The 72,089-nt window shown below is 44.8% G+C and overlaps 3 protein-coding genes and 1 pseudogene across 4 annotated transcripts; 3 read left to right on the top strand and 1 right to left on the bottom strand.

Annotated features, from left to right (window-relative positions):
• Positions 1-36,462: 36,462 nt before the first annotated feature.
• Positions 36,463-59,516, top strand: MEE18 (maternal effect embryo arrest 18). Of its 2 annotated transcripts, XM_048706597.2 has the most exons (13): positions 36,528-36,909; positions 37,581-37,697; positions 37,817-37,949; positions 38,066-38,162; positions 38,284-38,327; positions 38,568-38,724; positions 40,319-40,390; positions 41,722-41,805; positions 43,429-43,530; positions 43,944-43,991; positions 55,719-55,844; positions 56,021-56,113; positions 58,917-59,516. In XM_048706597.2, exons 1-13 carry the CDS (start codon positions 36,579-36,581, stop codon positions 59,067-59,069), a joined length of 1,557 nt encoding a protein of 518 aa, XP_048562554.2. In that variant the 5' UTR covers positions 36,528-36,578; the 3' UTR covers positions 59,070-59,516. The 2 variants fall into 2 exon arrangements, with proteins under 2 accessions (XP_048562556.1, XP_048562554.2); XM_048706599.2 differs by lacking the exons at positions 43,429-43,530; positions 43,944-43,991; positions 55,719-55,844; positions 56,021-56,113; positions 58,917-59,516 and adding an exon at positions 42,066-42,636 and having other exon boundaries at positions 36,463-36,909.
• On the top strand, positions 38,731-40,202 carry LOC147979869 (uncharacterized). The gene has a single exon (XM_087547216.1). It carries the CDS (start codon positions 39,111-39,113, stop codon positions 40,053-40,055), a length of 945 nt encoding a protein of 314 aa, XP_087403342.1. The 5' UTR covers positions 38,731-39,110; the 3' UTR covers positions 40,056-40,202.
• LOC147979868 (uncharacterized) lies at positions 49,595-55,217 on the bottom strand (annotated as a pseudogene).
• Positions 59,517-66,901: 7,385 nt separating the features above from the next.
• Positions 66,902-68,358, top strand: LOC125548429 (ananain-like). The gene is made up of 2 exons (XM_048712024.2): positions 66,902-67,494; positions 67,597-68,358. The coding sequence occupies exons 1-2, from the start codon at positions 67,032-67,034 to the stop codon at positions 68,190-68,192; spliced, it is 1,059 nt and encodes a 352-aa protein (XP_048567981.2). The 5' UTR covers positions 66,902-67,031; the 3' UTR covers positions 68,193-68,358.
• The last annotated feature ends 3,731 nt before the right edge of the window (positions 68,359-72,089 follow it).

The raw sequence follows: 72,089 nt of genomic DNA, 5'->3' as shown, positions 1-72,089 counted from the left end.
AAAGTGAACATAGGTATATTTGATATAAATGTTATTGATGTGTACTTTACTAGTGTTTATAGCAACCCCTCAGTATTTGATACTAGTTCAGTTGCTAAGAATAGTAACTCGAAACAGGAGTTGCAGAATGAACAGAGACTAGTTAAGGGTGAAGTGACGATGTGTATTGGAAATGGTTCCAAGATTGATATGATCATCATCGCACACTCCCTATACTTTCGGGATTAGTGTTAAACCTAAAATAAATGTTATTTAGTGTTTGCGTTGAGCATGAATATGATTGGATCATGTTTATTGCAATACGGTTATTCATGTAAGTTAGAGAATAATTGTTGTTCTATTTACATGAATAAAATCTTCTATGGTCATACAACCAATGAAAATGGTTTGTTGGATCTCGATCGTGGTGATACACATTTTCATAATATTGAAGCCAAAATATGCAAAGTTAATAATGATAGTGCAACTTATTTGTGGCACTGTCGTTTAGGTTATATTGGTGTAAAGCGCATGAAGAAAATCCATGCTGATGGGCTTTTGGAATCACTTGATTATGAATCAGTTGATGCTTGCGAACCATGCCTCATGGGCAAGATGACTAAGACTCCGTTCTCTGAAACAATGGAGCGAGCAACAGATTTGTTGGAAATCATACATACTGATGTATGTGGTCCGATGAATATTGAGGCTCGCGGTAGGTATCATTATTTTTTGATCTTCACAGATGATTTGAATAGATATTAGTATATCTACTTGATGAAACACAAGTCTGAAACATTTGAAAAGTTCAAAGAATTTTAGAGTGAAGTGGAGAATCATCGTAACAAAAATAAAAGTTTCTACGATATGATCGCAGAAGTAAAATATTTGAGTTACGAGTTTGGCCTTCAGTTAAAACAATGTGAAATAGTTTCACTACTCACGCCACCTGGAACACCACAGTGTAATGGTGTGTCTGAACGTCGTAACCATACTTTATTAGATATGGTGCGATCTATGATGTCTCTTACCAATTTACCACTATCGTTTTGTGGTTATGCATTAGAGATAGCTACATTCACGTTAAATAGGGCACCATCTAAATCCGTTGAGACGACACTGTATGAACTATGGTTTGGCAAGAAACCTAAGCTGTCGTTTCTTAAAGTTTGAGGTTGCAATGCTTATGTGAAAAAGTTTCAACCTGATAAGCTCAAACCCAAATCGGAGAAGTGCGTCTTCATAGGATACCCAAAAGAAAATGTTGGGTACACCTTCCATCACATATCCGAAGGCAAGATATTCATTGCTGAGAATGGATCCTTTCTAGAGAAGGAGTTTCTCTTGAAAGTAGTGAGTGGGGGGAAAGTAGAACTTGATGAGGTAACTGTACCTGCTCCCTTATTGGAAAGTAGTTCATCACAGAAATCTGTTCCTGTGACTACTACACCAATTAGTAAGGAAGCTAATGATGATGATCATGTAACTTCAGATCAAGTTACTACTGAACCTCGTAGGTAAACCAGAGTGAGATCCGCACCAGAGTGGTATGGTAATCCTGTTCTGGAGGTCATGTTACTTGACCATGATGAACCTACGAACTATGAGGAAGCGATGATGAGCCCAGATTCCATGAAATGGCTTGAGGCCATGAAATCTGAGATGAGATCCATGTATAAGAACAAAGTATGGACTTTGATTGACTTGCCCAAAGATCGGCGAGCCATTGAGATTAAATGGATCTTCAAGAGGAAGACGGACGCTGATAGTAGTGTTACTATCTACAAAGCTAGAATTGTCGAAAAAGGTTTAAGACAAGTTCAAGGTGTTGACTACGATGAGAGTTTCTCACTCGTATCTATGCTTAAGTCTGTTCGAATCATGTTAGCAATTGCCACATTTTATGAAATCTGGCAAATGGATAAACAAAACTACATTCCTTAATGGATTTATTAAAGAAGAGTTGTATATGATGCAACAAGAAAGTTTTGTCAATCCTAAAGGTGCTAACAAAATATGCAAGCTCCAGCGATCCATCTATGGACTGGTGCAAGCATCTCGGAGTTGGAATATACGCTTTGATAAGTTGATCAAAGCATATAGTTTTATACAGACTTGCGGTGAAGCATGTATCTACAAGAAAGTGAGTGGGAGCACTACAACATTTCTGATAAGTATATGTGAATGACATAATGTTGATCAGAGATAATGTAGAATTATTCTGCAAAGCATAAAGGAGTGTTTGAAAGGGGTTTTCAAAGAAAGACCTTGGTGAAGCTGCTTACATATTAAGCATCAAGATCTATAGAGATAGATCAAGACGCTTGATAAGTTTTTCAATGAGTACATACCTTGACAAGATTTTGAAGTAGTTCAAAATGGAACAGTCAAAGAAAGAGTTCTTGCCTATGTTACAAGGTGTGAAACTGAGTAAGACTCAAAGCCCGACCACGACAGAAGATAGAAAGAGAATGAAAGTCATTCCCTATGCCTTGGCCATGGGTTCTATAAAATATGTCATGCTGTGTACCAGATCTATTGTATGCCTTACACTGTTTTTTGCAAGGGAGTACAATAGTGATCTAGGAGTAGATCACTAGACAGCGATCAAAATTATCTTTAGTGGAATAAGGATATGTTTCTCGATTATGGAGGTGACAAAAAGGTTCGTCGTAAAGGGTTACGTCGATGCAAATTTTGACACTGATCCAGATGACTCTAAATCTCAATCTGGATACATATTGAAAGTGGGAGCAATTAGCTAGAGTAGCTCCGTGCAGAGCATTGTTGACATAGAAATTTGCAAAATACTTATGGATCTGAATGTGGCAGACCCGTTGACTAAACTTCTCTCACAAGCAAAACATGATCACACCTTAGTACTCTTTGGGTGTTAATCACATAGCGATGTGAACTAGATTATTGACTCTAGTAAACCCTTTGGGTGTTGGTCACATGTCGATGTGAACTATGGGTGTTAATCACATGGTGATGTGAACTATTGGTATTAAATCACATGGCGATGTGAACTAGATTATTGACTCTAGTGCAAGTGGGAGATTGAAGGAAATATGCCCTAGAGGCAATAATAAAGTTATTATTTATTTCCTTATATCATGATAAATGTTTATTATTCATGCTAGAATTGTATTAACCGGAAACATAATATATGTGTGAATACATAGACAAACAGAGTGTCACTAGTATGCCTCTACTTGACTAGCTCGTTGATCAAAGATGGTTATGTTTCCTAACCATAGACATGAGTTGTCATTTGATTAACGGGATCACATCATTAGGAGAATGATGTGATTGACTTGACCCATTCCGTTAGCTTAGCACTTGATTGTTTAGTTTGTTGATATTGCTTTCTTCATGACTTATACATGTTCCTATGACTATGAGATTATGCAACTCCCGTTTACCGGAGGAACACTTTGTGTGCCACCAAACGTCACAACGTAACTGGGTGATTATAAAGGTGCTCTACAGGTGTCTCCGAAGGTACTTGTTGGGTTGGCGTATTTCAAGATTAGGATTTGTCACTCCGATTGTCGGAGAGGTATCTCTGGGCCCACTCGGTAATGCACATCACTATAAGCCTTGCAAGCATTGCAACTAATGAGTTAGTTGCGGGATGATGTATTACGGAACGAGTAAAGAGACTTGCCGGTAACGAGATTGAACTAGGTATTGAGATACCGACGATGGAATCTCGGGCAAATAACATACCGATGACAAAGGGAACAACGTATGTTGTTATGTGGTTTGACCAATAAAGATCTTTGTAGAATATGTAGGAGCCAATATGAGCATCCAGGTTACGCTATTGGTTATTGACCAGAGACGTGTCTTGGTCATGTCTACATAGTTCTCGAACCCTTAGGGTCCGCACGCTTAAAGTTCAATGACGATTATATTATGAGTTTATGTGTTTTGATATACCGAAGGTAGTTCGGAGTCCCGGATGAGATCGGGGACATGACGAGGAGTCTCGAAATGGTCGAGATGTAAAGATCGATATATTGGACGACTATATTCGGACATCGGAAAGGTTCTGAGTGATTCGGATATTTATCGGAGTACCGGGGAGTTACGTGATTCGTCGGGGAGTGTATGGGCCTTATTGGGCTTTAGGGGAAAGAGAGAGAGGCAAGCCCCCCCCCCCAAGGCCTAGTACGAATTGGACTAGGGGAAGGGTTGCGCCCCCTCCTTCCTTCTCGTCTCTTTTCCCTTTCCTTCTCTCCTACTCCTACTACTTGGAAGGGGTCCTAGTTCTACTAGGAAAGGGGGAATCCTACTCCCGGTGGGAGTAGGACTCCCCTAGGGCATGCCATAGAGAGGGCCGGCCCCTCCTCTCCTCCACTCCTTTATATACGTGGCCAGGGGCACCCCATAGACACAACAATTGATCTCTTGACCTCTTAGCCGTGTGCGGTGCCCCCCTCCACCATAATCCACCTCGGTCATATCGTAGCGGTGCTTAGGTGAATCCCTGCATCGGTAGAACATCATCATCGTCACCACGCCGTCGTGCTGATGGAACTCTCCCTCAAAGCTCGGCTGGATCGGAGTTCGAGGGAGGTCATCGAGGTGAACGTGTGCAGAACTCGGAGGTGCCGTGCGTTCGGTACTTGATCGGTTGGATCGTGAAGACATATGAATACATCAACCGTGTTGTGCTAACGCTTCCACTTTCGGTCTACGAGGGTACGTGGACACACTCTCCCCTCTCGTTGCTATGCATCACCATGATCTTGCGTGTGCGTAGGAAATTTTTGAAATCACTATGTTCCCCAACAGCATGTCTCTTTACTCGTTCTGTAATGCATCATCCCGCAACTAACTCATTAGTTACATTGCTTGCAAGGCTTATAGTGATGTGCATTACCGAGAGGGCCCAGAGATACCTCTCCGACAATCGGAGTGACAAATCCTAATCTCGATCTATGCCAACTCAACAAGTACCATCGGAGACACCTATAGAGCACCTTTATAATCACCCAGTTACGTTGTGACGTTTGGTAGCACACAAAGTGTTCCTCCGGTATTCGGGAGATGCATAATCTCATAGTCATAGGAACATGTATAAGTCATGAAGAAAGTAATAGCAACAAACTAAACGATCATCGTGCTAAGCTAACGGATGGGTCAAGTCAATCACATCATTCCCTAATGATGTGATCCCGTTAATCAAATGACAACTCATGTCTATGGCTAGTAAACTTAACCATCTTTGATTCAATGAGCTAGTCAAGTAGAGGCATACTAGTGGCACTTTGTTTGTCTATGTATTCACACATGTACTAAGTTTCTGGTTAATACAATTCTAGTATGAATAATAAACATTTATCATGATATAAGGAAATATAAATAACAACTTTATTATTGCCTCTAGGGCATATTTCCTTCAGTCTCCCACTTGCACTAGAGTCAATAATCTAGTTCACATCATCATGTGATTTAACATCAATAGTTCACATCTTTATGTGATTAGTTCACATCTCCATGTGACTAACACCCAAAAGGTTTACTAGAGTCGATAATCTAGTTCACATCGCTGTGTGATTAACACCCAAAGAGTGATCATGTTTTGCTTGTGAGAGAAATTTAGTCAACGGGTCTTCCACATTCAGAGCCGTATGTATTTTGCAAATTTTCTATGTCTACAATGCTTTGCACGGAGCTACTCTAGCTAATTGCTCCCACTTTCAATATGTATCTAGATCGAGACTTAGAGTCATCCATATCGGTGTCAAAGCTTGCATCGACGTAACTCTTTACGACGAACTCTTTGTCACCTCCATAACTGAGAAACATTTCCTTATTCCACTAAGGATATTTTTGATCGATGTCCATTGATCTACTCCTAGATCACTATTGTACCCTCTTGCCAAACTTATGGTGAGGTACACAATAGGTTGGTACATAGCATAGCATACTTTGTAGAACCTATGACTGAGGCATAGGTAATGAATTTTCATTCGCTTTCTATTTTCTGCCGTGGTCAGGTTTTGAGTCTTTACTCAACTTCACACCTTGCAACACAGGAAAGAACACCTTCTTTGACTGTTCCATTTTGAACTACTTCAAAATCTTGTCAAGGTATGTATTCATTGAAAAAACTTATCAAGCGTCTTTATCTATCTCTATAGATCTTGATGCTCAATGTGTAAGCAGCTTTGTCGAGGTATTTCTTTGAAAAAATCTTTTCAAACACTCCTTTATGCTTTCCAGAAAATTCTACATTATTTCTAATCAACAATATGTCATTCACATATACTTATCAGAAATGTTGTAGTGCTCCCACTAACTTTCTTGTAAATACAGGCTTCACCGCAAGTTTGTATAACACCATATGTTTTGATCACTTTATCAAAGCATATGTTCCAACTCCGAGATGCTTGCACCAGTCCATAGATGGATCGCTGGAGCTTGCTCACTTTGTTAGCACCTTTAGGATCAACAAAACCTTCTGGTTGCATCATACACAACTCTTCTTTAAGAAATCCATTAAGGAATGCAGTTTTGACATCCATTTGCCAGTTTTCATAAAATGCGGCAACTGCTAACATGATTCGGACAGACTTAAGCATCGCTACGGGTGAGAAAGTCTCATCGTAGTCAACCCCTTGGACTTGTCAAAAACCTTTTGCAACAAGTCGAGATTTGTAGATAGTAACACTACTATCAGCGTCCGTCTTCCTCTCGAAGATCCATTTATTCTTAATGACTCGCCGATCATCGGGCAAGTCAATCAAAGTCCACACTTTGTTCTCATACATGGATCCCATCTCAGATTTCATGGCCTCAAGCCATTTTGCAGAATCTGGGCTCATCATCGCTTCTTCATAGTTCGTAGGTTCATCATGGTTAAGTAACATGACTTCCAGAACAGGGTTACCATACAACTCTGGTGCGGGTCTTACTCTGGTTGACCTACGAGGTTCGGTAGTAACTTGATCTGAAGTTTCATGATCATTATCATTAGTTTCCCCACTAATTGGTGTATGTGTCACAGGAACCGGTTTCTGTGATGAACTACTTTCCAATAAGGGAGCAAGTACAGTTACCTCATCAAGTTCTACTTTCCTCCCACTCACTTCTTTCGAGAGAAACTCCTTCTCTAGAAAGGATCCATTCTTAGCAACAAATGTCTTGCCTTACGATCTGTGATAGAAGGTGTACCCAACAGTCTCCTTTGGGTATCCTATGAAGACACATTTCTCCGATTTGGGTTCGAGCTTATCAGGTTGAAGCCTTTTCACATAAGCATCGCAGCCCCAAACTTTAAGAAACGACAACTTTGGTTTCTTGCCAAACCATAGTTCATAAGGCGTCGTCTCAACGGATTTCGATGGTGCCCTATTTAACGTGAATGCAGTTGTCTCTAAAGCATAACCCCAAAACGATAGTGGTAAATCAGTAAGAGACATCATAGATCGCACCATATCTAGTAAAGTACGATTACGACGTTCGGACACACCATTACGCTGTGGTGTTCCGGGTGGCGCGAGTTGCGAAACTATTCTGCATTGTTTCAAATGTAGACCAAACTTGTAACTCAAATATTATCCTCCACGATCAGATCGTAGAAACTTTATTTTCTTGTTAGGATGATTTTCCACTTCACTCTGAAATTCTTTGAACTTTTCAAATGTTTCAGACTTACGTTTCATTAAGTAGATATACCCATATCTGCTCAAATCATCTGTGAAGGTGAGAAAATAACAATACTCGCCGCGAGCTTCAATATTCATCGGACCACATACATCAGTATGTATGATTTCCAATAAATCTATTGCTTGCTCCATTGTTCCGGAGAATGGTGTTTTATTCATCTTGCCCATGAGGCATGGTTCGCAAGTACCAAGTGATTCATAATCAAGTGATTCCAGAAGTCCATCAGTATGGAGTTTCTTCATGCGCTTTACACCAATATGACCCAAACGGCAGTGCCACAAATAAGTTGCACTATCATTATCGACTCTGTATCTTTTGGCTTCAACATTATGAATATGTGTATCACTACTATCGAGATTCAGCACAAATAGACCACTCTTCAAGGGTGCATGACCATAAAATATATTACTCATATAAATAGAACAACCATTATTCTCAGATTTAAATGAATAGCCGTCTCGCATCAAACAAGATCCAGATATAATGTTCATGCTTAACGCTGGCACCAAATAACAATTATTTAGGTCTAAAACTAATCCCGAAGGTAGATGTAGAGGTAGCGTGCCGACGACGATCACATCGACTTTGGAACCATTTCCCACGCGCATCGTCACCTCATCCTTAGCCAGTCTTCGCTTAATCCGTAGTCCCTGTTTCGAGTTGCAAATATTAGCAACAGAACCAGTATCAAATACCCAGGTGCTACTGCGAGCTCTAGTAAGGTACACATCAATAACATGTATATCACATATACCTTTGTTCACCTTGCCATCCTTCTTATCCGCCAAATACTTGGGGCAGTTCCACTTCCAGTGACTATTTCCTTTGCAGTAGAAGCACTCAGTTTCAGACTTGGGTCTAGCTTTAGGCTTCTTCATGGGAGTGGCAACTTGCTTGCCATTCTTCTTGAAGTTCCCTTTCTTTCCCTTGCCCTTTTACTTGAAACTAGTGGTCTTGTTAACCATCAACACTTGATGTTTTTCTTGATTTCTACCTTCGTCGATTTTAGCATCACGAAGAGCTTGGGATTCGTTTCCGTTATCCCTTGCATATTATAGTTCATCACGAAGTTCTAGTAACTTGGTGATAGTGACTAGAGAACTCTGTCAATCACTATCTTATTTGGAAGATTAACTCCCACTTGATTCAAGTGATTGTAGTACTCAGACATTCTAAGCACATGCTCACTAGCTGAGCTATTCTCCTCCATCTTGTAGGCAAAGTACTTGTCAAAGGTCTCATACCTTTCGACATGGGCATGAGTATGAAATACTAATTTCAACTCTTGGAACATCTCATATGCTCTGTGGCATTTCAAAAAATGTCTTTAAAGTCCTGATTCTAAGCCGTAAAGTATGGTGCACTAAACTATCAAGTAGTCATCATATCGAGCTTGTCAAACGTTCATAACGTCTGCATTTGCTCCTGCAATCGGTCTGTCACCTAGCAGTGCATCAAGGACATAATTCTTCCATGCAGCAATGAGGATAATCCTCAGATCACGTATCCAATCCGCATCATTGCTACTAACATATTTCAACTTAGTTTTCTCTAGGAACATATCAAAAATAAAACAGGGGAGCTAAACGTGAGCTATTGATCTACAACATAGAAATGCTAATACTACAAGGACTAAGTTCATGATAAATTAAAGTTCAATTAATCATATTACTTAAGAACTCCCACTTAGATAGACATCCCTCTAGTCATCTAAATGACCACATGATCCAAATCAACTAAACCATGTCCGATCATCATGTGAGATGGAGTAGTTTTAAATGGTGAACATCACTATGTTGATCATATCTACTATATGATTCACGCTCGACCTTTCAGTCTCAGTGTTCTGAGGCCATATCTGCATATGCTAGGCTCGTCAAGTTTAACCCGAGTATTCTGCGTGTGCAAAACTGTCTTACACCCGTTGTAGATGAACGTTGAGCTTATCACACCCGATCATCAGGTGGTGTCTCGGCATGACGAACTTTGGCAACGGTGCATACTCAGGGAGAACACTTTTACATTGAAATTTAGTGAGAGATCATCTTATAATGCTACCATCAAACAAAGCAGAATAAGATGCATAAATGCTAAACATCACATGCAATCAATATAAGTGATATGATATGGCCATCATCACCTTGTGCCTTTGATCTCCATCTCCAAAGCACCGTCATGATCACCATCATCACCGGCGCGACACCTTGATCTCCATCGTAGCATCGTTGTCGTCTCGCCAACTATTGCTTCTACGGCTATCGCTACCGCTTAGTGATAAATTAAAGCAATTACAGGGCGATTGCATTGCATACAATAAAGCGACAACCATATGGCTCCTGCCAGTTGCCGATAACTCTGTTACAAAACATGATCATCTCATACAATAAATATAGAATCATGTCTTGACCATATCACATCACAACATGCCCTGCAAAAACAAGTTAGACGTCCTCTACTTTGTTGTTGCAAGTTTTACGTGGCTGCTACGGGCTGAGCAAGAACCGTTCTTACCTACGCATCAAAGAAACCACAACGAGGTATAGTGATTGCTTTTTGATCTTCAGAAAGAACCCTATTCATTGAATCCAATTCAACTAAAGCTGGAGAAACAGACACCCACTAGCCACCTATGTGCGAAGCACGTCAGTAGAACCAGTCTCGCATAAGCGTACGTGTAATGTTAGTCTGGGCCGCTTCATCCAACAATGCCGCTGAATAAAGAATCAACTAGTGATGGCAAGCAATATGTATATACCCACACCCACAACTTCTTTGTGTTCTACTCGTGCATATGACATCTACGCATAAACCTAGCTCGGATGCCACTGTTGGGGGACGTAGTAATTTCAAAAAAAATCCTATGCACACACAAGATCATGATGATGCATAGCAACGAGAGGGGAGAGTATGTCTACGTACCCTCGTAGACCGAATGCAGAAGCGTTTATCAACGCAGTTGATGTAGTCGTACACCTTCACGATCCGTCCCGATCAAGTACCGAACGTACGGCACCTCCGCGTTCAGCACACATTCAGCTCGATGACGTCCTCGCCTTCTTGATCCAACAAGAGGGGCGAATTAGTAGATGAGTTCCGGCAGCACGATGGCGTGGTGACGGTGTTTGTGAAGAACAATCTCGGCAGGGCTTCGCCTAAGCACTTACGAAAACTATTACGGAGGATAAACTAGAGGGGACGAGGTTGCCGGCACACGGCTTGGTGTTTCTTGATGTGTCTTGGGTGCTAGCCCTACCCCTCTATTTATATGTTGAGCCTTGGGGTCGAAGCTTGGAGTAAAAGCCTCCACAAAGTCGGTTTCACCCGAAAGGCAAGAGTCCTTCTCGGACTCCAGGGCCAGACGCCAGGGTTCCCAGTGTTTGGACCCAGACGCCAGGGACCCTGGCGTCTGGCCCCTGGACTCTGCAAAACTTCCTTTTGCGCTTTCCAAAAACCTTGTGGGCTTTCCCCTTTGGCCCAAATAAAGTGTTCTCGTACCCAAACATTTCGGGAAACATCCGGAACCCCTTCCGGAGACCAAACACTATTATCCCATATATCAAACTTTATCTCCGGACCACTCCAAAGTTCCTCGTCATGTCCGTGATCTTATCCGGAACTCCGAACAACATTCGGTTACCAACATACATAACTCATAAATACTATATCGTCAACGAATGTTAAGCGTGCGGACACTACGGGTTCGAGAACTATGTAGACATGACCGAGACACTTCTCTGGTCAATAACCAATAGCGGAACCTGGATGCCCATATTGGCTCCTACATATTCTACGAAGATCTTTATCGGTCGAACCGCACAACAACATGCGTTGTTCCCTTTGTCATCGGTATGTTACTTGCCCGAGATTCGATCATCGGTATCTCAATACCTAGTTCAATCTCGTTACTGGCATGTCTCTTTAATCGTTCCATAATGCATCATCCCGCAACTAACTCATTAGTTACATTGCTTGCAAGGCTTATAGTGATGTGCATTACCGAGAGGGCCCAGAGATACCTCTCCGACAATCGGAGTGACAAATCCTAATCTCGATCTATGCCAACTCAACAAGTACCATCGGAGACACCTATAGAGCACCTTTATAATCACCTAGTTACGTTGTGACGTTTGGTAGAACACAAAGTGTTCCTCCGGTATTCAGGAGTTGCATAATCTCATAGTCATAGGAACATGTATAAGTCATGAAGAAAGCAATAGCAACAAACTAAACGATCATCGTGCTAAGCTAACGGATGGGTCAAGTCAATCACATCATTCCCTAATGATGTGATCCCGTTAATCAAATGACAACTCATGTCTATGGCTAGGAAACTTAACCATCTTTGATTCAACGAGCTAGTCAAGTAGAGGCATACTAGTGACACTTTGTTTGTCTATGTATTCACACATGTACTAAGTTTCCGGTTAATACAATTCTAGCATGAATAATAAACATTTATCATGATATAAGGAAATATAAATAACAACTTTATTACTGCCTCTAGGGCATATTTCCTTCATTTTATGTGTGAAAGAGCGTATCATATCACGGGGTTTGGATGCACCAGCGAAGTTTGCACCAACTCTCAAGGTGAGAAAGGGCAATGCATGGTACCGAAGAGGCTAGCAATGATGGAAAGGTGAGAGTGCGTATAATCCATGGACTCAACATTAGTCATAAAGAACTCACATACTTATTGCAAAAATCTACAAGTCATCAAAAACCAATCATTACACGCATGCTCCTGGGGGGATAGATTGGTAGGAAAAGACCATCGCTCGTCCCCGACCGCTACTCATAAGGAAGACAATCAAAGAACACCTCATGTTTCAAATTTGTTACACAACGGTTACCATGCGTGCATGCTACGGGACTTGCAATATTCAACACAAGTATTTCTCAAATTCACAACTACTCAATTAGCACAAATCTAATATCACCAGCTTTATGTCTCAAAACAATTATCAAGTATCAAACTTCTCATAGTATTCAATGCACCTCTTTATGAAAGTTTTTATTATACCTATCTTGGATGCCTATCATATTAGGACCAATTTTTATAGCCAAAGCAAATTACCATGCTGTTCTAAAGGACTCTCAAAATAATATAAGTGAAGCATGAGAGATTAATAATTTATATGAAATAAGACCACCACCGTGCTCTAAAAGATATAAGTGAAGCACTAGAGCAAAATTATCTAGCTCAAAAGATATAAGTGAAGCACATAGGGTATTCTAATAAATTCCGATTCATGTGTGTCTCTCCCAAAAGGTGTGTACAGCAATGACGATTGTGGTAAACTAAAAAGCAAAGACTCAAATCATACAAGACGCTCCAAGCAAAACACATATCATGCGGTGAATAAAAATATAGCCTCAAGTAAAGTTACCGATGGACGAAGACGAAAGAGGGGATGCCTTCCGGGGCATCCCCAAGATTAGGATTTTAGTTGTCCTTCAATTTTATCTTGGGGTGCCTTGGGAATCCCCAAGCTTAGGCTCTTGCCACTCCTTATTCCATAATCCATCAAATCTTTACCCAAAACTTGAAAACTTCACAACACAAAACTCAACAGAAAATCTCATGAGCTCCGTTAGTATAAGAAAACAAACCACCACTTAAGGTACTGTAATGAACTCATTCTTTATTTATATTGGTGTTAAACCTACTGTATTCAAACTTCTCTATAGTTCATACCCTCCGATACTAGCCATAGATTCATCAAAATAAGCAAACAACACACGAAAAACAGAATCTGTCAAAAACAGAACAGTCTGTAGTAATCTGGAGGTTTAGAATACTTATGTAACCCAAAAAATTCTGAAATAAATTGTTGGACTTTAGGAATTTGTCTATTAATCATCTGCAAAAGAATCAACCTAATCGCACTCTCCAGTAAAAAATGGCAGCAAATCTCGTGAGCGCTAAAGTTTCTGTTTTTTACAGCAAGATCGCAAAAACTTCCCCCAAGTCTTCCCAAAGGTTCTACTTGGCACAAACACTAATTAAAAGCATAAAACCACATCTAAACAGAGGCTAGATGAATTATTTATTAATAAACAGAACCATAAAGCAAGAAACAAAAATAAAATTGGGTTGCCTCCCAACAAGCGCTATCGTTTAACGCCCCTAGCTAGGCATAAAAGCAAGAATAGATCTAGGTATTATCATCTTTGGTAGGGAAATCTTCAATAGAACACTTATAACCCTTGGGAGTTTCCTTCCTTTTATTAATGATCAAACTCCTAGGCAAGAAATCAAGAAATTCATTTGTAGCAAAAGGTTCCTTAATGATATTGAAGAAGTTGGGGTGAACACTTATTGATTTGAGATCCGCATTTTCCTTACTAGAAGATTCACCCTTATTTTTAGGAACATACATTAATTTGGCAATCTTGGTAGTAGGAGGATTTGGAGTATTTTTAACGGATGAAAAGGCATACCCTAAATTAGTAATAATATCCTCAAGTTTACCAATTCTTGTGGAACCTTGATCTATTCTTTCGTTAACTATAGGTTCTTTTTCTTTAAAAAAATTCAGAGTAACCCCTACCTTAGATCCATATTGGGTGATTTGGTTGTGGATCTTTTTATCCAAATTTTCAATCAACTCCACAGAGCAACTTTATTTTCAATAATTTCAAGCCTTTGCATCACATGTTCCAAAGTTAAAATAGTTCCATTAACCAAACGAAGTGGTGGGCCAAACAAATGTATCATAGCATTATAAGAATCAAAAGTATGGCTACCCAAGAAATTCCCTCTGGTAACGGTATCAAGAATATATCTGTTCCAAGGAGTGATGCCTACATAAAAATTGCGAACAAGAACGAAAGTGGATTGCTTCCTAGTAGATCTATTCTGAGCATTGCAAATTCCATGCCAAGCATCTTTTAGATTTTCTCCCTCCCTTTGTTTAAAATTAAGAACTTCATGATCGGGAGTACTAACAATGATAGAAGGATTAGCCATGACGACACACGGTGACACAAGAAGCAAGCGAAAAAGACGCGAACGGAAAAAGAGGGCGAATAAAACGACAAGGGTGAAGTGGGGGAGAGGAAAACGAGAAGCAAATGACAAATAATGTAATGCGAGGGATAAGAGTTTGTGATGGGTACTTGGTATGTCTTGACTTGTGCGTAGATCTCCCCGGCAACGGTGCTAGAAATCCTTCTTGCTACCTCTTGAGCACTGCCTTGCTTTTCCCTTGAAGAGGAAAGGGTGATGCAGCAAAGTAGCGTAAGTATTTCCCTCAGTTTTTGAGAACCAAGGTATCAATCCAGTAGGAGACTTGTAACATCCCAAAATTCTAAATTTTGGAATGTTATAATAAATAGATAGATTTGATTGATTGTTTGATTGATTGACTGAAAGTGAGTGAATTCGAAACTTTTCGAAAGTTAAATGAGAGGGAATAAAAGGACTTTCCCAAACTTTCATACTTGCTTTCTGATCTCCGTGAATCAAATTCTTTTCACCACGAAACCCTGGAGAGAAGATGACATGACTTCTTCCATTTAAATAAATGAAAAGGGTGTTTGAAAAATATTCGAATTCCATTGGGAAATTTTCAATTCTGAAACTTTATGCAACTCAATGATTTTCACGAGAGAAGATAAAATGACTTCTTCAAAGTATATGAAATATGAGTTGGGAGTTTCAAAGAAACTCAAATTTAAAATCCATTTGAAATTATTTTCAATATTGGGTTATTTGAGTTTTATTCAAATTATTTTTCTCCAAAAATAAAATATATGGAAATTAGGGTAACATGATTCCCTACAACAGAAAATTGGAGAGAAATAAATTTGAAATCATTTTGTTTTTTTAAATGATTTTTGGAGGATTTTAATAGACCAGTAGCACTCTTTGATTTATCTGATTTTGTGAGGATTTTATTTGGCATATTAAAAATGTTCATGTTGTAGAAAATCTTTTTCTGCAAATTTTAACATATTATATGACTATATTTGTTTTTCCTTTGCTTTATTATTATTTTTTTGTTTGTCTGTGTTAAAAAAAAGAGAGAAAAGCTCTTCGAACAGTGCCAGGCCGAAGCCCAGCACTGCTCTCTCTCCCTCTCTCCACCCCACGGCCTCTTTCCCTCGCGTGAACCGCCTTCGCCGCGGTCGCCCGTTCCCTCCCTCTCTCTCCCGCGGACGCCGACAGGTGGGCCTCGCGTCCTCTTCCTCCTCCCGCATGGCAGCAGGAGTCCTTCTCCTGTACGCCGACGCCGAGTCCGCCCTGGACTCTCCTCTCCACCTTGCCCCTCGCGCAAGCCTCGCCCCTCCTATATATAGCCAGGCCCCGGCCTCGTTTTGCCTCTAACCGGAAGGCCCGAGACCCTCCCCGCGCTCCACGCGAACTCGCCGGAGTTCGCGAGATCCGATGAGCTCCGCCGCCAAGCCCCGCGTTGTTCCGACGCCGCAGCCGAGCGTCGACCCCGCCATCGGCTTCACCACCTCGCACCACTTCTTCCCGACCCCACGGCCACGCCGGAGGACCACCAGAGCCGCCGCCCGCTTGAAGCCAGCACCGCTGCCGCCGTCTTCTCCGGCGACGTCGAGCCCAACCGCCACGGTAACGCCCCGTCTCTCCTCGTCCGTCCGATCATAGATCTAGGGCTTGGATTAGATCATCTATTTTGTTTTTTTCTCGAATCGTTTTTGTTTAATTGATGAACGTTCATTCGATAAACTTCTGAAGCGAACGGTTACAGCCAGTAAGATTCTGCCACGTAGCCAGGGACCCGGTTGCAATTAGTTTTTCTTATAGAATAGTCCCAGTTTTTCAAACGATCATAACTTTTTACTCGTTAGTCCAAATCCAACAAAACCAACGCCCACGTCTTCGTTATGATCTCCTCTATCCAGTAATCCAACTCAAACATGTTTTTGAAAAGTTTAAAATTTGAATTAGATTGGATTTGAATTCAAACTTCATTTGATCATAACTTGAGTTTCGTAGCTCCGTTTGAGTTGATTCTTTTTGCAAATCGAAGCTCTTGACCTAAACATTCTAATAAGGCCAAATTCACATAATTTTGTACTGTTAGAAATTGTTGCAAGAGTTATTTGCTTGGTTTTGATGTTTTCCGAATCGTCTTCTTGTTCTTTCTGATCTTTTGAGTGATTGCTTATGTGTGGTTACTATTGCTTGCTTACGATAGATTGACCGGAGTGTGATGAGTAGAGCTATCAAGAGTTTTGAGTGCGAATCATCTTCATCAACATTGCAGGCAAGTTCACACTTTGATCATACCTCTTTCATACCCAGTTTTATTGCATTAGATCAAACCTCAAACATTGCATGATTAGGATCTAATTAAATTGTGGGTATTGGGAAGTAGTTGATGAGGTAGGAACCTATTACCTGTTTATTATCAAACCCTTGGGAGTTACTATTACGTTATGCTTACATTGCCATGCTATGCTCGTAGACGTGGATTGGGTTTGAGAGTATTTCATGACAAATGTGAGAGATTATTGTTAACTAAGGTTTAACTTAAGGTGGCTACTTTAATACACATCTGGGAGGATTGGTTGGGGCACCCTGGGGATATACAAGTGGACTTGCCCGGACACCTGGGGATATACCAGTGTTGTCCTAGGAGATCCTGGGTTACCGTGTGATCCTCCTATGGTTCGCCACCCAGGCTCAAAGGGATCATAAGATTATTCATGCTAGAAACTTCCGTGTGCAGCCACAAGCTATTATGGGCTCTAGCATAGTTGATTAAGTCGTGTGAACTCTTACAGCGGTAGACTAGCAGATGTAGGGGTTGTAGGTGGTACGATCTACCCATCGTAAGGTGCAAACGCTTCTGAAAGACTATGTCTCGATCATCCGTTTCTCAAACACCATGTAGTGCGAGAAATCCAACGAAGGAGATCGAGTCTTGTGGGGAAAAGTGCACAAACCTCTGCAGAGTGTATAACCTAATCATGATTAGCCGTGTCCCCGGTTATGGACATCTTGACTATCTAGTTCTCGGATTATCCTGTTGATCTCATCACGTTACTTTAAATTAAGTTTGTTGGGTTTAATGATGTTATTTAATTAGGATTGAGAATGCTGTCAACCATTCTCAATGTTCAACAACCACCATGATAGTTAAATAAAATTTATTCCTTTGTAGTAGGGAAAAATTGGCTTTTCGCAAAAACTATAACCATAGAGCCTTTCCACCAGCCAAAAATGCATGTAGTGATAGCCTTTATTATCATTCTCTATGGTGTGAATTTGCCAGTACATTCAATGTACTGACCCTTTGTGGCTGCAACGTCTCATGTTGCAGGATTTTTTACGACGAGTAAGTGGTACGTTAGGGTTACGATTTCTACACTCAACTTTGCCGTTGGTGTTGATGGGAATCCACAACCTTGTTATTTCCGCTATTTTGGATTGAGGTAATAGTATTTACGTTACTTTTACATGTGAGTTACCTCTGTTATAAATCCTCGAGTACTGTGTGTGTCAGCATACCGATCCAGGGATGACACTTAAGCATAGAGACTTGATCCATTCGGGTCGGGTCGCTACAAGATGGTATCAGAGCACATGTTGACTGTGGGACGTGACCCTAGAAACTGGCAAGCCCATAGCAAAGATTTTTCTCTACAACTTTTCCTTTCAAAAAGATCTTTTACCTCTCTTCTCTTCTGAGCTTATTCAAATATTCCCTTTTAGTTAGACCATACCCCTTTCCCCTTTTGACCAGACGAGGATTTGACTGATGAGACCACTCTAAGAAGTACAAGATATTGGACAACTAAGACCACTTCGGAATGAAGAGTATTTTCCGTGCGTCTGAATAATGGAAACTACTACGGTTGAAGACCGAAGACAAGTAGAATTTGAAGGATCTGAAGAATCCCTAGATTTGTATGACCTAGGAAGGCTACCCTTATGGAACTTGACAGATTATGGAAGTTGTCCATGCCCGAGATCAGGGTGTATCGGAGAAAGACCGGAGCATGGAGAGTTAAAAACTTAAAGTTCTGTCAAGGAAAACCCTAAGGCAGGAGATATCAACTATGGAGAGATAGCTCATGGAAATGACAAGAGCAGAAACCCAGCTATCCATGATGTTATGGCCCGCTTATGCTATTATCACCATGCTGAGTTAAGGATGCATTTCTTCAGAATGGATTGGATGGTAGAAGGCTGATGGAGCATCTATCAGCAAGAGGTGAAGTTTTAACCTTAGCCGGAGTATCACTAGGATCTGGAGTAGTACATCAAGAAGTTAAGATGGACCTACATGAAGCCGTATTAGACAAGGAAGCATTTCGTGAAGAACTCAGGAACCAAAAGCTGAAAGTAGCCAAGCTGGAGGAGCTACAACCTCGAGATACCGGAGATTTGTCAGGAACTGAAGGACAGTAGGACCATAGCTCATGCCAAGGATGTTGAAACCCAGAAGTTTGGAACGCAACTCCAGAATATTAAAGGACGTCACGAGAGACTTCGCGTCAACAGAGTTGATCTGGCAAAAGAACTTGAGAAAGACAAGCATGATCGGAAGAAGCCATTGGAGGCATGAACAAGGCTTGAAGAGTTTGGAGACGTTGAAGATTTATCGACCTTTAGAAGACCAAACCCCTGTTATATACCTACGTTAGATGCGACGTTTGTGAGCTGTCATTTGTTTGATGTTTTCCGACAGCCACAATAAAATCCGTCTTTTCAAAACTTTTGTTTGTATTGTGTGTATCCCTCTCTATCTCTCTTATCTCACCCCAAACCCATGGACCCAATAGAGGATGAATGGAGATGAGCTTGTATTTTCTGGACCGATGAGTCAGTTGGAGACAGACTGATGGATTCAGAACATGGAGGATCACATGGAGAATAACCCTATAGTTGGACATGATATGACCCAGCATGCTCTTCAGTGCTTTGAAAGAGGTGCTGCTACTTGGTGGAGAATGTACCAAACCATCAATGGATGGCAAGGAGTAACCACTTGGAAAGAATTTAAGTTGACTCTGCCAAAGTCTCGGCTTGTGTCCCAGAAGTTGAAGCCTTATGGAAAGGATATGAAGAAACCTTGTGCATGCAAGCTTTGTGGAGAAATAGGACACACCCATAAAGAACACAAGGATGAATGCCCAAATTGTGAAGGAAGTCACCCAGTTGAAGAATGCCCAGTTAGGCAGATTACTTGTTTCTTGTGTGAAGGGACTACCCACTATCCTGCTAAGTGTCACATTTACCCCATGGTACAACGAACCATCCAACAGAAGAAAGAAGTAATGAAAGGAGCTCTCATGGAAATTTTATAAGAAACTTTGATGAAGAAAAAGGTGGAGGACACGCCCAAAGAAGAACCAATTAAACCCTGCACCAAGTCATGCTATTCATGTGGAGAAGAAGGACACATCTCCCAGAATTGTATGAATGGGGATCTAGTAGAATTCCCGGCGGAGGAAGTAGACCCACAAGAAATAGAAGCCCTGATTGGCATGAAAAGGTCTAGGAAGAGAAACAGATTGGATTCCAGGAAGGATCTGAGTCATATCACTTGTTACAGGTGCAAGGAGTCAGGGCACTACCTCAACAATTGCCCAAAAAGGAAACCTCGATACTTGTCAAAAGCAAATTGTTTTCGTTGTAATAGAGCAGGGCACTTTGCCAGAGAATGCCCCAAGGAGAAGGAAACTTGTGCTAGATAGTTGAGTTTGCAACAAAAGAAATGGAGTAGTAGAAGTGAGAACATTTTCTTGAGGTGTTGAGTTGAGACATGTAATGGAAAAGCGAGAGATTGTAATCACTTAAGAATGAATAAAGTTAGCATCGTTGGTACTGATAGGGATTTTATGAGTTGTTACTCTATGAAGAAGAATTTTGGCCATTCTGAGGATATGAGAAATATGGTCTATGGAAGATTTGTGCATTTTAAGGGTGGTAGTACCCTGTAAGAACCATTGACCCCTGGAAAAGATAAGGATACTCCACTGAGTGGATTTCGGACAAAATGAATACGAGTTTTGTCTCGATATGTGTGATGCCCCAAGAGTATGTGGGATGAAGTTGGAGACCATCAGTTGTTGGACCAAATGTGATCAAGGAGTCAGAAGAGAATGTTAAGTTGATTCGAGATAGACTGAAGGTAGCTCAGTCCAGACAGAAGAGTTATGCAGACTTAAAAACGCAAGGAGGTAGTCTATGACATTGGAAACAGAGCATATCTTCATGTGTTCCCTCTGCGAGGAGTTAAACAATTTGGAGTTGAGGGACAGTTAGCCCCGAGATTTGTAGGACCATACCGAGTTTTGGAGCGTATGGGAGAAGTGGCCAACAAGTTGGAGTCACCCGAAGGACTGTCAGGAGTTCAAGATGTGTTTCATGTTTCCCAGTTGAAGAAGTGCCATGCAGAGATGGCTAATATTCCCCTGTAAGGACGCTTGACCCTGGAAAGGATAATGATGTTCCACGAAGTGGAATATGGACTTCATAAGTATAAGTTTTTATCTCGGTATGAGGGATATCCCAGGAGGATGAAGAGATAAGTTACTATTGGATATAAAGGAGGTATGATGTTGGAAATATGGATCAAGGGAAATTCCATGATGAGTCTGAGTACTCATGTCCGATTTTGGTGCAAATAGAAGAAAGGAAGTCAATACAATTGGATGGATTTAAGAATACTAGGAAGTTGGAAGTTGGAATAATGATCAGTTGCCCGATGATAAGTTCAAGGACTACAAGTGATGAGATGAGCCATAACCCACAGGCCCCAAGACCTGCCAAGAAGCAAGCACATTCTTGCTGAAGGAAAAAACCTGAAAGAAGTTACGATTTTATCGACAGACGATCTTATAGGAGTTACGCAAAACGTGAGAGTTGTGAAGGAATGATAGATGGTTGTTTGGCTTGCAGAATCTATGGATATATCCGAACTTCGTTCATCGACAAGAAAACTTCTGCAATGCTTGTGAGGATGACTGAGTGTTAGTATACGAGATTCGCTAAACTATATACATGGTAATGATTTGGGTGCGGGATGGATTGATCACCATACCGACCTACTCTTATTATTCGCCTTGCTATATGGGATGGTAAATCTGAGTGACTTACCTATAGTAGAGAGACGACGGTATTAAACCTTGTTTGAAGCCTTAGAATGGTATAGGTATTTCTTTCCTTGTACAAGGCAGCTTTGTTAACCGTAGGTTATACGGTGAGGATCAACCCAGACCCATTTCCTGCAGGAGAATCCATAAATTGTTGACCACCATGAGATATCGATAGTTGTTTAGTTTTGGCGCCAGACCCGTCAGCTAAGAAGACCCAGTCTCGGAATAACCTTACCAAATGAAAGGACAGAAAAAATTGTGGTAAAGGTTATGCCACTACCGGAAGAGCTCAGAGAAGGAATTTCTTGAGGATCTGAGAAGACCGACACTGTCAAGAATAAGGATGGAGTATACAAGTTTTGTTGGAACCGTAACCATGCTCCTAAGGGCGGTAGCACCCCAGACCCCGGAGACGATTGAAGAAATTTTGAGGAGACCCCCAAAACCCTAACCTTTTTCTTGCTATCCTCTCCGAATCTCGAGGACGAGATTCATTTTTAAGGGTGGTAGGTTTGTAACATCCCAAAATTCTAAATTTTGGAATGTTATAATAAATAGATAGATTTGATTGATTGTTTGATTGATTGACTGAAAGTGAGTGAATTTGAAACTTTTTGAAAGTTAAATGAGAGGGAATAAAAGGACTTTCCCAAACTTTCATACTTGCTTTCTGATCTCCGTGAATCAAATTCTTTTCACCACGAAACCCTGGAGAGAAGATGACATGACTTCTTCCATTTAAATAAATGAAAAGGGTGTTTGAAAAATATTCGAATTCCATTGGGAAATTTTCAATTCTGAAACTTTATGCAACTCAATGATTTTCACGAGAGAAGATAAAATGACTTCTTCAAAGTATATGAAATATGAGTTGGGAGTTTCAAAGAAACTCAAATTTAAAATCCATTTGAAATTATTTTCAATATTAGGTTATTTGAGTTTTATTCAAATTATTTTTCTCCAAAAATAAAATATATGGAAATGAGGGTAACATGATTCCCTACAACAGAAAATTGGAGAGAAATAAATTTGAAATCATTTTGTTTTTTAAATGATTTTTGGAGGATTTTAATAGACCAGTAGCACTCTTTGATTTATCTGATTTTGTGAGGATTTTATTTGGCATATTAAAAATGTTCATGTTGTAGAAAATCTTTTTCTGTAATTTTTGATATATTATATGACTATATTTGTTTTTCCTTTGCTTTATTATTTTTTTTTTGTTTGTCTGTGTTAAAAAAAGAGAGAAAAGCTCTTCGAACAGTGCCAGGCCGAAGCCCAGCACTGCTCTCTCTCCCTCTCTCCGCCCCACGGCCCAGCCGAATCGGCCCATGGCCTCTTTCCCTCGCGTGAACCGCCTTCGCCCCGGTCGCCCGTTCCCTCCCTCTCTCTCCCGCGGACGCCGACAGGTGGGCCCCGCGTCCTCTTCCTCCTCCCGCAAGGCAGCAGGAGTCCTTCTCCTGTACACCGACGCCGAGTCCGCCCTGGACTCTCCTCTCCACCTTGCCCCTCGCGCAAGCCTCGCCCCTCCTATATATAGCCAGGCCCCGGCATCGTTTTGCCTCTAACCGGAAGGCCCGAGACCCTCCCCGCGCTCCACGCGAACTCGCCGGAGTTCGCGAGATCCGACGAGCTCCGCCGCCAAGCCCCGCGCTGTTCCGACGCCGCAGCCGAGCGTCGACCCCGCCATCGGCTTCACCACCTCGCGCCGCTTCTTCTCGACCCCACGGCCACGCCGGAGGACCACCAGAGCTGCCGCCCGCTCGAAGCTGGTACCGCTGCTGTCGTCTTCTCCGGCGACGTCGAGCCCAACCGCCGCGGTAACGCCCCGTCTCTCCTCGTCCGTCCGATCGTAGATCTAGGGCTTGGATTAGATCATCTATTTTGTTTTTTTCTCGAATCGTTTTTCTTTAATTGACGAACGTTCGTTCGATAAACTTCTGAAGCGAACGGTTATAGCCAGTAAGATTCTGCCACGTAGCCAGGGACCAGGTTGCAATTAGTTTTTCTTATAGCATAGTCCCAGTTTTTCAAACGATCATAACTTTTTACTCGTTAGTCCAAATCCAACGAAACCAACGCCCACGTCTTTGTTATGATCTCCTCTATCCAGTAATCCAACTCAAACATGTTTTTGAAAAGTTTAAAATTTGAATTAGATCAGATTTGAATTCAAACTTCGTTTGATCATAACTTGAGTTTCGTAGCTCCGTTTGAGTTGATTCTTTTTGCAAATCGAAGCTCTTGACCTAAACATTCTGATAAGGCCAAATTCACATAATTTTGTACTGTTAGAAATTGTTGCAAGAGTTATTTGCTTGGTTTTGATGTTTTCCGAATGTCTTCTTGTTCTTTCTGATCTTTTGAGTGATTGCTTATGTGTGGTTACTATTGCTTGCTTGCGATAGATTGACCGGAGTGTGACGAGTAGAGCTATCAAGAGTTTTGAGTGCGAATCATCTTCATAAACATTGCAGGCAAGTTCACACTTTGATCATACCTCTTTCATACCCAGTTTTATTGCATTAGATCAAACCTCAAACATTGCATGATTAGGATCTAATTAAATTGTGGGTATTGGGAAGTAGTTGATGAGGTAGGAACCTATTACCTGTTTATTATCAAACCCTTGGGAGTTACTATTACGTTATGCTTACATTGCCATGCTATGCTCGTAGACGTGGATTGGGTTTGAGAGTATTTCATGACAGATGTGAGAGATTATTGTTAACTAAGGTTTAACTTAAGGTGGCTACTTTAATACACATCTGGGTGGATCGGTTGGGGCACCCTGGGGATATACAAGTGGACTTGCCCGGACACCTGGGGATATACCAGTGTTGTCCTAGGAGATCCCGGGGTTACCATGTGATCCTTCTATGGTTCGCCACCCAGGCTCAAAGGGATCATAAGATTATTCATGCTAGAAACTTCCGTGTGCAGCCACAAGCTATTATGGGCTCTAGCATAGTTGATTAAGTTGTGTGAACTCTTACAGTGGTAGACTAGCAGATGTAGGGGTTGTAGGTGGTACGGTCTACCCATCGTAAGGTGCAAACGCTTCTGAAAGACTATGTCTCGATCATCCGTTTCTCAAACACCATGTAGTGCGAGAAATCCAACGGAGGAGATCGAGTCTTGTGGGGAAAAGTGCGCAAACCTCTGCAGAGTGTATAACCTAATCATGATTAGCCGTGTCCCCAGTTATGGACATCTTGAGTATCTAGTTCTTGGATTATCCTGTTGATCTCATCACGTTACTTTAAATTAAGTTTGTTGGGTTTAATGATGTTATTTAATTGGGATTGAGAATGCTGTCAACCTTTCTCAATGTTCAACAACCACCATGATAGTTAAATAAAATTTATTCCTTTGTAGTAGGTAAAAATTGGCTTTTCGCAAAAACTATAACCATAGAGCCTTTCCACCAGCCAAATATGCATGTAGTGATAGCCTTTATTCATCATTCTCTATGGTGTGAATTTGCCAGTATATTCAATGTACCGACCCTTTGTGGCTGCAACGTCTCATGTTGCAGGATTTCTTACGACGAGTAAGTGATACGTTAGGGTTACGATTTCTACACTCAACTTTGCCGTTGGTGTTGATGGGAATCCACAACCTTGTTACTTCCGCTATTTTGGATTGAGGTAATAGTATTTACGTTACTTTTACATGTGATTTACCTCTGTTATAAATCCTCGAGTACTGTGTGTGTCAGCATACCGATCCAGGGATGACACTTAAGCACAGAGACTTGATCCATTCGGGTTGGGTCGCTACAAGACTACACGCAAGTCACCTCGCGCCTACACAAACAAATAAAAACCTCGCAACCAACGCGATAAAGGGGTTGTCAATTCCTTCACGGTCAGTTACGAGAGTGAGATCTGATAGAGATAATAAGATAATTTTTTTGGGTATTTTTATGATATAGATTGAAAGTAAAGATTGCAAAGTAAAATAGACTGGAAACTTATATGATAGAAGATTGACCCGGGGCCCATAGGTTTCACCAGTGTCTTCTCTCAAGATAGTGTAAGTATTACGGTGGGTGAACAAATTACTGTCGAGCAATTGATAGAAATGTGCATAATTATGAGAATATCTAGGCATGATCATGTATATAGGCATCACGTCCGCGACAAGTAGACCGAAAGATTCTGCATCTACTACTATTACTCCACACATCGACCGCTATCCAGCATGCATCTAGAGTACTAAGTCCATAAGAACAGAGTAACACATTAGGCAAGATGACATGATGTAGAGGGATAAACTCAAGCAATATGATATAAACCCCATCTTTTTATCCTCGATGGCAACAATACAATACGTGCCTTGCTACCCCTGCTGTCATTGGGAAAGTACACCGCAAGATTGAACCCAAAGCTAAGCACTTCTCCCATTGCAAGAAAGATCAATCTAGTAGGCCAAACCAAACTGATAATTCGGATAGACTTGTAAAGATAACAAATCATACATAAAAGATTTCAGAGAAGAATCAAATATTGTTCATAAATAATCTTGATCATAAACCCACAATTCATCGGATCTCGACAAACACACCACAAAAAGAATTACATCGAATAGATCTCCAAGAAGATCGAGGAGAACTTTGTACTGAGATCCAAAGAGAGAGAAGAAGCCATCTAGCTAATAACTATGGACCCGAAGGTCTGTGGTAAACTACTCACACATCATCGGAGAGGCTATGGTGTTGATGTATAAGCCTTCCGTGATCGATTCCCCCTCCGGCGGAGCTCCCGAAAAGGCCCCAAGATGGGATCTCTTGGGCATAGAAGGTTGCGGCGGTGGAAATAGGGTTTTGTGGTGCTCCTGGATGTTTTTGGGGTATATGGATATATATAGGAGGAAGAAGTAGGTCGGTGGAGCTGATCAATTTCCCCTCCCTGCCTCGTGGCCTCCTCGCTCCTTTCTTGACGTCTACTCCAAGTCCCCTCGATCACGTTTGTTCCAAAAATAACTCCCCCGAAGGTTTCATTCCGTTTGGATTCCGTTTGATATTCCTTTTCTGCGAAACACTAAAATAGGCAAAAAAAACAGCAATTTGCACTAGGCCTTGGCTTAGTAGGTTAGTCCCAAAAATAATATAAAATGTATAATAAAGCCCATTAAACATCCAAAACAGATAATATAATAGCATGGAACAATCAAAAATTATAAATACGTTGGAGATGTATCAATTGCTTCTCCGTGGATTGTCGTCGCGCTTTCTGCTTCACGGGGCGCACATTGGGGCACACCCTTAAGTGATGCTCGATCACCCCTCTTGGGACCCCCACTAGTTGCTTGGGTTCCCAGGCGAACACATCCTTGTTCGCGCGCAAGAACTTCACCAATGCCTCCTCTTGATTTGGGTTGAGGTCGGCGCCCATGATGAAGGTGACTCCCGAGGACCCATCTTGCTCGACCGACACCTGCTTGGTTTTGGCCCGATCTTGAGTGAACAACTGCTTCTTCTTTGCTGGTGCGGCCTTCTTAGCCCCTGGGGCGACCTCGTTGGCCGGTCGTGCCGCCGTGGCGGTTTTGAGAGCGCACCTGAGCGCCGCTAGGGCCTCCTTGGTATCCCCAACCACAGTGAGGACGTCTTTGCTCCCAGGCATCTTCATTAGGTTGTATGCCGGATGGGTCGTAGCCATGAACTAGGCCAGAGCCGGGTATCCGAGGATGGCGTTGTACGGGAGGCTGATGCGGGCGATGTTGAAGTCGATCAGCTCGGTGCGGTAGTTGTCGCGGGTGCCGAAGGTCACCGGGAGGCTGATCTGCCCCAAGGGGCTAGCGGAGCCGCCGCCGACCCCGGAGAAGGGCTTGCTGGGTCGGAGCCGTTGAAGCGGTGCATGGAGAAGGCTGAAAGCCTCCATAGAGAGCACGTTGAGACTGGCACCGCCATCGATGAGGGTCTTGGTGACGGCTACACTGCAGATGGTGGGCGTGCACAACATTGGGAGCACGCCCGAGCCAATGGTGGTGGCGGGGTGATCCCCCGCGTCGAAGTTTAGGTCGGCCTTGGGCGCTGCCCAACCCGAGGGAGCTCCTTGGCGCACAGAGGCGGTGCCAATCTGGCGAAAGAACGGCTTGGTGTGACGGTCTGAGGGTGGTGCTTGCAAGCCGCCGAGGAGGGCCGCGACGGCGAGGGGCGCCGGTGCCGCGAAGCACGCGATGAAGAGACCACGCAGTTCCTCCCAAGAGGTCACGAAGATCTCGGCAGGCTGAGCAGCCAGGCGCGTGGCGTGCCGGCCAGGGCCAGGAGGAACCAGTTGGCCATGACCTGTTCATCGCCTCCGGCTTTGAGGACGGCCTCCTCATACGCCTGCAAGAATGTCGCCGGATCTGCCGTGCCATCGTAGCGGGGTGGCATCTCTGGCTTGAACTTGCGTGGCGACCGCACCTTTCGCAAGGTGTGCGTGAAGGCCCGGACGCTCGCAGCGCATCTACAGGCGCACGCCGGCCTAGCCGGAGGGGTAGCGTCCGCCATGAAGCTGGACGAAGCAAGTGGAGAGGTGGAGCTTCGGTGCACCCCCTACCTGGCACGCCAAATGTCGGATTTCGGGTTCTGGCAAAACCCTTGAGGTTCGAACACTGGGGTGTGCACGAAGATCTCTCCCCCTCTAGCTCTCGCCCTCACCACAATATCAAGTCTTAGCGCGTCGAACTCGCAGAACAAAGGGACACAAGATTTATACTGGTTCGGGCCACCATTGCGGTGTAATACCCTACTCCAGTGTGGTGTGGTGGATTGCCTCGTGGGCTGAGGACGAACAGTTACAAGGGAAAGAACGACCTCCTGAGGAGAGGTGTTCTTGTGCTTGGTGAGCTTGTGTGGTGTATGGTGGTCTGAATGATCCTCCCCCTCTTTGCTAAGGTGGTGGCTAGTCCTATTTATAGAGGTCCTGGTCCTCTTCCCAAATATTGAGCGGGAAGGGATCCCACAATGGCCAAGTTTGAAGGGGGACAACTAGTACAAGTTATCCTGACAAAAGTAGTCTTTGCTTGCCAAAGGCTCTGGTGGTGATGCCGTCTTGGGCTCCACGGTGACCTTCGTCCTGCCGTCCCGCTAGTCTTGGTCTTGTCGCACCGATATGGAAACATTTGCTTGATGCCTCAGGACTCCGCGCCTGAGCTTGCCTCTTTAGCACCAAAGAGGAAACGAGGACACTGTGCGCGCTGGCGCCCGCCTGGTGCCTGCCTGGCCTTGGTCGTCATGGCTTACGTCACGGGGACCTCGTGAGGTCTTCCTTGCCTTGATCTCTCCGCCCCTCGCGAGCCAGCCTGGTGAGGCTGCCCCCGAGGAGGCCTTGCATCGTCCGCCTCACGAGGCTTGGTCCCTCGCGAGGGTCTTGAGTGCTTGCTGGTGAAGATGGGCCGCACAGGGCCGCTGGTGGAGCCATGCCGTGGGTCGCAGGCAGGCAAGTCTGGGGACCCCCGTTCCCAGAACGCCGACAAATACATAAACAAATACCGTGTCCCTAGTAAGCCTCTACTAGACTAGCTCGTTGATCAAATATGGTTAAGGTTTCCTAACAATAGACATGTCTTGTCATTTAATAATGGGATCGCATCATTAGGAGAATGATGTGATGGACAAGACCCACCCGTTAGCTTAGCATAATGATCGTTCAGTTTTATTGCTATTGCTTTCTTAATGTCAAATACATATTCCTTCGACTATGAGATTATGAAATTCCCAGATACTGGAGGAATACCTTGTGTGCTATCAAATGTCACAACGTAACTGGGTGATCATAAAGATGCTCTACAGGTATCTCTGAAGGTGTTTGTTGAGTTGGCATAGATCGAGATTAGGATTTGTCAATCCGAGTATCGGAGAGGTATCTCTGGGCCCTCTCGGTAGTACACATCATAAGCTTGCAAGCAAATGACTAAAGGAGTTAGTCACAAGGTGATGTGTTACGGAATGTGTAAAGAGACTTGTTGGTAACGAGATTGAACTAGGTATGAAGATACCAACGGTCGAATCTCGGGCAAGTAACATACTGACGGACAAAGGGCATTACATATGTTGTCATAACAGTTCGACCGATAAAGATCTTTGTAGAATATGTAGGAGCCAATATGGGCATCCAGGGTCCACTATTGGTTATTGACCGGAGAGGTGTCTTGGTCATGTCTACATAGTTCTCGAACCCATAGGGTCCGCACGCTTAACGTTCAATGACGATATTGTATTATATGAGTTATGTGATTATGTGACTGAATGTTGTTTGGAGTCCCGGATGAGATCACATACATGACGAGGAGTCTCGAAATGGTCGAGAGGTAAAGATTGATATATAGAACGATAGTAATCGGACACCGGAAGTGTTCCGGAGTGTATCGAGTATTTATCGGAGTACCGGAGGGGTTACCGGAACCCCAAGGAAATATATGGGCCATGAGAGGGGAGCACACCAGCCCACAAGGGGTGGCACGCCTCATATGACAGGAGGCCTAATTGGGAGAAGAAGAAAGGGAGTTTGCCCCCCTTCCTTTCTCTCTTCCCCCTTCCCTTTCTTCTCCGGTGAAATAAGGCAGGGGCGCCACTTGGGAAAACCCCAAGTAGGATTCAGATCCTACTTGGGGCGCACCCTGGCTGCCTCTTGTCTCCCTCACACACACACACACACACATACACACACACACACACACACACACACACATATATATATATATATATATATGGGGGGCACCCCTATCACACCTCAGAGAATTGCCTAGCCGTGTGCGGCGCCCCCTCCACCGTTTACTCCCACGATCATATCTTCGTAGTGCTTAGGCCAAGCCCTGCGCAAATCACTTCACCATCACCGTCACCACGTCGTCGTGCTGACGGAACTCATCTACTACCTCGACAACTTGCTGGATCAAGAAGGCGAGGGACGTCATCGAGCTGAACGTGTGCAGAACTCGGAGGTCTCGTACGTTCGGTACTTGACCGGTCGAAGCTAGAAGAAGTTCGACTACACCAACTGCGTTGTCAAACGCTTCCGCTTACTGGCTACGAGGGTATGTAGACACACTCTCCCCCTCGTTGCTATGCATCTCCATGGATAGATCATCGCGTGTGCGTAGAAATTTTTTGTTTTCCATGCAACGTTTCCCAACACATACGCACATAAATTCTCTCACTCGTTGTCCGTAACTCTCTCGCGCACCAGTCCGCCGTCTCGGGGCTCTTCCCTGTCTCTCTTTGTCTCACTTTCTATCTCCCTAGGTCACACATACACATATCTCACCCACACTAGATAGACCCATCTAAAACTCTCTCTCCCTCATTCTCTCTCTCTCTCTCACACACACACACAATCTCCTGTTTAGCTAAGTACGACTATCTCTCACTTCACTATAGGCACACGCAGTCCCCCTAGCCATATGACTATCTCTCGCTCTTCATCACAAACACATGCATCGCCTCTTTCCCTCACCGGGTCTATCCCGATCTCTCCTGGGGCATCTTTCTATTGCATACACACCTCATCTCTCGATCTCCCACCCATATAGCCCCCTCACGATTTTGAGGGGATCTCTCTATCACAAACACACCCTCTCTCCCTCCACATGCCTCCATTTTCTCCATATGTCCCTCTCGACCTCTGTCCCTTGTTGGCCATACCTCTGTTGGACACGTGCTATAGGGGTCTCTCTCTCCGTTGCAAACAACCACACACTAGCTATCTCCGTGTATCTCACCTTGCTTTCTCTCTCGGAGATGCATGCGTGATATGTTTGCATAAGACACGCACGCTTTCTCTCTATTTTATCGCCTGACGTCCCTTTCTCTTTCACACACACACACTTTTTGCACACTCACTCTTTCTCCTTCACACACACTTGATATCTCTTGACTTAGGTACTCTCTTCGGTCCATAGCATATAGATTTTTTGAAAGTCAAACCTCACAAAGTTTGACCAGGATGTGGAGAAAAACATTTACATCTAGAACAACAAACATATATCATTAGGTTCATCACAAGATGTAGTTCCATATGATGTATCTTTAGTATTGTAGATATAAATAATTTTCTCTATAAACTTGGTCAATTTTTCCAAAGTTTGACTTTAAAAAAAATATATATGCACTATATTATCGATCAGAGGGAGTATCTCTTTCTCTTTCTCAACTCTCTCACGTACCACTCAGCCGTATCAGGGCTCCTCTTTCTCTCTCAAACTTTATATTCCCTAGGCCACACATACACATATCTCGCTTGCACTAGATAAACCCATCTAACACTCTCCCCCTTGTTCTCTCGCTATCTCACACACACCCCTCGTAAGTACCATCATCTCCCACTCCATTATAGGAACATGCACTCCCCTAGGTATGACTATCTCTCACTATCCATCACAAACACACGTATTGTCTCCTTCCATCCCTAGGTCTATCTCGATCTCTCTTGGGGTATCTTTCTATAGCGCGCACACCTTGTCACTCGATCTCCCACCCATATAGTCCCCTCATGATTTTGAGGGGATCTCTCTATCACAAACACACACTCTCTCCCTTCACATATCTGGATTTTCTGCATATGTCTCTCTCGACCTCTCTCCCTTGTTTGCCAGACCTCTCTTGGCCATGTGCTAGGGGTCTTTCTCTCTCCATTGCAAACAACCACACACTATCTTCACACCTTGCTTCCGCTCTCGTAGATGCACACGTGATATGTTTGTATAAGACACACACACACACACACACTTTTTCTCTATGTTATCGTATGTTGTCCATTTCTCTTTCACACACACACACACTTTTTGCACACTCACTATTTCTATTTCACACACACTTGATCTCTCTCTAGTTAGGTACTCTTCCATGTCCATAACATATGGATGTTTTCAAAAGTCAAACCTCACAAAAGTTTGATCAGGTATATGTGAAGAAAAAATATTTACATTTGGAACGATCATTAGATTCATCACAAGATGTAGTTTCGTATCATATATCTTTGGTATTGTATATAAGCAATTTCTCTATAAACTTGTTCAGAGTTTTAAAAGTTTGACTTTTCAAAAAATTATAGGCACTACATTATCGAATGGAGGGAATATCTCTTTCTCTCTATCTCTCTCACGGGCCTACCCTCTCACTCGATCTCTCTTTACCGAGGGATTATATGGTCACTGGCTTAGCGTATCGCTCTGTATACTATTTAGTTGTCTCGTCAACCAGTCTACATGGTGCCTTATCAGCTTGTGTTCTCTATCTGGATGTGCTGGCCCATGTGGTAGTGGGTGAAAATAAATAAGCTAGAGGCCCATCTGCCATAGGGTGAGATAAACAAACTAGAAACCACTCGCCGTAGCACCCCACACGCTATTAAATTAAGTGCACACTTCTTCCATGTTAATACACACATTACGACAACGCACATACACCACTGCGCCGCATGCACGCATGGACGCACTCGCGCACACCCAACACACAATACACACCAGCATACGTGTACATTGGCTGCGATGGACGACAAGACGGCCAACAGACGGAGGCGGCTCGAGCCAAAACCGCATCCAACGAGCGTGGACTTCATCAACAGTCTCCCCGATGACATGATGCTCGTCATCATCGCCCCCCACCAAATTTGGCGTGCAGACCACCCTGCTCTCCCGGCGATGGCGCCCCCTCTGGCGCTGCGTCCCCCTCAATCTCACCGTCGATAACTGCGATGGGGATTGCAAACACATGGCATTAATCTCCAAGATCCTTGCATCGCACCCTGGGCTAGCCAGACGCCCTGACATCCGCATATTCAATACCAACTGTAAGGTCCAAGCCAATTTCGACGAGTGATTTTTATCCCCCACCCTAGATCAGCTCGAGGAGCTCAGGTTTGAAAGTGGACGATGTCGCTCTCTGCCGCCATCAGCGCTCCACCTTGTGCCAACGCTGTGCCGTGCTAGGTTCAGCTCCTGCTATTTTCCCCAGATTAATGCCGCGCTCGCTCGTCTTCTCTCTCAACTCAAGCAACTCAACGTCTTCGACATTGGCATATCAAGGAGGCTATGGAGCACCTGCTCCATGACTGTACGACGCTCGAGTACCTTTGTCTTCAACAGATCCACGAGTTCATTAGCCTCCACATCGCCTCGACGAATCTCTGATGGATTTATGTATCTTGCTAGCCCCGCAACAAGACGATACTTGGGAAGAGATCAATTGAGTTGTTTCACGATATGGTCATTGAGAATACTCCTTTCCTTGAGAGATTGCTTGTATCTGATCTAGAAGGTCCAACAAAAATCAGGGTCATTGACGCGCTGAAATTGATAGTGTTGGCCTACTCGTCTGCCAAATTATTCGAACTTGTTATTGCATCCATAATCATTCAAGTACAACACTCTTCTTCTTCTTGAAATTCACATTTTATTTTTTTCTTGATGTATGCTTGACTGTCATCCAAAAAAGGATCCCCACAACTTTGACCCAGTCTGTGTGCACAGTGAAGATCTTGACAATAAAATCTATCGACCCCAATCTAGATCAAGTTGTCGGGTTCCTTAGATGTTTTCCGTGCATGGAGAAGCTACTCCGAGGTGAAACTTCTTTCCTATTAAATGTGAAGCGCTAAATAGGATCCGGAGAGCAACTAGTTGAGGAACGCTCCTTCGGGAGCCTCCCCAACGATCACACGGGGTGGGCTGAGAGCGCGCCACTTGGCGCGCTGTGAGCGCTCCCTTCATATTTTGTTTTTCTATTTTCCATACACATTTTTGATTTTTAGATGGTTTTTTCGACTTTGTGATTTTCCACCGGTCTTTCTTAGCTTTTCGATAAAAAATTATTCTTTTCCTGGAGAGGCATGGATTTTCTTCCGCGAGAGACACATATTTGCTTCCGCGAAAGGCACGACTATGCCTCTCGGAAACGGAAAAAAACGCATTTTCTTTTTTTTTCTTCCGCGAGAGGCACGGTTTTGCTTCTGCAACGTGCCTCTCGAAAACGAAAAAAACACGTTTTCTCTTCTTTTGTTCTTCCGTAAGAGGCACAATTTTCCTTCTACGAGAGGCATGACCGTGCCTCTTGAAAATGAAAAAAAACGCGTTCTTTTTTTCTTCTTCCGTGAGAGGCACAATTTTGCTTTCACGAGAGGCATAGCCATGCCTTCGGAAACGGAAAAGTTGCGTTTTCTGTTTTTCTTTCTTTAGTGATAGGTACGATTTTGCTTCCGCGAGAGGCACGGTCGTGCCTCTTGAAAACGGGAAAAATGCGTTTTCATTTTTTTCGGTGAGAGGCATGGTTTTACTTCCGCGAGAGGTACGACCGTGCCTCTCGGAAACGGCTTTCGGAAAAGGAAAACAAAACGTGATCTTGGTTCGGCTTTTTTATCCTTTTTTTAGAAAAAGTTCGTCAAAACCTATCAACATAGGATCTAGTTTTAAAGATCTTGACATGAAGAATCCAACGATGAAAATGGTTCGAGATTTGGACACACGATTTAAGAGATAAAACATTTTGAATAAACGAATCTACGAAAAAAATGAAAATTCACAGGTTAGCCACTTGTCGCAACCTGGAGAGGTTGGAGTAACCTTTGGAAGGAGTACTCTTTGATTAGTGATTTCACTCAAATTAGGACTAAAAGGAGCAGGTGCTAAATCGAAATCACTAATTGAGGAGTACTCCTTGCAAAGATCACTCTAATTCCCCTGGCAACGCGCCATTTGTCGCAACCTGGGAGTGTTTCCTTTTTTTCGTAGATTTGTTTATTCAAAATGTTTTATCTCTCAAACCGCGCGTCCAAATCTCGAACCGGTTTCACCGTTGGATTCCTCGCGTCGAGATCTTCAAAACTTGACCCTATGTTGATAGGTTTTGACAATTTTTTTTCATGAAAAAAACCGGACGAAAAACTGAACCGAAAGCACAGGTTTTTTCCCTTTCCGAAAGAGCCATGCCCGTGCCTCTCGCGGAAGCAAAATCGTGACTCTCGCGGAAGGGAAAAAAGAAAACGCGTTTTTGTTCCGTTTCGAGGAGGCACGGCCGTGACTCTCGTGAAATCACAACCGTACCTCTTGCGGAAGCAAAACCATGCACAAAAGAAAAAAAAACAGAAAACACATTTTTCCTTTCCGAGAGGCACGGCCGTGACTCTCGCGAAATCACAACCGTGCCTTCCGCGGAAGCAAAACCGCGACTCCCGCGAAAGAAAAAAAAACAGAAAACATGTTTTTTTCTCGTTTCCGAGAGGCACGGCCGTGACTCTCGCGAAAGCACACTCATACCTCACGCGGAAGCAAAACCATGACTCTCGCGAAAGCTAAAAAAACAAAAAACACGTTTTTTTTCGTTTTTGAGAGGCACGGCCGTGACTCTCGCGAAAACAAAACCGTGATTCTCGCGAAAGGGAAAAAAAGTAAACGCGTTTTTTCGCGTAATTTCTTTTTCAGTTTTTTTATTGAAAAGCTAATGAAGACCGTTGGAATACCAAAACGTCAAAAAAACCCTGGAAAAAAACCGTTTAAAAAGCCGAAAATGCGTGCGAAAAACAAAATAAAAAACAAAATCTGGAGGGAGCGCCCAGAGCGCGACACGTGGCGAATGACTGAGAGCACGCCAAATGACGCTGATCATTGCAAGGCTCTCGAAGAAGCGCTCGTTAACTAGTTGCCCCGGTGCTAAATCCACACTTCGGTGCTACTTTTGCACCCGCTCAAAGTCCAAATTGGCATGTATCATTGAGCCCATAAACCATGAAAGCCCAGAGCCCATATCCTGGCCGTTGATCGGTCTCACGGCCAGTGTGCAGCTGCCACGTCACCGCGCCCAATCCCCGGAACGGCCGCAAAGGTAAGTGAGTGGCGCGAGCACGAGGATGCACGGACAGGCGAGAGGGAGAGAGGGAGGGAGCGCGCGGATTCCGGTTGCTCGCTGTTTGATGCGCTGCGGGCGCGGCTGCAGCTTCCTCCGTCCAGGCGTCCACCCGATGCCGCTCCTCGCCACCCCACCCTATATAATGCCGCGCACGTCAGCGGCCACCGCGGGCCCCGCCACTGCCACCTCTTCCGGTACCTGCTCCCTCCGGGTCCGCCTCCGCGCACCAGGGAGATCCGCCGCCGCCGCCTCCTCCTCCCGGCTCCCTCGCGCCATGGCCGCCACCGGAGCCGATGCCGCCGCCGCTCCCCCGTCCCTGCTCGTCTTTTCAGGTGACTCTCCGCTTCTCACGAGCGATGTTGCCAGTGGCGTGTGCGCGCGGCGTAATCGGTGGGGGTACGCGGTCGTTTTCAGCGCGCGCTGGCGTGTGGCACTCGGCGACACGCGTGAATTGGTTGGGATTCGACGGGCTAGGACAACCGCCATTTCCAGGTCGCCGTGCCACCGGTGTGCGGTGTGCCTATGATGAATAGGTGCAAAATCCGCGAGCGAACCTGTTTGCAATTGGCCGAGCCCCCGTGACTGTACGAGTGTACTCACATTTGGAGATTTTGGGGGGGGGGGGGGGGGGGGGGGATACTTCACTACTGTTTGCGGGGAGAGTCGGGAGACTAGCAAAGTTGTCTCTGAACATACAGTGTTCGATGGACATTATTTCACATTTACGACATGGATACACATAGACAGAAAAGTGTTTTGTGTTAATAGTTGTATTCGAGAAAACATGTCCAAATAGTTCTATTGGGTGTCTTCTATCAATCAGAGGAATTTCAGTAACATACTGATATTTCACTTTTTAAAACAGCACTTGGCAATGGTAGCCTTCATATGTTCTAAGCTGCCCGTTTCGATTCTTTTCTGGCTGGCTCTCATCTCATCTTACAGGATGAGGACCAAAACTTATAGTACCTATTATTGTTATAACCTTTTTGGTTTGATCCAGGTGGAACAGCATTTAATGGCGTCGTAGAAGAGTTGAAGAAAGTGACTACCCGGGTTGCGCATGTCCTACCAGTTTCTGATGATGGTGGAAGCACAGCTGAGATTGTTCGTGTTCTTGGTAAGTCCAAATTTCCTATATCATCATTCGTTTGCTTCTATAACCTGAAATAATATATTTAAACATAACAATCACAGTCCAATCTTTTCTGTTGTTGAACGTTAGCCTTCATGTCTTAGGTGGACCTGCTGTGGGTGACATAAGATCAAGATGCTTGAGACTGTCCGATGAAAGCACTTTGGAAGCACTCTCCGTCCGGAGATTGCTTGGGCACCGTTTGCCTCTTGATCCTTCAGAAGCAAAGCTGGATTGGTAGCAACCCTGCAGTGCTGATCAAAATATACCGTTTTTCATACTTCCTTACTGGATAGCTATAGTTATTGTCCTGCTCTGTGTGACCAAGTGATGTTAAATTGTTGATTTGATAGGTACCATATTGTGGAAGGAGAACACTCTTTATGGGATGGTGTCTCTCGTCCCTACAGGGAAACAATCCGTGCATTTTTGGTCTACTTCCATAATGAGGTGTGCTCCTCTATAGTATATTTATGAAGCATATTGTTTTTGTGAAAAAAACATTTTTTTCATAAGGCTAGTGACTGCAATGTATTCCTGTTGTATTTGTGACATAATTTCTTCTCCGCAGATCCTTCGGCGACCAGTTGAAACATTTTGCTTCACCAATGGCAGGTGATTCTTCTAAGGTGAAATTTTGCAGTAAATCATTATTCTTGGCATTGTGCTTCCACGTGAAACCGCTGTTTGCCTCATACAACTGATGTATATATTTAATGGTATGATGCACATAAACGTAACCTAATGTTGCTTGTGACCTTACATTTTACTAGTGGATTGGGAGCATCGTTTGACTGCTGTTTCTCCCAGCTTGCCTAATTATTTCCCTGACTGCTGTTTCATATATTTTTGCAGCATTGGGAATTTCTTTTTTGCTGGCGCACGCATATTCTTCCAGTCTTTGGATGCTGCGATCTTTTTGTTTTCACGTGTGTCACAAATCCCTGCGGAAAGTCTTGTGCTTCCAGTAATATCCACAAATGACAGGCTTACTCTGGGGTGTGAATTATGGGTAATCTACCAAAGTTTTCTTCCACACAATACAAGTTGTTACTTGCCCTCATGCTGGTGACAATTTATCTGCGCCCCTTCAATTTTATTTTTAAAATAAAGTCATTCTTGCATGTGGAAACTGGCGGATTGTTTTCATTTTCAACATCACTCCTGTGAATAGAACATCCAGTGATACTAAACAATAAGTGTTTTTCGAGAAAATGCAAAAGAGTTTGCGTTTCATTTCATTGAACAGGAAGAGAACAGCACTACAGGTACAACCTCCCAGGAGGAGGGACACACGCACACACACCATCATCCTCACCAAACAAGCAGGTGAGGAGGTGCTACCAACTACAGACCGCAACGCCGAAAGGTCTTGCCTTGTCCAGCCTCCAACCATGAATGGCGAGGCAGCTAGACTCAGAGCCTCAGGGCCGCGTCACAGCCGTTGCCAGGCGCCTCCGAAGAAGACCACATCTCCAGGTCTGTCCGGGCCAACGTACCTTCCACCCATATGTGTCTAGGAGACGGCAGGTGGATGGCAGGACCCAGCCAGAAGTAGCGAAGCCATCGTCTTGGACATGCCGGCGTCGGCGTACATTGCGCCCCGGGCGCCCACGCTCTATGTTGCAGCCCTCATCACAGCATCGCATTACCAGCAAGCCTCGCCGGAAAGACCAGGGAGGCCACCATCTCCAGCTGCTGCATCGGGGACTCCAAGTGCGACCCAAGCAGCACCTTCAAGAAGGAAACGGTGCTGAGACGCCGGCGCTGCCTTGTCCAGTAAACGGGACCAAGGGTTTCCCCCGGTGCTTGAGGAGAGGGTCCAGTCCGGACCATGACAGTGCCTCCATGGAGGTAACGGCACCCTCAGGTGTCGCCGTTGTCAGCGCAGGCCATCGCCGCGCAGGGATCCCGCCCCGGCCCAAGACCAGAACCACAAATACTGCCGAAGCAGAGCAGACAGGAGACGGGGAAGCAGATCGCCGGAGAGGACCACCAGCACCGAGAGGGAAACCACGTATCGTCACCGTCGATGTAGGGAAGCACCGGCCAGCGCAGTGCAGCAGCCGCCGGATGGCTGCCAAACAAGGCCAGCCACTGCAGGGGGACATGTTGAGCAGGGCTAGTGGCGCCATCGTGGGGACCTGCCACCTGCACCTTGCCGCCGCCGACCATGGCCGCCGCCGCAGCGGCCCGCAGCCTCCGCCACCTGGATCTGCTGGGGCACCGCCTAGCAGCCGCAGCCGCGCCCCCAAAGGGTTGCGCCGTGCCGCCCGCGTGCTTGCCACGCCAGGTCCAGAGGCCCGACCCTCTGGATCTGGGGCAGCCGTTGCAAAACCCTAGTCTCGGAGAAGCACAGCTCCGTCAGCTTCGTCGAGCCCCACGCTCGAGTGGGGAGGCTGCCTGGGAGCGAAGTCCCGCCGCTGCCGGATCCGCTAGGGCTTTGCCCGGCAGGGAGCACCGGCAGGGGGAGGGGGAGGAGGAGAGGAGGGAGCGCTCGAGGGTTGCGGGGGTCAGCTTCAACTCGAGGGTTCCTAAACAATAAGTGTTATCTTACTTCTTTTATTAATATGGAACATTCCTTCTGAATATTTTTGTATTTTCAGGATGGAACTATTATCCGAGGCCAAAATGAAATATCACATCCAAGCAATGGCCGTAGAGAAGTAGTTGACAAGGTACTCTAAATACTAAATAGCATGGTATTTTCAGGCTTTGGTGCTGTATCGTTAGCAGCCAAACACGGCCCAATTTCTGTGCACTCTTCCATGTATTTGCGGAATCTTTTTTTATCTCAAGAGACAGACATGCATCATCTCAACCTTTTTCTTCTTCATATTTCTTCACCATAGCATTGAAGTTCCTCGTGGCCACTGTCCCTTCACACTAAATTTTAAAAACTTAGTATCTATTGTGAATTTCTGTTGCAATAACAAGGTTTACTGTCTGAACTTAACAGTTTCACGTTTTATTCATACCTAACTTAAGTTCTGTGGAGGTATTAAGTAGACATCTTGTTCAAGTTCTGTGGAGGGGTACTAAGTGTATATTAGACATCCTGTTCATTCGGACAAATGGAAGTATACAGTGAATACACTTACTTTCTCTGTCCAAATACTGTCATTTTACCAGAACCTTTTTCAAGTTCTCCACCTAATAAAGTGTGTAATGGCGTGGGACATTCTGAAGCTGATTTTGCATGGTAATAACTTCTCGGAATGACAACTGCAATCGGTCCACTGGAAACATCATCCATAAAATTCAGTCTGTTCAACTACAGCTCACCCCACAGCCAGCGCAACCTAAACAAAAAGGTGAAAGTGGAAAAAGGAAGCACCTAAAATAGTAGAATGTGTATATTCACTCGTGTAAAGAAGGAGGATTGTGATAGGCTTGTCGAGCCAACGTAAAAACTCAGCCACTCTTATGGAGATGAAACCCAAAAGATTTTCGTTGGGGCGTAACGCTCTCAGCGACGCACCACACACCATGAGTTGGTCGCGAGATCTTATGGGTTTCACCTCTAGCCTACCTCAACTTGTTTGGGACTAAAGGCTTTGTTGTTGTTGTTGTTGTTGTTGGTGGTGGTGGTGTTGTTGTTGTTGGTGGTGGTGTTGGTGTTGGTGTTGGTGTTGGTGTTGGTGCTGGTGCTGGTGGTGGTGGTGGTGCTGGTGCTGGTGCTTCACTTGCGCCAACTGGCTTAAATATTCTTAAATACACCTTAAGTGGCTGAGCCTTGATTATTTTTTACCTCTGCTAATATACCAAGGAAAATATTATTGTTGGCTACAGAAGAAAAGGATTCAAGTATTTTAAGTTAAGGCTCCAAACTGTCACGGTGATATTGAGTGCTACTTTTTACTACAGTTTCTTGCAAATGTCATGGTTTTGTCCCATTCAAGTGATATTCGTGTTCTGCGTTTCCTCCTTTTATCTGTACATAATTGCTGGTTTCTCGTATGCTTGCTAATATCTTAACTTTTTATTTTCTTGTTTTCTCTTTGGAAAGAACTGTAATTCATGCACCGCACTTCCTTCAAGCATCAAGCGCGTCTTCTACATGTCAAGTGAAGGTTGCAACCTATTGCATGAGGTTAGTACTTAGTACATCAAATTTATCCTGACTAGTTAGACCCTATGAAGCACCGATACAGCATCACAGATACGGCTATACGGATACGGGGACATGGGATACAGCAATTTCAAGAAACAGCAATATGGCGATACAGCGAGTATATATATATATATTTAATAAAATGCCATGCAGTAAAAACAGAATAATTGAATGTGTGAGATGAGATAGAAAATACTATCCCATTTATTGCCTTCATGTCTCTTTTCACTGCCTAGCAGCAACATCAGCAGGCGAGCAGCATGCAAGAACATCATGAGCACAACAGCCCAGCACTGGTGCACCCAATGGCCAGCATACGCAAGTACACAACACACGCACACACGGGGCAGCAAGTACGAGAGCACGCGGCAACAAGTACACACACATCAAGCACGCAGCACAGCACCAGCAAGTGCGGGAGGACCAGACACCAGAGAAAGCAGGGATTGGGATGGAGACCGTGCTGGCCACGGACGGCGGCAGCGGAGAAGACTCCAGGCGGTGGCGAGGCGAGTCCACGGGGCGGCGATGAAGGTCCACGGTGCAGCAAGCGACTCCAGCTACCGCTCGGGCTGCTCTCATTTCATCCCCATGTCCCCTGTGTCGACGGCGTCCCAGCGGCCGTATCGGCATTTTTCTTTTCTTTTTAATTCAAGAAAACCGATACTCGAGGGATGCCCGTATCACAGGTGTATCGTGTGTATCGGCATATCGACCACGTCGTGCACGCGGATACGCCAAGTCTGGCCGCATCAGTGCTTCAGAGGGTAGACCTGCCTCTTCCTTGCAGTCTATTCACAGCAAGTGAATGGTGGTAAACTCTAGTCATCTTATTTAATAAATATCACTACCTCCTAGAATAAATTATTCAACAGGTCAACTTAATCTAATGAAATTTTATTTTATATTATAAATGACGATGATATACCGTGACATATATATCTGTTGCTTATGCTTACCCAGTTAATCACGCTATGCTATGTAAGGTTGAAAGTACAGCAATGCGAGCATCACACCATTGAGTAATGCTTTTCCAGTGCTGCACTAATATATCCTTCACAAATAACAGCTGCACTCTGTCTGCTCAGTAAGGTCATCTAAAAGTAAAGATATAATATTGATGCATAATTGGAAAACAATGAGCTGGACATTTCCCCCCTCATGTTTTTAAGAAAGAAGAGCCTTTGTGTATTAATATGTGTCAGTATTTAATAAACATCATGGACTTAAATGGTGTATAATTGCCCATTATCATGTAAAATTGGTATGCTACCATGATCTCTGAAATTTATATTTATTATCTACATTTTTTTTACGGAAATGCTAAAAAACTGACATCAGTTTTTTAGGCATGGCAAATCGAATGTTTTTCATGGCAATATATATTGGCGTGCGGATGGCAAATTTAGTTTGCAAGCATGGCAATTTCCTGGCAAAAAAATGAACTGGGGCGGATTTTCCATGCTCGCCAACTAAACCTGCCATCCTCGGCGAACATAAAATGTCATGAAAATCGTTTGCCGTGCTTAAATATCTGATGCTCGCTGGATATCCAGGTCCTTTTTTTAACTGCTAACTGGTGATACCGACCTTACTTCGTAGGTGTTTCCTGAAGCTAACCATACAGTTTTGGAGCAGCTAAGTAAGGTGGATTGCATTGTATATGCGATGGGGTCGCTATTTACATCAGTTTGTCCATCACTGGTAACCAGTCTGCTTTTGGTGTTACTTTACAATTACGATTAATTCTCTCTTGAAAACACAAAAACTTTGTGTCTCAGTGCATTGATAGAAGTAAATAGTTTTGGATTAGAAGCCTAAGACTGCTTAGGACGGCAACAAGTCCAATAGGCTGGAAGCACGGCCCGCCACCCATACCTGCTGCTGTACTGTACAATTTACAAGTACAATTTTATTTAAAAAAATTCAGCATATTATGAGATGTCTTCATTCTATACTTCTGACGACTTCTACATGTTAGTAGTGGTTTGACCTGTGTTTGACCATGTACTGTCCGTTAAGGCGCACAATTAATTGACCAGGCTTGGCTTTGAGCCTTTTACTATTCCTTATGTTTTTGGCTTCAACTCGCGTTCTGATATGAAAACCATATGCAGGTACTGCGTGGCATTGGTGAGACTATAGCATCAAGGTCCATTCCCAAGGTAACTATACTAAGTCACTTGGTCAGATTTACGTGCTTAATTGCAGTATTATGTTGGTCCCTTTTGTCTTTGTTTCATTGTTCTATCTCCTTATCCACTCTGTTACCAAAACCTGATTAACACTTTGCCACTTGGTAAGATAGGAGGCCCTGAGTGATAAGGGACGGGTTTGATGTTGACCTTAGGGTGACAATTAGATGGTTGATTCATCCACTGTTGAGTCTAGGGAGAGACGTACCCGTGGTTCTGTGTGTAGTGGCTTGGGCTGAATTGTTGTGTGTGGCGCTCCCTCTCACACAGACAGCAGCGCCTCCATTTCTAGGTCACAGATCTGTACTGGGCCTTATGGGCTTAAGTGGTGATGGGCCAAGCCCATACTGGTTCAACACGCCCCCCTCAGATATCTATCAACCCCATCTTGTCACATGCCAAGTTACGGTCCTTTGTTTGCAGTCTCTTTGTCATGCAATCTGCAATCTGCTGCCCAGAGCTGACATGAGTAAGGCTGATAATCCCAACATCAACTTTCTCCTTAATGAAGAAGCGACCAATTTCCACATGTTTTGTCCTATCATGTTGAACTGGGTTATTGGCAATGCTTATAGCTGACTGATTGTCACACCACACTCTCAAGGTTCCTTCCTCAGAAGTTTCAACTCTCTCAGAAGGTTCTTCACCCAGAGCATCTCACTCAACCCTTGAGATAAAGCTCTATACCCAGCTTCTGCTGTTGATCTAGACACAACTGTCTGTTTCTTGCTTCTCCACGACACTGAATTTCCTCCCACAAACACACAATAGCTTGATGTTGATCTTCTACCTCTTGACAACTGGCCCAATCAGAATCATTATAGCCATCCACATCAAGATGTCCACTCTTTGCAAAGTACAACCCTTTTTCCTGAAGTCCCCTTCAAGTATCTCAGGGTTTTGTGCACTGTGTCAAGATGGCCACTCCTGAAGTAGGGGCTGCACGACATACCATCATGCCCATGTCACTCAAGAGGTCCAAGGTTTTTTACGTTTGCACAAAGATATTCTCTTCTCCGTCCGGGCCACTTATATGCCAAGGAAGTATTTTAGGTTGCCCAAGTCCTTTACCTCAAACTCCTTGCTCAGTCACCCCTTCAATCTTTTTATTTCCTCATCTCCAGTGATGATAATGTCATCCACATAAACTGCAAGAATGGCGATCTTCCGATCAGAGTGTCCATAGAACACTGTGTGGTTACCGTTACATTGACCATACCCCATATCACAAACAACTTGTCTGAACCTATCAGACCATTCCCTCGGCTATTGTTTCAGTCCATAGAAGGATTTCTTCAGCCTACATACCTTCCCCGTAGTCTGTTCTGTGTACCAAAACATGGTGGTATCTCCATGTATACCTCTTCCTGGAAGTCACCATGTAAGAAGGCAGTCTTGACATCTAATTGGTACAATTTCCACCCAAAGTTTGCAGCACAGGAAACCAACATCTTTACTGTGTTCATCTTTGCCACTGGAGCAAAAATCTCATCATAGTCAATTCCATAAGTTTTACTATAACCTTTGGCGACTAATCTGGCTTTATACTATTCCACCTTCCCCTTAGGATTCTGCTTCACGGTATAGATCCTGTTACAATTCACTGCTTAATTTTCTGCTGGCAATGTGGTTGGCACCCACGTCTTGTTTTTCTTCAGTGCTTCCAACTCATGATTCACGCCACTTTGGATTTTGCTTTGCAGCCTTCCAACCCTTTGGGGTTGACACAGTTTGTAGAGAGGCAACACTCTATAGGAAAGAAACAAAGCCTCATAAGACACAAAATTGCCAATGTCATGGTGATCACAAGCATCATCCCATGGTAGAGCCTTCCTTGCCGCTTCATGTGTTCCCTTTCGCAACGCTATGGGCAGTTCCACTATGTCAGATGAGCTTCAAGATGGGAATGAGCTGACAATACCCATTGGGACATTGATCCAGCCCAAAATTTCAAGGCCAATGGGTCTTGGGTCGGCTTCATACGCAAACTGGGCCAAAGAAGCCAGTCATCATTGGCCCGTCGGGACAAGCGGGTCGACCCAAATTTGGTTGCATATGTTGTATTATGCCATTACGATAGTCGATAGCATATGCCTTTGCTAGGGATGTTAGCCTTGCGTTTATCCGAAAAAAATTAGGTATTAACCAAAATTCCATTTGTTCTGAAGTTACAAATATACTAAATCTAGACATTTATGATCAATACTTCTGGATTTTATTGTATTACTAATATTTCATTTGTTTTTCTTTGAACATTTTTTTTTTTTGAGAAAATGCAAAGGGCTTTTGCATTTCATTGCATTGAAAAGGTAGAGTTTTGATACAATCCTCCTAAGAGGTCAATTACAAATTAGGATCAGCGAAACTAGTGCACGTCCCAGGTGGGCGGCAGAATGACGCGTAGGCCGTGGGCGCCCGCTCTTGCCCACTGCTCGGCTTCCTCTTTGATCTTCGAGACCAGGACCTGAACCAGGGGCTGGGCGCCCTCAAAGATGCATTCGTTGCGCTGTTTCCAGATCATCCATGGTGTCAACAGAGCAATGGAGGCTAGGCCCTTACGCATCAGTGTTGGCGTGTTTTGCCTTGCCTGCAGCCACCAGTCCATGAGTGAATCTTCGTGGCTTGGCCCTGCAGTGGTCATCTGTAGCCAGGATAGGATTTCGTGCCAAGTCTGCCTGTCGAAGGGACACTCCAAGAGGAGGTGCCGCATCGTCTCGGGAGCCTGGTCACAGAGTGGGCATCGTGGCTGGTGCTGGAGACCGCGTCGAGCCAAGCGGTCGGTCGTCCAGTACCGGTCTTGGTTGGCCAACCAGTGGAAAAACTTCACTCTTGGCGGCGCCCAATTCTTCCATATGAGCTTCCACGAGAAGCAAGTCATGGATCCCTGGAAGGTGGCAAGATAGCATGAGCTAGCAGAGTATATACCGGAGGCCGTCCATCTCCAAACTAGCTGATCAGGGGTGTCCGAGAGCGTGATATGCTTGATTGCCAGCCAGACTTGAAGGTACTGGCCAATCTCGTGTATGCCCAAGGTCCCATGAATGTCCCTGGCCCAGCTATGGCCTTGCAGTCCTTCAGTGGCGGTCCGGATTTTGCGCCGGTGTTTGGGTATGCACTTGTAAAGTGCCGGGGCGATCTCACAAATGGATTGTCATTTATCCAGCGGTCTTCCCAGAAATATGCCGTTGTTCCGTTTCCGAGGGTCATTGTGGTGGACGCGAAGAAGAGCGCTCGCTCCTCGGCAGAGAATTGTAGGCCCAGGCCATTCCAGGTGCGCTCATGGTCAGTGTGCGAGAACCATAGCCATCATAGCCGTAGAGCAAGGCCAGCGCGCTCCAGGTCCTGGACTCCTAGGCCTCCGTGCGATATGGGGCGGCAAACACGGCGCCAGTTGACATGGCAGTGGCCTCCATTAGCGGCAGCGCGGCCGGCCCACAAGAAGCCATGCTCAATCTTCTCAATTTGACGAAGCGTCTTCTTTGGCGGCGCGTAGGCGAGTAGTTGATGCACGGAGATGGCGCTCAGCACAGACTTCACCAGCGCAAGCCGCCCAGGCTTGTTCATTAGGTTGGCCTTCCAAGCGGGGAGCCGGCCGGCAATCCCATCAACTAGGGGCTGCAGTTGGGCAGCAGTTGGTCGACCTACCGTGAGGGGGATCCCAAGGTATGTGATCGGCAAGTTGACGATGGGGTAGCCTAGGTGCGCAAGTGCTGCTGTCGCCTCGTCCGTGTCACAGTGTAGCAGCGAGGCGGAGCTCTTGGCGTAGTTCACCATTAGGCCGGAAGCGCGGCCGAAGAGCGTCAGGACCTCACGCACGGCGATGATGTCACTGGGCGAGCAGTGGCAGAATAGCACCACGTTGTCCGCGTACAGCGACACAGTGGGAATGGAGCGCCTCGGGTGTAGCCGCGCCATGACTCCCATGTCAATAGCGTGCTTGATGAGGCTGCCCAAGATGTCAACGGCGAGCACAAAAAGCTGTGGTGACACGGGATCACTCTGCCGGAGCCCCTTGCGGTGCCAGATAGGTGGCCCTGGCTCACCGTTCATCAGTATACGTGTGCTTGCCGAAGATAGGAGGATGGCGATCCACTCCATAAATCTATTTCCGAAGCCATATTGGCGCAGGGTCTCCATGAGGAAGGGCCAAGCCAGGGAGCCGAAGGCCCGCGCAAGGTCAAGCTTGAGCAAGACTCGCGGGGCACCCAATTGGTGGAGAAGCCGGGCCGATTACTTGACTAGAATGAAGTTGTCGTGGAGGCTCCTGCCGGCGATGAACGCATTTTGGCTCCGGCTCACAAGGTTGTCCAGCTTCGGGGCGAGTCGTAGGGACAACACTTTGGCGAAGATCTTTGCCACTAGGTGAATAAGGCTTTTAGGCCGGTAGTACGCGAAGATCTTTGAACATTTCTAGAGTTACACAAATTTAGCTTCATATTTCTAGATTTTATTTGATGATAGAAATAGAAATATGCCTTGTTTTCCTTTGAACAAATAAAATCTAGACATCCTAATATACTAAAAATTTCTACCGCTAAATGATGCTATTTGAAAATATTTTATTGTATTACTACTCCCTATTTTATGCAGAATTTAGTATTAAAATGGGTCGGACCATGTTACCCAATGGGACATAGGCTTTGCAATTCAGTCATAGGTTTTGCAACAAATGGGTCAGTCCAAACAAATTTCTTATCTTTCTTCAACAATTCAGTCATAGGCTTTGCAATTTTAAAAAAAGTTCCCAATAAACCTCCTGTAATAACCCGCAAGGCCCAAAAAGCTGCGAATCTCTCCAACTGTCGTGGGTGTCTCCCACTCTGTAACTGCAGCAACCTTAAATGGATTAACTGCAACTCCATTATCTGACACAACATGTCCAAGGAACGCTACTTCATCCAGCCAAAACTCACATTTGCTGAACTTGGCATATAGCTGATGTTCCCTCAATTTCTCCAATACCAAACGTAGATGCACCTCATGCTCTTGCTTATTCTTGGAGAACACCAATATATCATCAATGAAAACAACCACAAATTTATCCAAGAACTCCATAAACACCTTGTTCATCATATCCAAGAACTCCAAGAACACCAATATATCATCAGGAGCGTTTGTCAATCCAAATGACATAACATGATATTCATACAACCCATACCTCGTAGTAAAAGCAGTCTTTGGAATATCTTGCTCACGAATCTTCAACTGATGATAACCAAAACGAAGATCAATCTTAGAAAACACAGTAGCTCCCTCCAACTGGTCAAATAGATCATTTATCATAGGCAAAGGATACTTATTCTTAATGGTTGCCTCATTCAGAGAACGATAATCAACACACATCCTCAAGGTCCCATCCTTCTTCTCCACAAACAAAACTGGAGCTCCCCAAGGTGATGAACTTGGGCGAATATATCCTTGTGCCTGCAATTCTCTTATCTGCTTCTTCAATTCCTCCAACTCTTGAGGAGGCATTCTATACGGTCTCTTTGCAATAGGTCCAGTGCCTGGTATTAAATCAATAAGAAACTCAATATCTCTATCTGGTGGCGTACCTGACAACTCCTCTGGAAACACATCTGATGTTCTCTATCGCTGCCTGATGTTCTCCAGTTGCGCCTCTCTCCATAGTTTTTTAACCTCCTTACATCTAAGAAAAAGATGGCTTCCGTCCTCATCAAGTCTCTGACAGCACACACACAGAGTTTCACATTCTATTCCCTTCGCCGGATGTTCATCTTTACTGGTAGGCTGTTGTGTGCAAGGCGCCAGAGGAACTGCTGCACCTTGGGCTGACAGGGCACTGCCCAGATTTTTTTCCAATCAACATCCTCTTGCACTGGTTCAGCAGAGGTTGGCACCGCCACATCATCACGTCCTTTGACGTACACTTGGTATGCAGATTTAACAGAGAATTGACCCTTCCCATCATAGTGCCATGCATGATAGTCCTCAAAATCTTCCCTGATTGGCGTAGCAAGAATTATATTAGCATCCTCAGCCCAGAAGATATCCCGAACGAGATCCTCATCCCATGTCATCGTAGCAGGGTCAATGAGATCTGCTACTTTAGTAAGCACACAGTTCCCACGAGGTGTCCGAGGTCGCTGTGTCCCGTCCCCTAGCAATCCATGGGTCAGTCCACATGTTTATGTTTGTTCCATCTCCGACCCTCCATATGACACTTTCTCTCAACAGTTCCACTCCCTTCAATATACTTCGCCAGGTATAGGAAATCCCCGGCTTCGGTTCAGCTTCCAAAATGGAAGTAGACTGGTAGTACTTGGCTTTCAGGACCCGAGCGCACAAGTAGTCAGGGACTGTGAGCATCCGCCACGCCTGCCGGGCCAGCATGGCTAAGTTAAATCCGTGTAGGTCTCGAAACCCAAGGCCGCCCCTGCTCTTCGGTCTAGTCAGTAGCTCCCAGCTCAACCAGTGGACCTTCTTTATATCATCTTGCTGAGCCCACCAATATCTACAGATCATGGATCCCATTTGTTCGCATAATGTTTTTGTCAGGTTGAAGCAGGACATGGCAAAAGTGGGTATAGCTTGTGCACAAGCTTTGATTAAGACATCCTTCGCCGCCCTTGAAAGTAGTCTCTCAATCCAGCCTTGGATTCTCTTCCAAATTCTATCTTTAAGATATTCAAAGACTTTTGATCTTGCAGCACCAACATAAACAGGGAGTCCTAGGTATTTTTCATTCTTCGTCTTGCCTCGGATGTGCAGCACATTTAACACCTCATGTCTGTCCGCACTCCTCGTGTTTTTACTAAACATCACAGAAGACTTATCAAAGTTAATTGTCTGTCCCGAGCAATTCTCATATAGGTCAAGTATGTGTTGCAGAGTTGTGGCACATTTGCCCTTGGCTTTCATCAGTACCAACGAATCATCTGCAAACAACAAATGGTTGAGACTTAGGGCAGCACTACATAACTGTATACCCTTCAGACTACCATCCGCATCGGCTTTATTCAACAGCGAGGAAAACCCTTCAGCACACAACAGAAATAGGTATGGGGCCCTGCCTTAATCCTCTCTCTGGGATGATCACATCAGTATAGGACCCATTCACTTTTACCTTATACGCCACTGATGAAATGCACAACATGATCCTCTCGATCCATCTTTTATCAAAACCCATTTTCCCATCATTTTTTCCAAGAACCTCCACTCCACCCGGTCGTAGGCCTTACTCATATCAAGCTTGACTGCTGCATACCCTTCCTTCCCAGTTCGCTTGTTTTGCATATAATGTGTGCACTCATAAGCAAGCAGGATATTATCCGTGATGAGCCGTCCTGGTACTCCTCCTGAACCATTGCGTCTAGTATCACGCCTCGGCGGCATCTGGTGGGCAAGAATAGATGAGTTATAGATATAATAGGGCCAAAGACTATGTATCTCTACTCTTATAAAAAACAGAGTTGGTGATGATGGTGTGCCTGCCATCCTGCAATATAGGCCGTCCGATTTATATCTGACGGATAGGAAGGAAACTATGACAATTTTGCAAAAAGATACCCACACCCCTCTCTATATTTGCAAATAAGGCCTTTCCTTGTTCATCCTTTTCTCTCACAAGATAAACTACTCATATAAATGCACCTTGATGTTCCGTGCAACGCATGGGCATCTTGCTAGTATATAAATATATTCTACTCATATGCATAATATGATGAAGGCAATAAAACACAACAACGAATAACACCAACAAACAAACAACAAACAATATAATAATATTTTATATATATATATATATATAATTTCGACACTAAGCAATTTAACAAACAACTACCAATCAAGCAAACAATCTAGTATCTTCATACCACGAAAGTGGGCATAATCAGATACGCTAACACGATAACATTGCAATATAAAACAAGCATGAATGGTGGTCTCAGCACTAGTTCCTACTTAACTGTTCAAGATACTTCAGGGGTTAACTAATAAACAGCAAGAAGTATAGCTAGTTTTATAAAATAATTTTCACTCCTATGGCTTTTCTAATCCATTTTCTAGGGTCACGTCCTACGGTCAACACACTGCTCTGATACCATCTGTAACGACCAAACCTCGAAGGATTTGAGTCTTTGTGCTTACCGCTTCACGGTTAGGTGGGCTGCAGCGGTGGGAGCTGGGCCGCGGGGTTGGCTGCTGGGCCGCGCAGTGCTCTGCGCTGCGCGCTGGCTGGCTGGTGTTTTTTTTTAAAAATAAAGACAGCAGCAGAACAAAAAAATATACACAATATAAATTCTAAATAAAAATACCTAGACACACAGTCAAAATAGCCCTACAGCTATAAACTACAGGAACACTAGTTCCTCACCTAATGCAAATTTTCAAAAGTCATTTTATGCATTAGGCCACACAAAACAATAACAAAACACTCAAATAAAATATTCTGAATAAAGAAAAATACCAGAACTTATCAAATGAACTGGAAATAATATTCTGCACATTATGAACATTTTTAATAACAGGGGAGAAGTCATGTTATCTCCGCTCCAATAAATTGCCTTTAGTTGCATAATGATTTGAATATTTCAGAAAAAGCAAATAATGCATGGAAAAAATATGAGATGCATATGAATGATCTATTAACATCCTAATTTAGGAAAATTGGGATGTTACACATACTTACAAACATGCGTTTCGCAGAGGGACTCCAACACTTATACCCCTGCTGACTAGAGGAATAACCCATAAAAACACATTTCATTGCCTGTGGGCCCAATTTCCCAACAGATGGTCTATCATCCCGAACAAAACAAGTACTGCCAAATAACTTCTGGAGGGACGGCAAACTTATTTTTTACAAACAACTCACTTGGGGATTTCATACCTAGTATCCTGGAAGGTGTCCGGTTGATCGAGTATGTGGGTGGCATGACTCCTTCACTCCACAAGAACTCGGGCACATTCATCGTGTACATGAGCGAGCGAGCTACTTACAAAACATGAAGATTCTTTCGCTCTGCCACACCGTTTTGGGGAGGGGGTATCAGGACACCATGTTTCATGAAGAATACCTTGGTCAGACAAGAAGCCCCCAAAGGTGTTGTTCACATACTCCATGCCATATTCAATCTTGATCACCTGCATGTGAAACTGATTCTTCACATCGGCGTGGAAGTTCTAAAAACAGCTAAGCACCTCATCCTTGTGACACATCAAATAAATCCAAGTCATAACAGTCGATAAAGGTAACAAAATATTTCATTCCATTCACCGACACCAGACATCCGAATGAATAAGCATAAATCTCGTGTGTTTAGCATATTCGCAAGTGTCACATGTCAACTTGCCTTGCCTATTCCACACATAACATCTGGAAATATTCTACTCATCTTATCAAAGATACATGTCCCATCCTACAGTGATGGATCATCGTCTGCTTCTCCTTGTCCTCCATGGTCGCAACACACACCAAGCTGCACCCCCTGGTCCACATACCAGAGCCCCCTATGCCTGGTGCCAGTCTCAGCCGTCTGGCTCATCTGGCCCTCCTGAATCAAACAACCGAACTTGTCTAGAGTCACACAACAGTCTATTTGATCAATCAGAGCCCTCGAAGAGACCAAATAGACAGGAAAAGCTGACACACGTAAAACCGAGGATAAGGAGATGGTCGAAGTGCACTTTACTGCGTCAACCCCTACGACCAGGCTATTTTGTACCATCGGCAATTTGTGTAGTGCCCTTGTGAGTAGGAGGCTGCTTATTGTAAGACTCAAACACACAGAATTTATCCGCAACATGCTTAGATGCTCCAGAGTCTAGAACCCATTTTGAATCATTCTCACTAGTAGCAAGAGATGCCTTTTCAGGATTACCGTCATTAGTGGAGGCCCAGTGAGCAAAGTCTCCATAGGCCAATTGTACTCTTCAACTGCCATGTGTGCCCTCCGACCCCTGAGTTTCCCGAGTATCCACCTCTGCCCATAGTAGTCTGATCCCTTGAGTTCCCCGAGTATCCACCTCCACCTCTAGCAGTCCTGCCTCTGCCACTCCCCCCTCTGATTCCCTGCCTCTGCCACGAGTTGGACAGTCCCCACTTCAGGTGACCTACTTCCCCACAGGTGCGCTTAGTGACTCCAAATGCCAAAGCCGGCACAACCTCCAAGTTTGCTTGCTCAAGAGATAGCCACGCCTCCTCTTGAGTCATCGCTGCAATAGCCTCATCAATAGTAGGCAAGAGAGTTTGGTGCAGCAGGGATGCCTTCCTGCCATCAAAGCAACCTTTGAGCCCCTCCAAAAGTTCCACCACACGCCTGCATGCCATTCACTTGTGCCCTGACTCGATGCAAGCCGCATCAGAGTTCCAGAGGATCACAGTTATCCTGGTCTGCTTACAAAGCCTGCAGCTCTGCCACATATGATATCACTGACATGTCACCTAGGCGCAACCGACTAGTCTTCCCATCAATCTGAGCAATGAGCATGACATTGCCCTTGCCAGAGTACTGGGTGGACAGAGTCTTCCGTATGAGAGCGTCCAATGGAGGGCACCATCGAGTTCAACGACCACCCAATAAGCATAGAGTTGATGACCTTCCACCTCTTTCCCTCTGCACTAGTCTTGTCTCCTGGTTCTTCAACAGTAATAACAAGTGCCCATCAAGTTCCTTCTGCTCCACAACCAGCAATGCCCTCCGAGCCCAGCTCAGATAATTGGTAGTCACCTCAGGCTTGATGTCCGTGGGCGACAACTCAGATCTTCTGAGCCGCTTCCTGTCGAGGAATGATGGTCCCAGAGTTCGAGCCCGCGAGGAACAGAGTGGGCTTCTCGACAGACTCAGCAAGGCCTTTTGGTTCACCCATTTTCCTGACCAGCTACACACAGCAGCAGCAACGCCTCCACAGTAGTTCCAGCAGCAGCCTCAGTGCTTCCTCCTCTTCCCTTGCAATCAGTAGCAGTAGAAGCAAATCAGCAGCACCACATCACTTCAGCACTTCTCCTTCCTCTTGCGCAGCAGCTAATCAGGACGCCTCAGGCAAAGCTGGGGCTTCAGGCGGGAAACAGATTATGGGCGGGAAGAAAAGGGCAGGAACCAGAATTCTGGGCGCCAACAGTTACGAGCAGGGGGAGAGAGATCGAACTAGTTCCAGTTTTTCCCCAACCCCACCTTTGGCGTGAGCTTCCCCCCCTCTTCCTCAGTCCTCTCCGGCAGCTTCCCCCTTCCTTTCAGGCAGATCCTCCCCCTCCTCTCCGGCAGATCTCCTCTTCTCTGTTATGTAGCATGCTAGTTGTCCAGCTATGCTCCTCTGCTTGTGCCTGCTATGTTACGCAGCTAGCCAACTATGCTCCTTTGCTTAGTGCTCTGCTCAGTCCCTCACAACTAGCAGCAACTGCAAGGTGTGTATGCCTAGTTGCTACCAAATTCTACTCTATTCTGCTGCTGCGTCCGCCTTGCCTTATGCCTTAGCGCTTAGGCGGTGAGGCGCCCCCAGCGCCTTGCCTCGCCTTACTGCCTTAAAAACATTGGCGTGTCCTCAGGCCCCGCTGTCGCCGGCATCTGATACCATGCTGAGTCGAGGGAGAGACGTACCCGTGGCTCTGCATATGGCGGCTCAGGGAGAAGTGATGAACTGGTGGATTTTTGCTCTTTTATGTCTTTTTAATTTCTTGCAGTCCATAGAGTTTCTAGCTCTTATTATTGCTCTCACCAAAATATTTTCAAATTGAAGGTACTTCTTTTAAATGGATCACATGATAGAGAAACTATTGGGCTGTCTGCTTCTGGCTTTGTGACTGCAATTACGGATTCTCTAAATCGGACATATGGTGATTCTGACAAAAGTCTAAAGTATCATGTAAGTTTGTGACAATGCTTTTAAAAATAATTCATCGTATGATGATTGTAATTGAGCGTAATGCTATTTGATACGTAGTTATTGAGCATGCAAGCATTCTGTTCTGCATGTGGATATTAATTCTTAATGCTAGTGGATAATATTTCCCTGCATAATTTTTTTATTGTTATGTGCAGCCCAAAGACTATGTTAATGCCATATTGGTTCCTGAAGGAGGCCAAATTCCTTTAGATGTTGAAAATTTGGCATCTAAAGGAATTTTTCATGTGGTATGTAGTTCTATTCTATTGGCTGCAATGGTGCTTATTGATTTTTTTTACAGAATTACCATGCTTAGTAGGATTTCTCCCCTATTTGCGTTCTAAATTAACAACCTTGTGAATGAAGGCACCAACTAGTTAGAGCATCTACAGCCGGGCGCCCCAAACCCGCCTCAAACGCCCGGGCGGACGGCCCGGTCAGTGACCGGTCACAAAAATGCGACCCAGATGGGCTCCTTAAACGGGCCTCAAACGCCCGGGCTGACCGGCACCCCTCAGATCCAGCCCAAATATGGGGCGGATATGGGGGCGCCCGAGTGCGCCCGGGCGCGTCCACCACGTCGGACCCGACAGCCCTACCCCACCATAATTTGCACCAAATCCACCAAACCCTTCCTCCTTCTGCCTCCCTCCTACCTTTCCCGCACCCACGCCCTCGCTGTCCGCCACCCTTGCTCCCCATCCTCACCGCCGGTCCCGATTCGCCGCCTAAGATGTCGTCCAGCCCATCCCAGATCGCCGTGACAGAGACTGCGTTTGCCTTGTCCGTCGGCGTCCCGTCCTCGGCTTCATCTTGCAAGCCGGAGAACATCGCCCGGAAGATGCGGCGACGCCTGTAGTGAGAGAGGGAAGTGGCGGCGGCGGCGTAGGGAGATGCGGACATGGACGAGCAGCCGTCGCCTCCGCCGCGCCCGGAACCCCGCACCCCATCCATCCATCCGCCAACGCAGATTGCATTGTCGGACCACGTTGGGACAGGAGGATCCGACAGCTGGTTGGGGCATTCCGGAGAGCTTTCTGCCCAGGCAGATGCTGGCGGTGGACGTAATCACTCGCCGCAGCTCGTTCGGGCTTAGATGAGCACGGGAACCGGCGGCTCCCGGGCTGCCCACAACCTGTTTGACGGAATGACACAACAAGAGTCGGTATGTTTTTGTCGCTCCTGTCCGATCAACTTTGCATATGGCATGTTCAGTGTTTTGCGTAGACCGCTAGTTCATTTCAGACATGATGAATGCTTGCAAACCATGATCATTTAGGAGGTGTTCCTGTCGGACATGATCAATGACAATCAAGGTCTGATTCAAATGGAGTACGAATTGGGGGGCACCGCATTTGAAGTTGGGACAACATCTGATCCCAATCTGAGCAAGAAGAAGAAGGGAAAGACGACGAAGACAAGAGGTCCGGCATTCTCAACTTTTGAGGACATCTTGTTGGTCAAAGCTTGGTTGGCCACAACAATGGATCCAATTTGCGGCACTGAGCGAATAGGGAACAAGTATTGGGAGAAGATTTGGATGGAGTATCACGAACAAAAGGAATATGGGGAGCCGCATCCTATCGTGACCAACTGCAATGTGGCATCTCTCCAACATCGATGGGGGATCATTCAAGGGGAAGTGAACAAGTACGTCGACTACTACTCACAAGTAACCAAACGCCCTCAAAGTGGGACGGGAGTGGCAACTCACGCAAGCTTAATTGCTTCATTTCGTCATCATTTGCATATGCTTGCATTCTTGTGCTCATACATATGTTTGATAGACGGTGGTGGCGGCCACTTTGTATCACGAAACGGAGAAGCCGTTTGCTTTTAGCCATTGTTGGATCATATCGAATGGAGTGCCAAAGTGGACACAACTTGTGGCCGATCTCAAGGCCGGCAAGAAGAGGAATGATGGCTCAAGCTCCCACCAATCTATTGGGTTGGACGATGAAGAGGACGATATTGTCGTCGAGAATGGGAGAGCCATCGTGCCAAAGGATAAGCGACAAGTCATGGGAAACAAGTGGGAGAAGGCAAGGTCCTCCTGTGACGCCGCGGCTACAAAAATGTCCTCCAGATGGGCCGGCATTTTTTCGGCGAGGGAGAACAAGAAAGAGGAGAGGTAGAAGCTCATGTTGGATGCGCAAAAGGAGAAGATGGATGGGGACCGGAAGAGGGTGGAGAAGAAGCTGGAAATTGAGAGGGAGAAGATCGAGTTGGAGAAGTAAGAGGCGGCGATCAAATGGGAGCTCGAGAAGGCTAAGAAATTTGTTGAGATTGAGCTTGAGAAGGAGAGGTTGCAACTCGCATGGGACGCGGAGGATGCGAAGATCATGTTGGCAGACGAAACCCTCTTGGATGAGCATGTAAAGAAGTGGCTTGCGGAGAAGGAGTTCAATGAGCATAAGGAGTACGAGGCGGCGAGGGTGGCTGCCGAGAAGGAGTTCAACGAGCACTAGTTTTTAATTTGTTTCCATGCTGCTTGGGATTTTCATCGCACAATCCAGTTGCACCTATAGATCTTCATCCCCATTATGTAAAACAGAATCTAGATCAGATTATAAGTTCATTATTGCTTAAATAATGGTAATTGATGCAGATTTTACACTGTTTCCCACTTTGGAACCTGTTGGTACACTAGTTTTTAATTTGTTTCCATGCTGCTTGGGATTTTCATCGCACAATCCAGTTGCACCTATAGATCTTCATCCCCATTATGTAAAACAGAATCTAGATCAGATTATAAGTTCATTGTTGCTTAAATAATGGTAATTGATGCAGATTTTACACTGTTTCCTGTTGCAGCTTTTTTAGATAAACCTGGTTAAACAAGCTTACTTTAGAATCACAACATTACAAACTTTTATGCCATAAAAACTGTCATAGTCCCCTTAGACCTTACCGTAATCATGACTGATGTTGATGCCTAATTCTCTACTTGCTGCTTTGTCTTGGATCCTTGACCTGTATGGCATTGGTCACAAGCTTCTGTAGTCACTACGCTTTTACTAAAATCAGTCATTTCGCTGTCGTATGTTGCAGTTAACCGTGAAATCTGTACGCGACACGAAGGTGGGTGTCATATTTGATCCGCAGTCTTTAATCCAAGCTCTGACCGGTCTGATATCCGAGCACATGGATGCATGCCTCGTGGAACCTGACCCTCTAACTGAAAACGTGACGTCTGTATGCTGAATCTCTGAAGGATGCACTTTCAGGTACATAGTATGCCAGTCCTATTCTTATCATGTTAGTGGTCCTACTTCAGATAGTGCTGCAGGTTTGCACCAAAATGACACGGTTGAAAGGAAAACCTAAAATGTATAACAGTAGGTTTTAGTCTCCCTCTCGAAAGAACTGTCATTCATTTCAGTTCTGGTGAATAGCGATGCTTCCAGACGATTCCAGTGCCTGCTTCGGTTGCCAGTTCTACTTCCTATTTGGCACTACTGTGGGAAAGCCAATAGGGCAAGCTGATTAAAACATCTAAATATGTGACACTTACGACAGTCTCAGTGCATTTGTATCTAATTAAGTTATAGCTAGGTACTGTATAACTGTCCTAGTGGCTTGTATCTTTGTGTTGTATCTAAAATTGTTGAATTGAGCATGTCGTTTATGATCTACTTGGCATTTTAACCACGTGGCCTTTTTGTGGCATGTGACAAGCATTTCATGTTGGGAGAAGCTTGCATGAAAAAAGAAAGAGGCTAGCACATGCAAAGTGGATAAATGCATGAACATATATACATGGAATTGGGTTGATAGCCGTTGCCACCGTGTAAAAGGCAGTAAGTACATAAAACAGTCAGTTATCCGAATAATCATTCTTGTGCACGACACTCAGTGGGCACGGAATCTGGGCCGCTGGTCTGCATCCCATTCACTAAGGTGTATAATCTGCGACACCCTATTTGGCGCTGTATTGCTGTAACCTGTGGTTCCCTCTGGTTCATGTAAAGCTTCTATAAGCTTTTGGCCGGTTTTATCTTTGTTTTTTCCAGGTTTTTGTACTGATTTTCATTATCATATTTTTCTTTTCAAATTTCATTTTTTTTTCAAATTCATTGAATTTTTTTAAAATCGTAACAATTTTCAAAACCACAAACCTTTTCATTTTTGTGATTTTTTTTTCAAATTCGTGATCTTTTTTTGAATACATGAACATTTTTGCATTTTGTTAATTATTTCAAATTCATGAACTTTTTGTGAATTTTGTGAACAATTTTCGAATTTGTGAACTTTTCAAATTTGTGTCATTTTAAAAATTCCTGAACCTTTTGCATTTTCATGAATCTTTGAATTCCATGAACAATTTTCAAATTCGCAAACTTTTTCAAAATAAAAAAAGCGATCCTTTTTTACCTAGACGGCAGACCAACCCTGTAGGAAAATTTGAGCCAAAAAAACTACCTGAGCAAGCGGGCAAGCGAGTGTGGAGGAGCAGCGATCGATTATTATTGTGCGGACCCATGCAGACAAAGTGTGAGCGCTGTTACGCGAAGTAGCCCCTTAAGCGTTGTAGAGGCGTTCTCCTATAGTCTTGTGTATAAACCGTTCCCAGCCAATTGTGCCCAATTATATTGGCTCGATCTAACTCCCGGCCTGGCCCACAATCCTTTCTTTAACGTGGGCACTTTATTGATCAATTGACAACATTATAAAGAAAATCCTTTTCTAAGCCCGGACTCATCTGCACCTGTGTTGAATAAAAAATCAAAATAAAAACTAGAAAAATTCAAAAAATTCTATTTTTTTCCCATGATGGAAAAATTTGATGCGTGAGGTCCGCCCCAATTTTCAAATCATTTGAGCAACTGAGCAATTCTCAGCAAAAAAAAACAAATTCGGATTTGTAAAACAGTTTATTGTTCATGTACTGTTTTGACCCGATTTGTCTTTTTTGCTGAGAGTTAGTCAGATGTCTAAATGAGCTAAAATTTGGGAGAAAATTCCTTATTTGACAGTCTTAAAATCCGGTTCCTTATTTGACATTGGAAAAGTTTTTCTTCCTTATTTGACACTAATCCTAAATTTTATTCCCTATACGACAGTTCCGTCCATTTTGAGCTTAAATGACACCTGAAAAGACGATTTTGCCCCTCATGCGGTATTTGTGTGCGCGCGCGTGTGTTGTTGCGTGTGTGGGTGCACGCGCACATGTGTGCTGCCGCTGCATGTGTGTGTGCATGTGTGCTGCAGTGTGTGTACGTGCGCGCGTGTGTGCTGTTGCGTGCCTATGTGCTGTCTGCGTGTGTGCGCGTGCATGTGTGTGTGTGTGCACGTGCGCGTGCGTGTTGTTGCGTGTGTGTGTGTTGGTGCATGTGTATGTGTTGTTGCGTGTGTTCTCCTGCCCTCGCACTGATGCTGCGTGTGTGCGCTATTACTCTCCACACACATACCACATGAGGGGCAAAAGAGTCTTTTCAGATGTCATTTAGGCTCAAAATGGATGAAAATGTCATATAAGAAATAAAATTTAGAACTTGTGTCAAATAGGGAAAAAAACTTTTCCAGTGTCAAATAAGGAAGCAGATTTTAAGATAATGTCAAATAAGGAATTTTTTTAAAATTTAGAGCGAGCCTCATGCAATAAATTGTCTACCATGGAAAAAAATTAGAATTTTTCTAGTTTTTTTGTGAATTTTTTTCTTGACGGGTCGACCCACACCGAATCGCTATGCTCCAGAATGAAAAACACACATACTAATAGAATATGCTTGAAGACCATTGAGGTGAAGACGCCAGTTGCAACAACCGAGCCAATGAGGATCCATCTTGGATTGGAGAGTTCAATCGTTGCACTAATGATAAGCAATCCATGGTGAAGATAACATAAAAAAATTGTTCATCACACTCCAGAAAGACAACTCTTCAAATGGCCAATGCGTCCATCATTTCAGGTTCCAAAACACGCAGAATAGGTTCACTACAGGCAGCCACACAACGGCCGTCGTGGTCCCTGTCAATGACCTCAACACGTGAGCGACTAAGATCCAAAAAGATCAAATTACGCATAGTACTACAGCAGGATGGTAGAGATGCTGCGGAATCATATAAACATAAGCTTCGATCTTCTTCACTGTACATCGAGGATGAGGAGCATCCGAATTTTTCTTGGCATAAGTGCATGCCTCCCAGATATGCAAAAATGTCACCATAAGAACAGTGGCCTTCTGACCTGAGAATCTGGACAGAAAATCGCATAGCCAAAGTTTAGGAGACAAAAAGTTACAACGCCGCAAGCTGATGCTGAAGACATTTTTATCATCTCCAAACTTTTCTCGCATACGGGCTCTACATATTCTAGCCTTGCACAGAAACAACAAAAATCTTATAAATAACCAAGGTACGTGTCATTGGAAGATTCGTTTGATATTCCCAATCTGTTTTTAACCCTCTAATTGACACCTTCCGGACAACCACGACCAAAGAACAATGAGGTTTTGTCTTTCTTGACCAACTGACCAGACCCATTACAATAAAGGTTTAGGGTAGATTCCAAAGCATCCACACTACACATGTCACTTCTTGCAAAGAAGATGCCAGGAAAAAGGAGATGTGAGATGGGTGGACTAGAGCGACCATTCCTAATACCAGTAGCTAGCGGCAATTCTCCTTAACTAATAGACTTGACATGCCTTAAGTACACAAAAGAAACATGTAGGGGCTGATTGGGTCTCCTTAACGAATCGCTCTCAAGAGGACAACCGGAGCAGTAAGCTCACCATTGAATCTGATAGCATATCTGACATTGGTCATACACCTCATCACCGAGCTGATCCATATCAGAGCAAAGACAAGCTTGGAGAGGCAGCCATGAAGATAACTCCACTCATATGCCTTCATCATACAAATATTCATGGCAAAGAAAAATTGTCTTGCTTGTTGACATCTTATGTAGGGAGTCGTAAGCAATCAGGGCATTATCGTGCTCAATCCGCCAGGCAAAAAAGCACTTTGAAACTCTTAGATGACAACATGCAAAAGCAACTTCAGACAGTTAGCCAAAACTTTGGAGGCAGTTTTGTAAAGCACGTTGCATATACTTATATAGGTCTAAAATTTCAAATGCTTCGGTCGTGCAACTTTAGGAATTAACACAATAAAAGAGTCACGGAAACCTTCAAGGATAAGCACAATTGTGACTTGCTACCTCTTGAGTTTGCGTTGGTTTTTCCTTGAAAAGAAACGGGTGATGCAGCAAAGTAGCGTAAGTATTTCCTCAGTTTTGAGAACCAATGTATCAATCTAGTAGGAGACTACGCAACAAGTCACCGAATACCTGCGCAAACAAACACCAACTTGCAACCAACATGACAAAGGGGTTGTCAATCCCTTCACGATTATTCGTAAAGTGAGATCTGATAGAGATGGATAAACGGTAAAGTAATATTTTTGGTTTATGGAACGGAAAGTAAAAGATTGCAAAGTAAAGGAACGGAGACAAAAATTGGCAAGTGGACGGGAAAGTAATATGATGTAAAATAGACCCGGGGAGCATATGTTTCACTAGAGGCTTCTCTCAAGATAGAAATTATTACGGCGGGTGAACAAATTACTGTCGAGCAATTGATAGATATCTAAGGCAACGATCATGAATATAGGCATCACGTCCGTGTCAAGTAGACCGAAATGATTCTGCATCTACTACTTTTACTCCACACATCAACCGCTATCCAGTATGCATCTAGAGTATTAAGTTCATATTGAACGGAGTAATGCCTTAAGAAAGATGACATGACGTAGAGGAAATAACTCAAGCAATATGATGAAAACCCCATCTTTTTATCCTCGATGGCAACAATACAATACGTGCCTTGCTGCCCCTATTGTCACTGGGAAAGTACACCGCAAGATTGAACCCAAAGCTAAGCACTTCTCCCATTGCAAGAAAAACCAATCTAGTTGGCCAAACCAAATCGATAGTTCGAAAAGACTTGCAGAGATATCAAATCACGCATATAAGAATTTAGTGGAGATTCAAATAATATTCATAGATAAGCTGATCATAAATCCACAATTCATCGGATCTCGGCAAACACACCGCAAAAGAGTATTACATCGAATAGATCTTCAAGAATATCGAGGAGAATTTTTTATTGAGAATCAAAGAAAGAGAAGAAGCCATCTAGCTACTAGCTATGGACCCGTAGGTCTGAAGTAAACTACTCACGCTTCATTAGAGAGGCAATGGTATTGATGTAGAAGCCCTCCGTGATCGATTTCCCCTCCCGCAAGATGCCAGAAAAGGCCCCAAGATGGGATCTCACGGGTACAGAAGGTTGCGTCGATGGAAAAGTGGCTTCGTGGCTTCCCTGGATGTTTTTGGGGTATAAGAGTATATATAGGTGAAAGAATTAGGTCAGGGGAGCTACGAGGGGCCCACAAGGTCGGGGGGCGCGCCCTCCATCCTTGTGGCCACCTTGAGGCTCCTCTGACTTGTACTCCAAGTCTCCTGGGTGTCTTCTGGTCCAAGAAAAATCATGGCGAAAGTTTTATTCCGTTTGGACTCCGTTTGGTATTCCTTTTCTGCGAAACTGTAAAACAAGGAAAAAACAAAAACTGAAAGTGGGCTCTAGGTTAATAGGTTAGTCCCAAAAATCATATAAAATAGCATATTAATGCATATAAAACATCCAAAACAGATAACATAACAGCATGGAACAATAAAAAATTATAGATACGTTGGAGACGTATCACGACTCAATGTCCCTCTCTTCTAAGAAGCTTCTAACAACATGAAAAATTTTCTCCCCATAAAATTCCAGTGAATCTGATAAAAGAGAGCTTGGAAACCATTCGGATCTTGGGATTTTGTTGGACCCATATGAAAAAGAGCAGCCTTGATCTCCTTACCAGTATACGGGTTGCACAAGTTGTCATTCATCTCATGTGAAGCTTTGAGGAATAGCATGAAGAGCTGCATCAACAACACCACAAGATCAACCTTGATCTCCTTTTCAGTATAAGGCTTTGCACAAGTTGTCATTGATCTCATGTGAAACTTTGTGGAATAGCATCAAGAGTAGCATCAACAACATCACAAGACTCGGAGACAATGTTATTTTCATAAAACTCTTGCATCATACCTTTGATTTCACCTTGTGAATCACACAAAGAGGCATCCTCACCTAGCAAGGAATGAACTTTATTATTCCCCTTGTGTGACCTAGCATGTGCATGAAAAAACTTTGTGTTTCGCCCCCCTTCAAGGAGCCAATCCACTCTGGAGCGCCGACGCGCCATAATTTTCTCATGCTCGAAGAGCTCGCACAACCGTGACTCAATGTCCCTCTCTTCAACCAGAGTGCATCAGATACCAGGGCCGACAGTATAGAGCGCAACCGACGCTCCAATTTATTGATCTACTTCCAAACCGAACTGGACAAGTCCCGATTCCAAACCTTCAAGGAGCCAGCAACCCTACGAAGGTTATCCCAAGTAGCCTCAAGGGACAAGTCACCCGTCCTCCCCTCTCGGACTAGGCGCCTTCAAGATGCTCTTTATAATCAGCCGCCCCCCGAAGCCACATGGCCCCATATTTAAATCCTTGTTGCACCGGTCTGTGAGCCCGTACTGCCATCGTGGCGTCATCAGAGCAAGCCCGATAAGAATGGCACAATAGGAGGTTGTGATCACATGCTCAACATAGCAATCCTCGTGCATATTTGTGAACAATACTAAAGGGCCGTTTGTTCGGTTTTGCTAATTCTCAGGTACCGAATTTTTTCACGCATTAGTCACCTTCTTCCTTCTTTTTTCATTCCTTCCCGTTGGAGCTCGCCGGAGAATCTATCTTAGGGGGGAGCCATGGCCGCATTATCTATCTTGGGGGTGGGGGGTGGGGGCAGGTGATCGCCGGAGTTGTTTTTGATGCGGCAAGGCTTAGAGGGATGGCCGGGGTGGTGGCCAGCACGACGGTGGGAAGCGATGGAGGGGAGGGCGGGGCGGTGAGGTGGCGCCAGCCGACTGCGGGGGACGGAGGCATGCGGCGGCCTGGGCTGGCCGGTGGCTACACATGACGAAGAAGAAACCAGATGTAGAAGATGGACAGTGTCAGATCTGTTTACAGCCGTTGGATGAAGATCGGACGGTCTAAAATAGAAGTGACTGATGGAAGTTTTTTTTCTTTCCAGGTACCTGATGCATAGCCAGCCCCCTGTTTGTTTCAAGCTCACACCCATACAATATCATCCGCCCCCGGACATGAACCAAATAAGGGGTTAAATCAGTTGAGATGGAAGAAGTGAAATTCCTTGAAAACGTTAATCTGAGCACCTCATACAAATTAAGTATAAGCATATCGCAATAGATATGCGTCTGTCTCATACTATGACGTTCCACCATGAATTCACCGTGACAATGCTCCGTGTCCATCAACCCTCACATGCAAAGTTGATGATCCCGATGGAGAGACATCTCGGCGTCAAACAATGGCACGTTCAATCCAAATAAACCACTCAACCCATGCAGTAGGCAGATGACAGTTTTAGGGCTGGGCGGGGTAAGATCACGAACAGAGCCGTCTATAATTAATAGGACAGAGCACTCTACGCAATTCTGTTGGAATCCAAATAAACCAATCCGTCCATGTGTAGAAATTCTGCGAGTGCCCCGACTACGCAGCCCGCGCGATTTCCATTTCACACGCCACCTTTTGACCCGTTCAAAAAATAAAAATAAGAATGGACAAGCAAGCAAGCAAGCAAGCAAGCAAAGCGCACGCCGACCCGTTTCGATCAGAAAGCAACTCCTCCGGCTCCTCCACTTCGCCGTGCATCCGCGCGCATGCGACGGTATCCGTCCGTCCGTCGTAGTGGGCTGGAGCACTCTGCCGCACCATCCGGGAAACAGTAAAAATCTTCTCATCAGAGGAAGAAGATACTACTGCTACCGAGAGACAAGAGCAGCCGCCGGATGGTCGACTACGGCGCACGAACGCACTCCCTCATGCAATAATGATGCTGCATGCGCGCGACGACGGCGATCGATCGATCGACCACCTACGGCGATCGATTTCGTATCCGCTCCATCTTGCTCGACGTCCACGCGCGTATAAATAGGAGCGCGCGCCGCATGGTTGCTACGTACACACTACACTCAATCCGCTAGCTAGCTAGCTAGCACGTGAACCGCTACAGAGCGAACTAACTAATGGCCCCGATTCCCAGCTCGTGTGGCGCGCTGCTTCTGCTCGTGCTCGCGCTCGTGGCCGCCGCTGTCGTTGTCGACGCCACGGCGCCCTCCCTGGCCCTGGCCGCCAGGCACGAGCGGTGGATGGCCAAGTTCGGGCGCGCCTACACGGACGCCGACGAGAAATCGCGCCGGCGGGAGGTGTTCGCGGCCAACGTGCAGCACGTCGACGCTGTCAACCGGGCGGGCAACCTGACGTACACGCTCGGGCTCAACCAGTTCTCCGACCTCACCGACGACGAGTTCCTGGAGACGCACCTCGGGTACCGTCACCAGCTTCATCCTGGGGGCAACACGACGCTGGCAGCGGTGAACGTGTCCAAGGCTGCCGCTCTGAGGAGTGGCCAGTTTCAGTACATGCCGGACAGCGTGGACTGGAGGGCCCAGGGCGCCGTCACCCAAGTCAAGAACCAACGCTTCTGCGGTACGTAGTACGTATAATTCTGCAGCTGCAGTGCATGCATGGCATACGCCACAGCTCGCAAATTAATACTAAATGTTTACACGTATGCGCGTGCGCGCGCAGGAAGTTGCTGGGCGTTCGCGGCGGTGGCGGCGACGGAGGGGCTGGTAAAGATTGGCACCGGTAACCTCATCTCCATGTCGGAGCAACAAGTCCTCGACTGCACGGGCGGCGCCAACACCTGCAGCGGCGGGGACATCAACGCCGCACTCCGCTATGTGGCCGCCAGCGGTGGCCTACAGCCGGAGGCGGCCTACGCGTATAGCGGCCAGCAGGGCGCGTGCCGCAGCGGCGGCGTCAGGCCAAACTCGGCCGCCTCTGTCGGCGCCCCACGGTGGGCGCGCCTATACGGCGACGAGGGCGCGTTGCAGTGGCTCGCGGCCAGCCAGCCGGTGGCCGTGGCCTTGGAGGCCACGGACCCAGACTTCCGGCACTACAGGAGCGGCGTGTACGCCGGCAGCTTGTCATGCGGGCAGAGGCTCAACCACGCTGTGACGGTGGTCGGATACGGGGCGGACGGCGGCGGGCAGGAGTACTGGGTGTTGAAGAACCAGTGGGGAACGGGGTGGGGCGAGGGGGGCTACATGCGCATCGCGCGCGGGAACGGCGCCAACTGCGGCATCGCAACCTACGCCTACTATCCGACCATGGACAGCTAGCTAATTAAACACCACACTAGTGACTAGTCGGTGGATCATCGAACATAGTTTATCAGCTAGCTTCATGTAAAGCTCCGAGTCCGATGCTACAGGTGTTTTCCAGTTATTCGTTGTCATTGTCATGTCATTTGCTTGCGTGTTGCATTTTGCCATGTCATTATGTGTATTTCATTTGCATTCATGTTCGTCTTTTGCATCTGGTCACTTTCTTCATTGTCCGTTTCGGAATCCAACACTCTCACATGCACCTGTTGCACCTTCCAGTTCTCGTTTTGTGCGCGGGAGAAAAATGTTCTCGGAATGGGCCAAGATTTGTCGAATGGTCTTGGTATATCACCGGTAGACCGCCTGTCAAATTTCATTTTATTTGAAGGTCGTGATGCCCCAAACCGCGTTAACCGAAACCCCCTTTCTCTTTACAGTCCAGCACCCCTCCACAACAACCCACTAGCCCATCTAAACCTTCTTCATGCTCTCCGTCGTTGGATCATAATCGTGTGAGCGAAAACCGTATCTCATTTGGACTCTTCTAGCTTCCTCTTCCTATAAATAAACCCCATCCAAATTCGTGGACGAAACCCTAGCATCCTCCTTCCTCACGCGGCGGACATGTCCAGCCTGCCGCCTCCACGTCGCCCGGCCAATCCGGGGCCGCCACATCACCCGTGCCGCCGCTCCTGGCCAACGAGCGCCCGCCACGTCAGCGCCCAGCCTCCTCCACCGCACCGGCCCACCGGGCCCGGATCCCACGCGCCGCCGCCCGGGCCCTCGCGTCGCTCGTCCGCCCCGCCGCCGTTCCGCGCGCCGCCGCCGCCGCGCTTCGCCTTGCCCCGCGCCGGCCACCGCCCGAGCCGACCGGCGCCGCGCCCCGCACGCACCTCGCCCGGCCGCCGCCGTCCGCCGTCCTCCGCCCCGATCTGGGCCGGCGCAGCACAGATCCGGCGACCGGCGACCTCGTCGGACCTCCTCCGCCTCCCGCCGACGCGCCGACGACCCCCTGTCCGCCGGTCAACCTCGACCTCACCGTCGGGACAGCGCCGTCCCGGGATCTCCTCGTCCTACGAACCAAACACGCGCCCCCGCTGGGATCCGCTCGTCCCCGAACCACCCGGTCCCGTTTTCGCGCTGGTATAATTTCTCTAAGTCCCCAAATTTCAGCATCAAGTGTGCATCTTCATCATGTCATATCTTTGTGCTCGTTGCTCTGATTTGTGCGTGTGATATGTCAAATTGTTCATCTCTGAGTGTTCTAGATGGTGGTGTAGTTTGCATGCATGTTACTGTTCATCTTGATGTCTTAATCATCGTTGCAAAAGTGCTAAACGAAATAACCTGTTGAGATTGTCATAACTTGCTGATTTGTCATTTTCATAACATTTTGTGTGTTTGTCCTTTAAGCATCATGTCTACATGTTTTAGGAGTATCTTCATACCATCTTTACAGTGGTGCAATCCATGTATTTTTATGTGCCTTGTTGTGACTAGCATAAGCTTGTGCAGTGTGCTACTTGATGTTGCTGATTTCTGTGACTTCATGAATTTTGCTAAGTCTGTAACTGTTACAATATGTTGCCATGTTAATTTGATGATACCATCAATTCCATGCATAATATGGAGATACCTAGTTGACATGTTCTGATATCCATGTTGTGCTCTATCATGCCATGCCTTTTGATGCCTCATATATGTCCTGTAGCATATGTTTCCATTGCCATGAACATGCCTAAATGATGTTCTAGTTTTCTGTTAACTTCATGATGCCACATTGTGAGCTTGTTATTGATTAATCTATGCCTATTTTGGAGATACTCCAATTACATGAATTGAAGTATGCTATGAGTACTTTGTCCACATGTCAAGTTTGTTAATTTTAGACTTCATATGACCTTTTTCCCAGCTTGCAAACATGCTATGTTGTTGTTGCTGTTTTACACTTGCTGAAACTGTTACAACATTCAACCTTGTCTTGATAGTTCCCACTAGTCTATGAGTCATAGGTGTATGATGCCTTGACGTTGTTTGATCCTTATTATGTGTACTTTTATGCCATGACCTTGGTTGCCATATATCTTGCTGTAGTTGGTATATTTCTTGCTCTCAAGTTGCCATCATGCTAAATCTGCCATCCTGTTAACATCATGTTCCTTTTTGCATGAATCATAGCAATTACTCCATGCATCATATGAACTTGTGCCCATGGACTAAGTTGAAGTATATCATGTCTACTACATGCCTATGTCTTTTGCATAATTATTAAAATTGCTATGCTTGCTGTTATGTGCCTCAAAAGTCAGCATCATAATGTTCTTGTTTTGCATTCCCAGATTTCCTCTAAGTCTAAGAATCAGCTTATATCTTGTTGCATCTTGACTTGTTGATTGCCATTGATCTAAGGCTTATATGGAGATGCTTAGTAATCATGTTTTGCCATGTTTAACCTGTACTTTAATGCCATGCTTTTGTTTGCCATGATCTTGCACTATATCATCATTGTTTCATGCCTCCAACATGTCAACATGTTATTCCTGCTCACATGTATGCCCTGTTTTTCACTGTCATAATCTATGTTATTAAGTTGCTTTTTGCATTGATCATCTTGGATTACTCTTGACGCCTATGAACATGAACCTTAATGATATTTGAAGCATGTTGTCTGTAGTTTGTGCTCATATGTTTTCTATAGCATGTTGTTTCCTTGATTGCAAAGTGCTTAGTTGCTGTTTTGAGCAGATTATGTTTGAAACTTGTATTGAGTGTATGTGTTGAACTGTTACTCCGTTTTGAGCATGCTTTTATACGAAACTTGCTTGGTTTTGCATGTAGTTTCATCATGCCTTGTTGCACCTATGTTTTGGAGTGTTTGTGATGTTGTTTTGCTTGCATTTGCATCAATGCCATGTTTAACTTGTTTTGCTCATATCTTCTAGGCCGTAGCTCCGAATTAAATGAACTTTATATGCAACTTGACTAGAAAACCGTGTAGATCATCATGGTGCACTTTAACTTGATGTTTAACAACTTTAACATAATGTTTTGTTCAGATCTGGACCGATTTCAAAATTTGCATATGAGGACTTACCAGAATTGTTATATGTTGTTTCCGACCTCATTTAAACTTGCTTTGATGTGTTGTTTTTGTATGCATCATCTCTTGCCATGAGTAGCTTCATGTAGCCTTGTCATGCATCATACTTGGTTGAGCATCATATCATGTTAATGTGCTTGTGTGTTTACCATGTTGTTTGCTTCTTTCCGGTTGTGCTCCTTCTCGATAGTTCCTGTTTTGTTGCGTTTGTGAGGATTCGTTCGACTACGTGGCTTCGTCTTTTCATGGAATCGTTCTTCTTTCTAGCGGGATTTTAGGCAAGATGACTGTCACCTTGGATCTCACTACTATCTTTGCTATGCTTGTTGTCTCGTTGCTATCGTTATGTCGCGCTACCTACCACTTGTTTATCAAGCCTCCCAAATTGCCATGATAGCCTCTAACCTTTTCACCCTTCCTAGCTAACTGTTGTTTGGCTATTTTACCGCTTTGCTCAGCCCCTCTTATAGTGTTGCTAGTTGCAGGTGCAGTTGCAGGTTGTTCCATGTTGGGACATGGATATCATGGGATATCACAATATCTCTTATTTATTTAATGCACATATATACTTGGTAAAGGGTGGAAGGCTCGGCCTTATGCTTGGTGTTTTGTTCCACTCTTGCCGCCCTAGTTTTCGTCATACTGGTGTTATGTTCCTTGATTTTGCGTCCCTAATACGACAAGGGGTATGGGGCCCTCTTGACAGTTCGTTTTGAATAAAACTCTTTCAGCAAGGTCCAACATTGGTTTTACCATTTGCCTAATAACAACTAAAACTTGCATAGGGACTTGCCGGCCCTCGTGGATTTTTA

The sequence above is a fragment of the Triticum urartu genome, chromosome 3A (assembly GCF_056163025.1).
Source record: "Triticum urartu cultivar PI428250 chromosome 3A, HENAU_Tu73, whole genome shotgun sequence".
Taxonomy (NCBI): domain Eukaryota; kingdom Viridiplantae; phylum Streptophyta; class Magnoliopsida; order Poales; family Poaceae; genus Triticum; species Triticum urartu.
This window is presented reverse-complemented; position numbering and strand designations above follow the sequence as displayed.

Bases quoted from the DNA above. Each gene is read 5' to 3' on its own strand.
- LOC147979869 (XM_087547216.1), top strand. From the start codon at position 39,111: ATGGCGAGGCAGCTAGACTCAGAGCCTCAGGGCCGCGTCACAGCCGTT.
- LOC125548429 (XM_048712024.2), top strand. From the start codon at position 67,032: ATGGCCCCGATTCCCAGCTCGTGTGGCGCGCTGCTTCTGCTCGTGCTC. The intron at 67,495-67,596 runs GTACGTAGTACG...GTGCGCGCGCAG, and splicing joins CAAGAACCAACGCTTCTGCG to GAAGTTGCTGGGCGTTCGCG.
- MEE18 (XM_048706597.2), top strand. From the start codon at position 36,579: ATGCACGGACAGGCGAGAGGGAGAGAGGGAGGGAGCGCGCGGATTCCG. The intron at 55,845-56,020 runs GTAAGTTTGTGA...TGTTATGTGCAG, and splicing joins ACAAAAGTCTAAAGTATCAT to CCCAAAGACTATGTTAATGC. The intron at 56,114-58,916 runs GTATGTAGTTCT...CGTATGTTGCAG, and splicing joins CTAAAGGAATTTTTCATGTG to TTAACCGTGAAATCTGTACG.